Source organism: Bos taurus, chromosome 10, assembly GCF_002263795.3.
Source record: "Bos taurus isolate L1 Dominette 01449 registration number 42190680 breed Hereford chromosome 10, ARS-UCD2.0, whole genome shotgun sequence".
Taxonomy (NCBI): Eukaryota; Metazoa; Chordata; class Mammalia; order Artiodactyla; family Bovidae; genus Bos; species Bos taurus.
This window is the reverse complement of record NC_037337.1, coordinates 27,643,850-27,715,938: the sequence shown is the minus strand read 5'-3', so window position 1 is coordinate 27,715,938 and position 72,089 is coordinate 27,643,850. Positions and strand designations below refer to the sequence as shown.

The following is a 72,089-nucleotide window of genomic DNA, read 5'->3' as shown; positions in this document are numbered from 1 at the left end:
TTTTGATGAGACATAGTATGGATTCTAAAAAACAATTTTTAGCTGCTTTTCTGTCATTTGAGTTTCCTCATATTAGAAGAACAATGGTTGGAAGGCTGAGTAATCTCATTTTCATCCCATATTGGATAAAGATATGGTTGCTGCTTCTTAATGGGTTATACAATGAAGAATATTTCTAAAATGAGAGATCCTTCTAGGCTCCATGGTTGGCTCCATGGTTGATGGTAACTAAAAAAGCAAAATGTAGCAACAATAGGCTGGCAAGAACATTTTAACCAGCAACTCAAATGCTCATAAATTAACTGGGTCATCTCACTGGGTAAGCAACATGGATCATCAGAAGAAGTGCATAAGGATGAGGGGGATTTAAATGTGTAATGGAAGAAAATGTCAGTGAGGAGCAACAATGCTGCTATCGCCTGTCTCTTCTGTTTAGAGTCTTTCTTTTATGAAATTGAAAACCACCACTTTGAAGAGACTATGACAGGATAAAGTAGAGTTAAACAGGAACTAAAGTGGACTATGCCTGGACATTTATTGTTTTCAAACAAGGATATGGTTTCCCAGCAACTGAAAGTGTACCTGATGACTTGTTTCTGGCTTTCTCACATATACAGATCCTGTGTGGGAAAGGCTGGGTATGCCAAGGAATTAATGTACTCTCTAAAGGTGAAATTAAAGAAGTACTCCAGCTTCCTTTCCTTACTTGGGACATTTCTAAATCTCAGACTTTATTATAGAGTCCCCCAGAGGGCTACAGTAAGATTACACGCCAGCTACATTTACATTCTTCACTTGTCTCACTTTGCTAAATAATGATGTTTCTAAAAATAAGCTTTCAAGTAAATCAGTTTAGTTCAGTCGCTCAGTCGTGTCCGACTCTTTGAGACCCCATGGACTGCAGCACGCTAGGCCTCCCTGTCCATCACCAACTCCTGGAGTTTACTCAAACTCATGCCTAATGAGTTGGTGATGCCATCCAACCATCTCATCCTTCAAGTAAATCACCCATAATCAAATTTTGTCTTTAGGTCTTCTTCTGAGGGAACACTAAAGAGTAGCTAGGTAGATCTACTAGTTCTACATATATTCTATGTGATGATTCCTAACATTCAGCAAAGCAAGTCTGCCACTTATTTTCAAACCTTATGAGAAACAGAAGAGATGTCATTATATTATTTCTATTATCAAGATGATACATTTTTAGTTATAAGTATGGTTTAGTAAAGAGTGATACTGTATGTTAAAATAACCTTTTTTTGTTGTTGTTGTTGGATTCACTTTTCCAGTAGTAGTTAAGGCAAAGAGCTGATTCTCTACAGAGCTGAAGGAATATGTTCAGTGGGGTAGATGCCATGTCCATATCTGGCCATGTTAAATATCAGATGCCTAGGGTAGATATCTAAAGGACAGATAAATGGATAGTTTTAGAGTTCCTAACACAGCTCTAGTCAGCAAAATCTGACATGATGTCCCTCTTTGTTCAACCTTTTTATAGCTACCTTTATGTCTTTGTTTCTTAATGTATATATGGAAGGATTCAAGATAGGGGTAATAACAAAGTCAACAATGAACATGTATTTATCAACTGATGATTTGGGGAAAGGCCATACATAGAGAAACATGCATGGAGTGAAAAAAAGAACCACCACAGTGATGTGAGCTGACAAAGTGACAAATACCTTGGATAAGTCTCCTGAAGAATATTTCCAGACAGGACCAAAATGAAGATGTAGGAAAGGATTAGCAGAAAGAAAGTACCCATAGTCATGAAACCACTGTTGGCAGCAACAGTAAACTCAAATTTGGTTCCATCTGTGCATGCAAGTTTTATGATCCTATGAAAGTCACAATAAAAGCTGTCTACTTTGTTAGGACCACAAAAGGGCAAGTTTATAATGAAAGCAAATTGAGACATAGCATGGTTCACCCCACCTACCCAGCCAGTGATTACAAATGAAATGCATATTTTAGGATTCATGATGTTCGAGTAGTGAAGAGGCTTACAGATTGCTGTGCACCTGTCAAATGCCATGGCTATGAGTAACACCATCTCCACTCCTCCCATGATATGAATGAAGCACATTTGTGTCATACAACTTTTGAAAGAGATTATCTTGTATTTATTTGGAAGGTCTGTAATAATCTTGGGGACTATGGTAGAGGAAAGGCCAACATCAATGAGTGACAAGTTGGCTAAAAAGAAGTACATAGGAGAATGTAAGTGAGAATCCAAAATTACCAAAAACAAAATGAAGAGATTTCCCAGGATGATTCCTATATAGAGCAAGGAGAATATCAACATAAGAAAAAGTGCAGTTTCCCAAGAACTAGAGAATCCTAGCAACACAAACTCAGAAACCACAGAATCATTTGGTCTATCCATTGACTTGGGCAGAAGAGCTCTTTCTCAAATCACCTGAGAATAGGAAAAGAAAAATCACAGTCAGTAGTACAAAGACAGACTTCCAGTTTTCTTGCTAGTGTTTCCTGTGGGTTCCACTTTCCTGAGTGTGAAATAATTTAATTGGATAAAGGAAGGAAAAACACCAATACAGTATAATAACACATATATATGGAATTTAGAAAGATGGTAACAATAACCCTGTGTATAAGACAGCAAAAGAGACACTGATGTATAGAACAGTCTTATGGACTCTATGGGAGAGGGAGAGGGTGGGAAGATTTGGGAGAATGGCATTGAAACACGTAAAATATCATGTATGAAACGAGATGCCAGTCCAGGTTCGATGCACAATACTGGATGCTTGGGGCTAGTGCACTGGGACGACCCAGAGGGATGGTATGGGGAGGGAGGAGGGAGGAGGGTTCAGGATGGGGAACACATGTATACCTGTGGTGGATTCATTTTGATATTTGGCAAAACTAACACAATTATGTAAAGTTTAAAAATAAAATAAAAGTAAAAAAAAAAAAACTCAACATTCAGAAAATGCAAAAAAAAACCATAAAAACATTTTGACAATTAGGAGAATTTTTACATAGAGAGATAAAAATGAATATTTCAGATGGAGATAATTGTAGTTGCATTCCTTCTTATTCCATTATTAAGATAATTACTTTGTTTTGCCTCTCAAGAATTGCTAGACATTTTCCTTTACTACTGACCTTGGTATTCTCTCAGCTGAATAGGCTCAGCCATTTCTGTCACCTTGATATTAATGCTCTCATACTAACTTGTCATCTTACTTATCTGAATTTCTTATTCACTGGTCAAATGGAGATCTTTCAGCCAAAACTGTTTAAGTAATTGTATTTCACCTTGCTTAACCCAGTATGTGGTTGTTGTTTGTTTTTATTTGTATATATATGTGTGTGTGATTTACCTGGGAAGTCAGAGGCTCAGATTGAGATTATTCATAATGTTCAATACATTACTATAATTGTGCTTGCATTAGCCTGTATATCAAATAAAATATTAGATAGAATAAACACCAGTAAGTGTTTAAAAAATAAAGTTGTTATTAATAACATTTATTGATTCCTTCATGCAAGGCACTGTAATAAGCACATGATCTTTTTTTACCTATATACAATTCCATAAGATAAGTACTACTTGATTAGATTCATTTTACCCATGGAGAAGCTGAGTCTCAGCGGGATCAAATGTAAGAGCCAGAACTGTGTCTATAGGTTTAGGGTACTATTATGCATACCCTAAATGACGGCACTGTGCTCTCAAAGGCCAGCCTCTTCAAGTATACCCTAGATATTTCCCAAAGATCCATCAATGAACTTTCAAGTTTATATTTTCCTTGATTTATTAGTATAGTGAACTGTCTTAAAAAAAAAAAAAAACCTCTGGATTTTTTGTCCCCTTCTTATTATTCCTTTTTTCTTCCCAACTATTCACTGGCAAGCATATTCTCATACTTCATTAGCAATACTGGTACCCATAGGTTTCTTATTTATAGAAAAGAACTCTGGATTCTCAACATTTCATATAATAATCACTTTTCAATGATTATTTACCCTAATCTCCCCGTGAGGTTTAGTGTTGTTTATTATGCCTCGCTTTTGTGACTCCGCCCTCTGCTCTTGGTTCTTGCCTCACTAAAGCCATTCACCTTTTCACTCTTTGTCAATAAAAATTAAGTTTTTCAGTTAATGGACTACAATCTCTCAGTTTTAGGAGAGAGAAGCCCTATTCCAGCTTGAGAGCATGTTATATGGTTTTTCTAAACCAGATATTGTAATTGGATTTTCCTTGGCCATGGATTGTTGTAAGGAGGAGCATGTAGTCTGGAACTTTTCAACAACATGTAAACCAATAAAAACTATCTTTCACAATAAAAGGAAAAGTCTTCAGGTGCAGATGGATTTTCCCACCCCATTTTTTCTCTCCATTTGATGCTAATTTTATGCCTGGGAGTGAAGCAATCATGCAACTTGAAAGCCCATATACAAAAGAAATAGCAAAAAGTTAGGAAGGAATCAGGAACCCAAAATGCATGTTGAATCACTTAATCAAAGCCCATAATGGTCTTTATTCTTGTGCCTTCTAGTATCTACATGGTCACATCAGTATCAGTAGCTTTATCACTTGTCTCCAGAGTAATCTATCTAAGCTCTATGGAGCATATACAAATGGAAGTCCATCTGCACCTTCAAGTTAACACATCGAAATTTGCACTCATATTACATCCACCCCAATGCCTTTAGAAATATTATTACTACTCCCCCAGGTCCCCAGTATAGACACCTATGTGGTACTCTTGTTTGTACTTCACTTTTCATCTCTAGTTGTATAATTTTTACTATCAAATATTTCTCAATTCACTTCCCTTTTCTTCATTTCTATTGTTTTTTTGTGTTGTTGTTCTAGACTTCATATTTTTCTACCTTGTCTGAATGATTTCTCTGATCCATGCTTCCCTGTATCCAACTCATTTATAGTCTGATTACAGATGTTTATCTAAAGTCACATAAAATCACATGGCTTTCCCACTTAAAGACTCTGGTCTATCAAGAGAAAATTCTTGAAATCCCACAGCATATCACAAAATATCTGAGAGGAGATGAGCAATATTTGATTTCAGAAGATATTTATATAGAAAATTTAGGGTATGAATATATCAAAATATTACTGAATACATTTCAAAATTGATTTCTGATAAAAACTTTTTAGTGAAATCATTTAAACAAATATATTGAATTTAACAAAAACCTATAAAGTATAAGAAAGATCTCATTTGTAAATTAAACAAATGTACTATGTATGCATTCTATTGAAAAAAACATAAATTTTTCTGAGATATTTGAAACAGACAAAATGGAGATAAAACCGTGCTAATGGAGAAAACCATGCTAAAGGCTTCAGGCTATAAAAATATAAATTGTCACTGAACTAATCTGTAAAATAATTACAGTGCTCATTAGAAGTTCAGTGGAGTTATTTTGCAACATTAAAAAGTGATCCAAAAGTTCATTTAAAAGCTCAGGTTTTGAAAATATAGCAAAATGGCATTTGGGAGAGAAAAGAAATGTTTTCTAAAGATATTTAAGTATATCATAAATCTATGTTAATTAACCTCAATAATTTGACTAAATTTGAAAACATAAATGTAACAAAGCGCAGTTAAGAATTAGATACAAATTAAGGAATTTAGTATATGGTAAAAGGCATTGTTATTATATAGAAAAGTAAAGAGTTACTTAACACATTCAGAGTATTCAATAGTTGTTAAACATGTAGTCCAACATGGACTGGAAACCTCAAATTTTATAATACATCTTACATATTTATAGCAAAGTAAGTTCTGAATAGTTAAAAACCTTAAATCTAATACTAAAGTTATAAAATTTTAATAAAATATTTCTGAATTAGTTTTTAAAGCAAGGTGGAAGAGGTCTTTGTCCTATTCAAATTCAGAAATTAGATTCAGTTTTACATTTTATTCTCAACAGAATGAAACAACCCCCATTGCTGTGAGATGGAGGAAGCAATGCTTCTCATGCTTAGCTGAAGGGCATGTGAGATGCAGAACAGAGTAATCGGGAAATTGAACAATTGGTCTTATGAGTAGTGACTATGTGGTTCTGACAATATTTTTTCTAATTTGAGATTATAGCTGTTCATTAAATTATTGATACCATTATTATAATTGATTATATCTGTTCAGCATCGATATTGTGTTAAAGACTGAATACAATAACATGATGTTAATCACTAATCCCAGTTAGAATTTTGAGAAGTAATGAGTTGGTATTTGAAAAATATGGGAATTTCAAGATAGAGTGACTATAAACTCAAAAATTTCACTTGGAGTTTTTTAACACCTAAAATTATTCTATATAGAACTCTGGAGACAAACTTTGTTTTAGTAGAAGACAACATGTAACTGGTATTTTTCACAGTCTTCACAAACCAGTTAATAACAGCTCATCCTATCTAGGGCTTCACTGTAGGATCGCTTTTGATTTCTATCTGTAGAGCTGCTGCTTGGGATCCTTTTTGTCTAGAAATAATGCAGTTCCCATCTAAAGGAAAGAGAAGCTATTTATTTAAGGTGAATCTACTTTCTGGAGATATTAGCTCCAGGTTTTTAGTCCTGTTTTGGCCAAAACGGCAAAGTTTTTTATGTCATGTGTATATTGGCTAACTTACATAGAGCTAGACAAATAGTGGATTAGAAAGTGATGAGAATATAATGTCTGAGAATAATAAGATTATAGTGTGTAGTTGGTCAGTTGTGTCTGACTCTTTGTGACCCCATGGACAATAGTCTACCAAGCTCCTCTGTTCATGGAATTTTCTAGGCAAGAATACTGGAGTCAGTTGCCATTTCCTTCTCCAATAAGACTATAACCAGAGATCAAATTGCCAACATACACTGTACTAGAGTAATAATATAGTACAGTGTATGAAGTGTGAATTGTGTGGAAGAGGAAAAATCAAGACAAGAAAGCAATGAAGAAACAACTAAGTGAATTGAAGATCTTTTCTTTGCAAACTTGAATCCATAAATATTTACTGTTCCCAGTGAGGCAAAATTATAGAGTGGGAAGGCAATAGGTACAGGGTTTAAAAATTAAGAATACAGTCTCTATCGACTATTTGTTTTCCTCCTTATTTAGGAGTATAGACTACAGGGAAAGGTGAGGCAAAAAATAAAAATGTGCAATTACATGATTTATTATTTAAACTGACTTGGCAAAAGTCAGGAATATTGATCAGTTTTATATGGCTACTAGTTTTAAAGCATGAATATACTTACATGGGTATTATTATTAAATTAAAAAAATATTTTTTCCCTAGCTTAACAGTATCACTTTTCCCAGACAATAAATGACCTATACTTATAGTACATTCTACCATAACATCATTATAATGGGAGTTGGGGAGGTGACTTTGTGTCTGAGACAAAGTTGCTGCTTGATCACTCAATTTTTGATGGTAACCCTTAAACTATGGTACTCCTGTTACATATTTTGATCACATACTTTCATGTTTAAAACCAGGTTTACGGTTGGTTCTGATACTCTGTGAAGTAGGCAGCATGAAAGAATTATATATTTCTCAGGAACTATCTGCAAATGAGATGTAGTAGTAGTAGGTAGGGAAAGCCTTTATTACAAAATTCCAGTGCAGTTCCTCTGAAAGAATATCAGGATGAGAGCGACCTGGGTGGAGGAGCCTCAGACTGCTGCAGTGAGAAAGTCTCAATTGATTTGATGGGAGGAGCTCCACAGTCAAGACTGTCCGTTACAGATATTCCACAATGGGCAGGAATGTTCTGACTCTGAAAACATCCACTGTTTTCAGTCATTTGCTGAGAGCAGCCATGGGAGAGTTGGCCTCTGAACGTTGCAGTGGAAGGTAAAACAGTACTAGCTAAAAGCTGTCAGTGAAGTACATTCCTTGAAGGAGGTTTTTTTCTTGAAAGGAGATGTGAGTGCTGCAGTCCTATGACTAAGTATAGTTTTAGATATTCCATCCCTATTGTGTAGTACACTTTACACTATTGGAAGCCTTTGAGTTTTCCTTACTCTGGTACTTTGGTTTTATTTTGACAGAAGCAAATAACTCTGATAATAACTATTTACTTCTAGAACACTATTAAATCTATCTTTACATTCATCTTTACTCTCCAACAATTTCTCATTGATGGTGTTCATCATGCTTACCATGGATTGAGGAAAACAAATGAAACAGGCAATTCTGTGTATTAAATGCTATTATAATTAGGTAGAGATACCAAGGGAACATTTCATGAAAAATTGGCACAATAAAGGACAGAAGCGGCAAGGGACTAACAAAAACTGAAGCGATTAAGAAGAGATGGTATGAATACACAGAAGAACTACTCAAAAAAGATCTTAATGACCTGTATTACCATGATGTTGTGGTCACTCATTTGGAGGCAGACATCCTGGAGTGTGAAGTCAAGTGGGCCTTAAGAAGCATTACTAGGAACTATATATAAAATAGATAAGCAAGTACTGTATAGTACAGGGAACTATAATATCTTAAAAAAGCTGTAATAAAAATATACATATGTATGTATTTATATATGCACTGAATCACTTTGTTGTATACCTGAAGCTAACACAACATTGTAAATTAACTATATTTCAATTAAAAATTAAATTTGAGACATATTTTATGACTATTACTGTTACTACAAACATTCAGCACAAGTGTTATTATAAACATTGGTGGCAATGAGTTGAATCAATCAGAAAAGAGAGCCAGTCCACTTTGCAAGGGAGAGGTCACCTTCCTTCCCCAAATCACCCCATCTCTCTCAGATTGAATAGGTTTTAAGCAGAAAGATGGTTTACTGGCCAGTGGTAAGAGGAAGGGGGTGCCCCCAAAAGACCTGGTTTCCTTCTTAAACAGTGAAAAAAAGTTGAAAGAAAAAAAATACAAAAACAGCATAACAATTTGTCAAGATGACTTTGGTCCAATTTAGCTTTGGTTCAACCCACAGTTATTGCACTGCTATTTTAAAATTTCCATGATTTCTTAGGGACACTTAGGGAAGGTCAAGAGAAGAACAAGAGGTTTCCATATAACTATTTTATAAAAAAGAGATTTTTTATATATGGGGGGAGGGGAAGGGTAAATGATTGTTTCCTCTTTTTCTGTGTCCTAAAAATGCATCAGCTAAGCCCAGAATCCACCAAGAACATTAAAGCAGTTATTCAAGCTAGAGAAATCATTAAGGCTATTCGTGTTTGACACTTTAATATTATATTAAAATATATAAATTGCAAGTTTAAAAATGTATAAAAGACTGAGAAATTAAGAAAAAAGTTTTGAGTGTTTATAAATACAATTCCTTCCTCCAGAATTGGGCATGTATTCTTCCTAAATTTTTATTGAGAATTTATATTCATAAACATATTCTCGAAAAAAGGATTTTAAATTTTTTCTTTGTCAAATTGTGTGTATTTTGTAATTTCATTTTGTATCTATCAATATGATTTGACACTGTGTCTGTATTCGTATATGGACTTCCCTGGAGTATATAGATTAGCCTCATTTCTTTAAGCTATGCAATATTCAAAAGATGAATAAACCACAGTTTATTAATCCTTTTAAAAATGGTAGAACAAATGAAATCCAAAAGGAATTAGAAGATGTCAGAATAAATGGAAGGATCTTTAAGAACTGATCTCACCCAGTGTGGGCATATGAGAACTTCTTAGATTGTAGAAAGGCAGTGTTGGTGAACACATTCACAAACCTGGAGATGATGCATCCCAGTGTGGCAGGCACAGTAGCTGCTGCATTCAGAACCAGCTCAGTCTTTGCCTGTGTATCTCTTCATCTGGACATTTATCTAGATTCTTTATTATATTTTTAAAATAACCTAGTAAGTTTAAATAAATAGATCCCTAAGTTCTGTGAGCCACTCTAGGAAGTTAATTGCAATGGAGGAGGAGACCCTGGGAGCCTCTGATTTATAGACAAATCAGACAGAAGTTGTTTATAATCTGGGGACCTATTACCTCAGATTGGCATCTGAAGAAAAAGAAAGAGTCTAGTGGGACTGAGCCCTTTACCTATGAGCTGTAGCATTAGCTTCAAGTACACAGTGCTGAACTGAGTTTGTGGGACACCCAGAATTAAGTTGTTGCAGATAATTGCTTTGTATGGGGCAAAACCTCCACATGTGATCAGAAATGTCAGAGGTGGAGTGTTTGATGTGAGGACACTCGCAGGGAAGAAACAAGCAAGAGGTAGATGGAACTGAGTTTCTCTTTTCTAATGTTATGAAGTTTTTTCTAAACCAGTTACTATAATCTAGTTTTTCTTAGTCATTGAGTGTTGTCAGGTAGGCATGTAGTCCAGAATTATTCAATGAGATATAAACCGAAGTCAGTTTTGGGGATCTGTTTCCCAAACAAATGGACAAATCTTCATGTGAAGATGGATTTTCCTGATCTTATTTTTTTCTTTATTTGATGCTACTGTTATGCCCAAAGTGAAGCCTTATAGAGCCCGTATACAAAGAGTAATAGTGAAAAGTTTAGAAAGAAACTGGACCCAAGATGAGTGTTGAGTCACTTAATCAGAGCCCATAAATGGTCTTCCGTCTTTGCCTTCTAGGTAGCTTTATCAATGGTCTCCAGAGAAATCTAAGGAGAGCTGTGTATGATATACACAAATGGGAGTCCCACTTCCACCTTCAAGTTAACATGTCAAAACTGAATTTATAACATTGTAATCTACCCCAATGCCTTGATAAATATCATTACCATTCCCCCAGATGCCCAGAATAGACACCTATGTGGCATTCTTGTCCAACTTCACTTTTTATCTCTAGTTATATAATTTTTACTCTCAAATATGTTTCAGTTTGCATCTCTTCTCTTTAGTTCTGTTGTGATGTTTTGAATCTGCTGCTGCTGCTGCTGCTGCTGCTGCTGCTGCTGCTAAGTCGCTTCACTTGTATCCGACTCTGTGCGACCCCAGAGATGGCAGCCTACCAGACTCTTCTGTCCCTGGGATTCTCCAGGCAAGAACACTGGAGTGGGTTGCCATTTCCTCCTCCAATGCATTAAAGTGAAAAGTGAAAGTGAAGTCGCTGTGTCGTGTCCGACCCTCAGCGACCCCATGGACTGCAGCCTTCCAGGCTCCTCCATCCATGGGATTCTCCAGGCAAGAGTACTGGAGTGGGTTCCCATTGCCTTCTCCGTGTTTTACATCTAGTCTACATGTTTTCCCATGTTGACAATTTAAGAGACTATTAAAAGACTACTGATGCATTTCTCTTCTCTGTTCTTTCTCAATTCCAGCTCATTGCGTAGTCTTGTTTCCAACTATGTGCATCAAAAGTCAAATATGATCACATGGTTTTGTATTTATATTCTTAATCAGTCAATCGAGAAAAAATTCCTGAAATCCCACAGCATATCACATTAGATTGTGAGAAGTAATGAACAATATTTGTCTTCATAGGAATTTGCATAAACATTTTAGAAGCTTTTTTTTCTTTTTAAAGTTACAATATTGTTTTGCTATATATCAACATGAATCTGCCACAGGTATACACGTGTTCCCCATCCTGAACCCTCCTCCCTCCTCCCTCCCCATACCATCCCTCTGGGTCATCCAGTGCACCAGCCCCAAGCATCCAGTATCGTGCATCAAACCTGGACTGGGAATTCGTTTCATATATGATATTATACATGTTTCAATGCCATTCTCCCAAATCTTCCCACCCTCTCCCTCTTCCACAGAGTCCAAAAGACTGTTATATACATCAGTGTCTCTTTTGCTGTCTTGTATACAGGGTTATTGTTACCATCTTTCTAAATTCCATATATATGTGTTAGTATACTGTATTGGTGTTATTCTTTCTGGCTTACTTCACTCTGTATAATCGGCTCCAGTTTCATCCACCTCATTAGAACTGATTCAAATGTATTCTTTTTAATGGCTGAGTAATACTCCATTGTGTATATGTGCCACTGCTTTCTTATCCATTCATCTGCTGATGGACATCTAGGTTGCTTCCATGTCCTGGCTATTATAAACAGTGCTGCGATGAACATTGGGGTACATGTGTCTCTTTCAATTCTGGTTTCCTTGGTATGTACGCCCAGCAGTGGGATTGCTAGGTCATAAGGCAGTTCTATTTCCAGTTTTTTAAGGAATCTCCACACTTTTCTCCACAGTGGCTGTACTATGCATTGGTAGTTTGCATTCCCACCAACGGTGTAAGAGGGTTCCATTTTATTCACACCCTCTCCAGCATTTATGGTTTGTAGACTTTTGGATCGCAGCCATTCTGACTGGCGTGAAATGGTACCTCATAGTGGTTTTGATTTACATTCCTTGATAATGAGTGATGTTGAGCATCTTTTCATGTGTTTGTTAGCCATCTGTATGTCTCCTTTGGAGAAATGTCTGTTTAGTTCTTTGGCCTATTTTTTTATTGGGTCATTTATTTTTCTGGAATTAAGCTGTAGGAGTTGCTTGTATATTTTTGAGATTAGTTGTTTGTCAGTTGCTATTATTTTCTCCCATTCTGAAGGCTGTTTTTTCACCTAGCTTATAGTTTCCTTTGTTGTACAGAAGCTTTTAAGTTTACTTAGGTGCCATTTGTTTATTTTTGCTTTTATTTCCAGTATTCTGGGAGGTGGGTCATAGAGGATCCTGCTGTGATATATGTCGGAGAGTGTTTTGCCTATGTTCTCCTCTAGGAGTTTTATAGTTTCTGGGCTTACATTTAGATCTTTAATCCATTTTGAGTTTATTTTTGTGTATGGTGTTAGAAAGTGTTCTAGTTTCATTCTTTTACAAGTGGTTGACCAGTTTTCCCAGCACCATTTGTTAAAGAGATTGTCTTTAATCCATTGTATATTCTTGCCTGCTTTGTCAAAGATAAGGTGTCCATAGGCGCCTGGATTTATCTCTGGGCTTTCTATTTTGTTCCATTGATCTATATTTCTTTGTGCGAGTATCATACTGTCTTGATAACTGTGGCTTTGTAGTACAGCCTGAAGTCAGGCAGGTTGATTCCTCCAGTTCCATTCTTCTTTCTCAAGATAGCTTTGGCTATTCAAGGTTTTTTGTATTTCCATACAAATTGTGAAATTATTTGTTCTAGCTCTGTGAAGAATATCGTTGGTAGCTTGATAAGGATTGCATTGAATCTATAAATTGCTTTGGGTAGTAAACTCATTTTCACTATATTGATTCTTCCAATCCATGAACATGGTATATTTCTCCATCTATTAGTGTCCTCTTTGATTTCTTTCACCAGTGTTTTATAGTTTTCTATATATAGGTCTTTAGTTTCTTTAGGTAGATATATTCCTAGTATTTTATTCTTTTCATTGCAATGGTGAATGGAATTGTTTCCTTAATTTCTCTTTCTATTTTCTCATTATTAGTGTATAGGAATGCAAGGGATTTCTGTGTGTTGATTTTATATCCTGAAACTTTACTATATTCATTGATTAGTTCTAGTAATTTTCTGGTGGAGTCTTTAGGGTTTTCTGCGTAGAGGATCATGTCATCTGCAAACAGTGAGAGTTTTACTTCTTCTTTTCCAATTTGAATTCCTTTTATTTGCTGTGGCCAAAACTTCCAAAACTATGTTGAATAGTAATGGTGAAAGTGGGCACCCTTGTCTTGTTCCTGACTTTAGAGGAAAGGCTTTCAATTTTTCACCATTGAGGATAATGTTTGCTGCAGGTTTGTCATATACAGCTTTTATTATGATGAGGTATGTTCCTTCTATTCCTGCTTTCTGGAGAGTTTTTATCATAAATGGATGTTGAATTTTGTCAAAGGCTTTCTCTTCTACTATTGAGATAATCATATGGTTTTTATTTTTCAATTTGTTAAAGTGGTGTATTACATTGGTTGATTTGTGGATATTGAAGAATCCTTGCATCCCTGGGATAAAGCCCACTTGGTCATGGTGTATGATCTTTTTAATGTGTTGTTGGATTCTGATTGCTAGAATTTTGTTAAGGATTTTTGTATCTATGTTCATCAGTGATATTGGCATGTAGTCTTCTATTTTTGTAGAATCTTTGTCAGGTTTTGGTATTAGGGTGATGGTGGCCTCATAGAATGAGTTTGGAAGTTTACCTTCCTCTACAATTTTCTGGAAGAGTTTGGGTAGGATAGGTGTTAGCTCTTCTCTAAATTTTTGGTAGAATTCAGCTGTGAAGCCGTCTGGACCTGGGCTTTTGTTTGCTGGAAGATTTCTGATAACAGTTTCAATTTCTGTGCTTGTGATGGGTCTATTAAGATTTTCTATTTCTTCCTGGTCCAGTTTTGGAAAGTTGTACTTTTCTAAGAATTTGTCCATTTCTGCCACGTTTTCCATTTTATTGGTATATAATTGCTGATAGTAGTCTCTTATGATCCTTTGTATTTCTGTGTTGTCTGTTGTGATCTTTCCATTTTCATTTCTAATTTTATTGATTTGATTTTTCTTCCTTTGTTTCTTGATGAGTCTGGCTAATGGTTTGTCAATTTTTTTTTTATCATTTCAAAGAACCAGCTTTTGGCTTTGTTGATTTTTGCTATGGTCTCTTTTGTTTCTTTTGCATTTATTTCTGCCCTAATTTTTAAGATTTCTTTCCTTCTACTAACCCTAGGGTTCTTCATTTCTTCTTTTTTATAGTTGCTTTAGGTGTAGAGTTAGGTTATTTACCTGACTTTGTTTTTGTTTCTTGAGGTATGCCTGTGTTGCTATGAACTTTCTCCTTAGGACTGCTTTTACAGTGTCCCACAGGTTTGGGGTTGTTGTGTTTTCATTTTCATTCGTTTCTATGCAAGTTTTGATTTCTTTTTTGATTTCTTCTGTGATTTGTTGGTTATTCAACAGTGTGTTGTTCAGCCTCCATATGTTGGAATTTTTAATAGTTTTTCTCCTGTAATTGAGATCTAATCTTACTTCATTGTGGTCAGAAAAGATGCTTGGAATGATTTCATTTTTTTTTTGAATTAACCAAGGTTTGATTTATGGCCCAGGGTGTGATCTATCCTGGAGAAGGTTCCGTATGTGCTTGAGAAAAAGGTGAAATTCATTGTTTTGGGGTAAAATGTCCTATAGATATCAAGTAGGTCTAACTGGTCTATTGTATCATTTAAAGTTTGTGTTTCCTTGTTAATTTTCTGTTTAGTTGATCTATCCATAGGTTAGAGTGGGGTATTAAAGTCTCCCACTATTATTGTGTTATTGTTAATTTCCCCTTTCATACTTGTTAGCATTTATCTTACATATGCGGTGCTCCTATGTTGGGTGTATATATATATTTATAATTGTTATATCTTCTTCTTGGATTGATCCTTTGATCATTATGTAGTGACCTTCTTTTTCTCTTTTCACAGCCTTTGTTTTAAAGTCTAATTTATCTGATATGAGTATTGCTACTCCTGCTTTCTTTCGGTCTCTATTTGCATGAAAAATCGTTTTCTAGCACTTCACTTTCAGTCTGTATGTGTCCCCTGTTTTGAGGTGGGTCTCTTGTAGACAACATATATAGGGGTCTTGTTTTTGTATCCATTCAGCCAGTCTTTGTCTTTTGGTTGGGGCATTCAACTCATTTACATTTAAGGTAATTATTGATAAGTATGATCTCGTTGTCATTTACTTTATTATTTTGGGTTCGAGTTTATACACCCTTTTTGTGTTTCCTGTCTAGAGAATATCCTTTAGTATTTGTTGGAGAGCTGGTTTGGTGGTACAGAATTCTCTCAGCTTTTGCTTGTCTGTAAAGCTTTTGATTTCTCCTTCATATTTGAATGAGATCCTTGCTGGGTACAGTAATCTGGGCTGGACGTTATTTTCTTTCATCACTTTAAGTATGTCTTGCCATTCCCTCCTGGCTTGAAGAGTTTCTATTGAAAGACCAGCTATTATCCTTATGGGAATTCCCTTGTGTGATATTTGTTGTTTTTCCGTTGCTGCTTTTAATATTTGTTCTTTGTGTTTGATCTTTGTTAATTTGATTAATATGTGTCTTGGGGTGTTTCACCTTGGGTTTATCCTGTTTGGGACTCTCTGGGTTTCTTGGACTTTGGTGATTATTTCCTTCCCCATTTTAGGGATGTTTTCAACTATTATCTCCTCAAGTATTTTCTCATGGTCCTTCTTTTTGTCTTCTTCTTCTGGGACTCCTATGATTTGAATGTTGTAGCGTTTAATATTGTCCTGGAGGTCTCTGAGATTGTCCTCATTCCTTTTAATTCATTTTTCTTTTTCCTCTCTGATTCATTTATTTCTACCATTCTATCTTCTAATTCACTAATCCTATCTTCTGCCTCTGTTATTCTACTATTTGTTGCCTCCAGAGTGTTTTTGATCTCATTTATTGCATTATTCATTATATATTGACCTTTTTTATTTCTTCTAGGTCCCTGTTAAACTTTCTTGCATCTTCTCAATCCTTGTCTCCAGGCTATTTATCTGTGATTCCATTTTAATTTCAAGATTTTGGATCATTTGCACTATCATTATTCGGAATTCTTTATCAGGTAGATTCCCTGTCTCTTCCTCTTTTGTTTGGTTTGGTGGGCATTTATCCTGTTCCTTTACATGCTGGGTATTCTTCTATCTCTTCATTTTGTTTATATTGCTGAGTTTGGGGTGTCCTTTCTGCATTCTGGCAGTTTGTGGAGTTCTCTTTATTGTGGAGTTTCCTTGCTGTGTGTGGGTTTGTACAGGTGGCTTGTCAAGGTTTCTTGATTAGGGAAGCTTGTGTTGGTGTTCTGGTGGGTGGAGCTGGACTTCTTCTTTCTGGAGTGCAATGAAGTGTCCAATAATGAGTTATGAGATGTCTATGGTTTTGTAGTAACTTTGGGTAGCCTGTATATTGGAGCTCAGGGATGTGTTCCTATGTTGCTGGAGAATTTGCGTGGTATATCTTGCTCTGGAACTTGTTGGCCCTTGTGTGGTGCTTGGTTTCAATGTAGGTGTGGAGGTGTTTGATGAGCTCCTGTCAATGTTCCCTGGAATCAGGAGTTCCCTGGAGTCAAGGTTTGGACTTAAGCCTCCTGCTTCCGGTTTTCAGTCTTATTTGTACAGTAGTCTCAAAACTTCTCCATCTACCCAGCACCATTGATAAAACATCTAGGTTAAAGATGAAAAGTTTCTCCAGAGTGAGGGACTCCCAGAGAGGTTCACAGGTTCAGAAGTTACTTGAAGAAGACAAGAGGGAGGAGGGAGTTAGAGGTGACCCGAATGAGATGAGGTGGAATCAATAGAGGAGAGAGCAGGCTAGCCAGTAATCACTTCCTTATGTGCACTCCACAACTGGACCACTCAGAGATGTTCACGGAGTTATATAGAGACGAGAAGAGGGAGGAAGGGGAAAGAGGTAGGCCAGGAGGATAAAAGGGGGGAATGAAAAGGAGAGAGACAGATACAGCTGGTAATCAGTTCCCTAAGTGTTCTCCACCATCTGGAACACACAGAAATTCACAGAATTGGGTAGAGCAGAAAGGAGTTAGGGAGGAGACACAGGCGACCTGGTGGAGAAAAAGGAGAGTCCAAAGGGAGAGACAGTCAAGCCAGTAATCTCGCTTCCAAGTAAATATGGGTACTGAAGATTGAGTTCTTAAAGGTACAAATTGATAATAAATACCCAAAAGCAAAAGTTAAAAATGTACAGTAACTTTTAGAATTTCAAAAATGCAATGTTAAAGAAAAGAAGAAGAAAAAGAAAGAGAAAAAAAAAGTCTCAAAAATTATAAAGAAAATATAGGTATAAAATTGATCAGATCAGATCAGATCAGTTGCTCAGTCATGTCCGACTCTTTGCGACCCCATGAATCGCAGCACGCCAGGCCTCCCTGTTCATCATCAACTCCCAGATTCACTCAGACTCATGTCCATCGAGTCAGTGATGCCATTCAGCCATCCTCTGTCGTCCCCTTCTCCTCCTGCCCCCAATCCCTCCCAGCATCAGAGTCTTTTCCAATGAGTCAACTCTTCACATGAGGTTGCCAAAGTACTAGAGTTTCAGCTTTAGCATCATTCCTTCCAAAGAAATCCCAGGGCTGACCTCCTTCAGAATGACTGGTTGGATCTCATTGCAGTCCAAGGGACTCTCAAGAGTCTTCTCCAACACCACAGTTCAAAAGCATCAATTCTTCAGCACTCAGCCTTCCTCACAGTCCAACTCTCACATCCATACATGACCACATGAAAAACCATAGCCTTGACTAGATGGACCTTTGTTGGCAAAGTAATGTCTCTGCTTTTGAATATGCTATCTAGGTTGGTCATAACTTTCCTTCCAAGGAGTAAGCATCTTTTAATTTCATGGCAGCAGTCACCATCTGCAGTGATTTTGGAGCCCAAAAAAATAAAATTTGACACTGTTTCCCCATCTATTTATTTCCCATGAAGTGATGGGACAGGATGCCATGATCTTCATTTTATGAATGTTGAACTCTAAGCCAGCTTTTTCACTTTCCTCTTTCACCTTAATCAAGAGGCTTTTTAGTTCCTCTTCATTTTCTGCCATAAGGGTGGTGTCATCTGCATATCTGAAGTTATTGATATTTCTCCCAGCAATCTTGATTCCAGCTTGTGCTTCTTCCAACCCAGCGTTTCTCATGATGTACTCTGCATAGAAGTTAAATAAGCAGGGTGACAATATACAGCCTTGACGAACTCCTTTTCCTATTTGGAACCAGTCTGTTGTTCCATGTCCAGTTCTAACTGTTGCTTCCTGGCCTGCATACAGGTTTCTCAAGAGGCAGGTCAGGTGGTCTGGTATTCCCATCTCTTGAAGAATATTCCACAGTTTATTGTGATCCACACAGTCAAAGGCTTTGGCATAGTCAATAAAGCAGAAGTAGATGTTTTTCTGGAACTCTCTTGCTTTTTCCATGATCCAGCGGATGTTCACAATTTGATCTCTGGTTCCTCTGCCTTTTCTAAAACCAGCTTGCACATCAGGAAGTTCACAGTTCACATATTGCTGAAGCCTGGCTTGGAGAATTTTGAGCATCACTTTACTAGGGTGTGAGATAAGTGCAATTGTGCAGTAGTTTGAGCATTTTTAGCATTGCCTTTCTTTGGGATTGGAATGAAAACTGACCTTTTCCAGTCCTGTGGCCACTGCTGAGTTTTCCAAATTTGCTGGCATATTGAGTGCAGCACTTTCACAGCATCATCTTTCAGGATTTGGAATAGCTCAACTGGAATTCCATCACCTCCACTAACTTTGTGTGTAGTGATGCTTTCTAAGGCCCACTTGACTTCACATTCCAGGATGTCTGGCTCTAGGTCGGTGATCACACCATCGTGATTATCTGGGTCGTGAAGATCTTTTTTTGTACAGTTCTTCTGTGTATTCTTGCCATCTCTTCTTAGTATTTTCTACTTCTGTTAGGTCCATACCATTTCTGTCCTTTATCGAGCCCATCTTTGCATGAAATTTTCCTTTGGTATCTCTTATTTTCTTGAAGAGATCCCTAGTCTTTCCCATTCTGTTGTTTTCCTCTATTTCTTTGCATTGATCACTAAAGAAGGCTTTCTTATCTCTTCTTGCTATTCTTTGGAACTCTGTATTCAGATGTTTATATCTTTCCTTTTCTCCTTTGCTTTTTGCTTCTCTTCTTTTCACAGCTATTTGTAAGGTCTCCCCAGACAGCCATTTTGTTTTTTTGCATTTCTTTTCCATGAGGATGGTCTTGATCCCTGTCTCCTGTACAATGTCCCGAACCTCATTTCGTAGCTCATCAGGCAGTCTATCTATCAGATCTAGGCCCTTAAATCTATTTCTCACTTCCACTGTATAATCATACGGGATTTGATTTAGGTCATACCTGAATGGTCTACTGGTTTTCCCTACTTTCTTCAATTTAAGTCTGAATTTGGCAATAAGGAGTTCATGGTCTGAGCCACAGTCAGCTCTTGGTCTTGTTTTTGCTGACTGTAGAGAGCTTCTCCATCTTTGGCTGCAAAGAATATAATCAATCTGATTTTGGTGTTGACCATCTGGTCATGTCCATGTATAGAGTCTTCTCTTGTGTTGTTGGAAGAGGGTGTTTGTTATGACTAGTGCATTTTCTTGGCAAAACTCTATTAGTCTTTGCCCTCCTTCATTCCGTATTCCAAGGCTAAATTTGCCTGTTACTCCAGGTGTTTCTTGACTTCCTACGTTTGCATTCCAGTCCCCTATAATGAAAAGGACATCTTTTTTGGGTGTTAGTTCTAAAAGATCTTGTAGGTCTTCGTAGAACCGTTCAACTTCAGCTTCTTCAGTGTTACTGGTTGGGGCATAGACTTGGATTACTGTGATATTGAATGGTTTGCCTTGGAAACGAATAGAGATCATTTTGTCGTTTTTGAGATTGCACCCAAGTACTGCATTTTGGACTCTTGTGTTGACCATGATGGCTACTCCATTTCTTCTGAGGGATTCCTGCCTGCAGTAGTAGATATAATGGTCATCTGAGTTAAATTCACCCATTGCAGTCCATTTGAGTTCGCTGATTCCTAGAATGTTGACATTCACTCTTGTCACCTCTTGTTTGACCACTTCCAATTTGCCTTGATTCATGGACCTGACATTTCAGGTTCCAATGCAATATTGCTCTTTACAGCATTGGACCTTGCTTCTATCACCAGTCACATCCACAGCTGGGTATTCTTTTTGCTTTGGCTCCATCCCTTCATTCTTTCTGGAGTTATTTCTCCACTGATCTCCAGTAGCATATTGTGCACCTACTGACCTGGGGAGGTTCTTTCAGTATCCTATCATTTTGCCTTTTCATACTGTTCATGGGGTTCTTAAGGCAAGAATACTGAAGTGGTTTGCCATTCCCTTCTCCAGTGGACCACATTCTGTCAGATCTCTCCACCATGACCTGCCTATCTTGGGTTGCCCCACGTGCATGGCTTAGTTTCATTGAGTTAGATAGGATGTGGTCCTAGTGTGATTAGATTGACTAGTTTTCTGTGAGTATGGTTTCAGTGTGTCTGCCCTCTGATGCCCTCTTGCAACACCTACCATCTTACTTGGGTTTCTCTTACCTTGGGTGTGGGGTATCTCTTTACGGCTGCTCCAGCAAAGCGCAGCCAATGCTCCTTACCTTGGACGAGGGGTATCTCCTCACCGCCGCCCTTCCTGACCTTCAACGTGGGATAGCTCCTCTAGGCCCTCCTGCGCCTGCGCAGCCACGGAGTGGGGTTGGTCCTCCCGGTCACCGCCCCTGGCCTTGGGTGTGGGGTTGCTCCTCCCGGCCGCCGCCCCTTGCTTCGGGTTTGGATGCATGGGGTAGCTCCTCCTGGCCACCGCCTCTGACGTCAGATGCTGGGTATCTCCTCTCGGCTGCCCTCCTGACCTCGGACGTGGGGTAACTCTCTTGGCCTCCACCCTTCGGGCATGGGGTCCTCCCAGCTTCTGCTCCTGACTTCGGACATGGGGTAGCTCCTCTCGTCCCCACTTTAGCGCACCCGTTGCAGCCGCCTGCGCTTTAGCATGCAAAAAATACCAAAAAGCAAAAATTAAAAATCTAGAGTAGAGTTTGGCATTTCAAAAATACATTGTTAAAGAAAAGAAGAAGAAAAAGGAGAAAAAAGAGTCACAAAAATTATTTTAAAAAATATAGGTACAAAATTGATGATGAATACCAAAAAGCAAAAGTTAAAAATCTAGAGTAGAGTTTGGAATTTCAAAAATACAATGTTAAAGAAAAGAAGAAAAAAAAAGAGGGAAAAAAAACCAAATCACAAAAATTATAAAATATATATATATGAAGTTTGTTTTTTAAAAAATAGGGTCTTTTTTTTTTTTTTTTGCAAAGTAATGCTGCTGCTGTTGCTAAGTGGCTTCGGTAGTGTCCGACTCTGTGCGACCCCAGAGATGTCAGCCCACCAGGCTCCCCTGTCCCTGGGATTCTCCAGGCAAGAACACTGGAGTGGATTGCCATTTCTTTCTCCAGTGCATGAAAGTGGAAAGTGAAAGTGAAGTCGCTTAGTCGTGTCTGACTCTGAGCGACCCCATGGACTGCAGCCCACCAGGCTCCTCCATCCAAGGGATTTTCCAGGCAAGAGTACTGGAGTGGGGTGCCATTGCCTTCTCCATTGCAAAGTAATAGTAAGTTATAAAAGTGAAAATTAAAGGAGGAATAGAGGACTTAATTTTTTTTTAATTAAAAAAAAAAGAAAGAAAGAATGATTGTAAAAATAGTAAAAATATATCTAGGACTTTCTCTGGTGGTGTTGCAGATACTGTGGGGTCAGTTCACTTTTGGCTAGTTTCTTGGTCTGGCTTATATTTCTCAAGATCTATAGGCCCCTTCCTATGTAGTCGGTACTAATGACAGGGTTTTAATCTATTGCACCTGTTGCTTCCAAGGTGGTTCCCTCTGTTTTATCTTCTTCTGTTTGCTGGTCTCTTCAGTGTCTGATTTCCGCCCTGACGCAAAGGGGGCAGTGGTGGACACCTTTTTTTTTTTTAGTCTCACTTGTTCAGTCGCGCTGTGGGTAGGTAGCACAACACTGGCGTGTGCTCGCAGTGCCTTAGCCACACTGGGGCTGCCCCTGCTCATGGCGCATGTACCCTCCATGCCCACACTGCTCAGGCTTTAGGTTGCTCCACCAGGAACCATCTGAGGCTGGCCCTTGGCTGCATGCACGTCCCAGGTCTAAGCCGCTCAGGTTCAGGAACTCGGGTAGTCCTCAGAGGCACAGACTCGGTTGGGCCTGCGTTTTGTGCACTTCACAGGTCCGAGCAGCTCAGGCGATGAGGTGTTTGGCGAGCGCAGTCACTGCGACTTAACGCCTCTCCGCCACTCGGTTTTCTGGATGTACAACTGGTGCACCTTCTCAGGCAGATGTTGACCGTCCAGAACCCCAAGAAGTCTTAGTTAGCAAAGAAGCCTTCTTACAGTTTTGTAGATAATGTCTCTCTGGGGCTGCAATTGCCCCCTTCCGGCTCTGGCTGCCTGTCACCAGAGGGGGATGGTCTGCAGCCGGCTATCTCTGTTCAGTCCTTTGTTCTGTGCATGGGCCTGGCGGTGTCTTAGGTTAGGGCTGGCTCTTCACGTGGTAGTTATCCCACAGTCTGGTTTGCAAGCCCAAGTTAGTTCGCTCAGATAGTGCTCCGGGCATTCAGGCCAGATCCTTACTCTAAGCGATGCAGCCCCCGCCTCCCTACCCAGCCCCCACTTGCCTGTGGCATGTGCAGGTGTCTGCGCTGCTTCTCTGCTGGGGGAGTTACTGTTGGGCTCGTAATCTGTGGGTTTTAATTGTTTATTTATTTTTCCTCCCTGTTATGTTGCCCTCTGTGCTTCCAAGGCTCAGCACAGACTCAGCAGTGAAGAGTGTTTCCTGTGTTTGGAAACTTCTCTCTTTTTAAGACTCCCTTCCCTGGATGGAGCTCTGTCCCTCCCTCTTTTGTCTCTTTTTTTGTCTTTTATATTTTTTCCTACCTCCTTTCGAAGACAATGGGCTACTTTTCTGGGTGCCTGATGTCCTCTGCCAGCATTCAGAAGTTGTTCTGTGGAATTTACTTGGTGTTTAAATGTTCTTTTGATGAATTTGTGGGGGAGAAAGTGGTGTCCCCATCCTATTCTTCCACCATCTTCTTAAGAAGCTGCATAAACATTTTAGAAAGTGAACATGTCAGAATGTTACTAAATACATTTCAAAATTCCTGATTGAAAGAAAAGCTCTTGGTAAAATAGGAAAGGAGAAGGCAATGGCACCCCACTCCAGTACTATTGCCTGGAAAATCCCATGGACAGAGGAGCCTGGTGGGCTGCAGTCCATGGGGTCGCTAAGAGTTGGACACAACTGAGCGACTTCACTTTCACTTTTCACTTTCATGCACTGAAGAAGGAAATGGCAACCCACTCCAGTGTTCTTGCCTGGAGAATCCCAGGGATGGGGGAGCCTGATGGGCTGCCGTCTATGGGGTCACACAGAGTTGGACACAATTGAAGTGACTTAGCAGCAGCAGCAGCAAAATAGGAAGTATTAATAAACACACAAATAAATAAAAATTAATTACTGATGTACAGCTGACATAGACCATTATCTTAGTTTCAGGTGTACAACATAGTTATGTGAAAAACACATTATGAAATAATCACCTTTATAATAAGTCCAGTTAACTTCTATCATTTTAGAAGTTGTTTCAGTATTACTGACTCTATTTCCTATATGTACATAATATCCAATGAATTATGCATTTCATAGCTGGAAGTTTGTCCCTCTAATACCCTTGTTTCATTCATTTCTCCAACACTCAATCTATCTGGCAACCATCAGTTTGTTCCCTTTTTTAAGAGTCTGTTTATGTTTTGTCTTATGTTTGTTTTATTTTTTAGATTCCACATATAAATAAAATCATATGGTATTTTTCTCTGTCTCACTCAGCATAATACCTTCAAGTTGCTGCAATGGCAATATTTTTTTTTCTTTTTTTTTCCCCTTAAATTTTTTTTTAAATTGGAGGACTGCTTTACAATATTGTATTGTTTTTTTCAGAACAGCAATGTGAATCAGGCATAAGTATACATATAGTCCCTCCCTCTTGAGCCTTCCTCCCTCCACCCCCATCCCACCCCTCTTTGTCAACACAGAGCACCTGCCTGAGCTCCCTGTTATATATAGCAACTTCCAAGAGCTATTTTACACACAGTAGTTTTATACATGTCAAACAAAGCTACTCTCTCAATTCTCCCTATCCTTTCCTTCCTCCACTGTGTCCGCAAGTCCATCATTCTCTATGTCTGTATCTCTATTCCTGCCCTGAAAATAGGTTCACATATAAGATTTTTTATATTATATATATCATATGCATTAGTACATGTTATTTGTTTTTCTCTTTCTGAACTTACTTCACTCTGTATGACAGATGCTAGGTCCATCCACATCTCTCCAAATGACCCATGTTGTTCCTTTTTATGGGCTTCCTTTGTAGCTCAGCTGGTAAAGAATTCACCTGCAGTGCAGGAGACCCAGGTTTGATTCCTGGGTCAGGAAGCTCCCCTGGAGAAGGGAACAGCTCCCTTGTTTTTATCTTTCTGAACTTACTTCACTCGTTATGACACATGCTAAGTCCATCCACATCTCTGCAGATGACCCACGTTGTTTGTTTTGACGACTGAGCAATATTCCTCTGTATGTATGTACCATATCTTCTTTATCTGTTCATCTGTCAGTAGACGTTTAGATTGCTTCCATATACTGGCTTTTGTAAATAGTGCTGCAATGAACACTGAGATACATGTCTGTGAATTATAGTTTTCTCAGGGTATTTGCCCAGGAGTGGGATTGCTGGGTCATATGGTAGTTCTATTTTTTTTTTTTTTTTTAAGGAAGCTATATACTTTTCTCCATAGTGGTTGCATTGATATACATTCCCACCATCAGTGCAAAGAGGGTTCCTTTTCCTCTGCTGGTACTCTAGCAATTTGTAGATTTTTTGATGATGGCCATTCTGAATGCTGTGAGTGGAGATCTCACTGCAGTTTTGATTTGCTCTGTAACAAATTCCAAGTGGGCCTTAGGAAGCATTACTGTGATCACAATCTGGAATCAAGATTGACGGGAGCATATCAATAATCTCAGATATGCAGATGATAAGACTCTAAGGGCAGAAAGTAAAGAGAAACTAGATAGCCTCATAATGAGGGTGAAAGAGGAGAGTGAAAAAGCTGGCTTAAAACTCAGTATTCAAAAACCTAAGATCATGGCATCCAGTTTCATCACTTCCTGGTAAATAGAAGGGGAAAAAGTGGAAACAGTGAGTTTCTTTTCTTGAACTCCAAAATCACTGTGGTTGGTGACTGCAGCTATGACATTAAAAGACACTTGCTCCTTGGGAAAAAAAGCTATGACAAACCTAGACAGTGTATTAAAGAGCAAAGACTTCACTTTGCTGACAAAGCTCATATAGTCAAAGCTATGGTTTTTCCAGTAGTCATGTACGGATGTGAAAGTTGGACCATAAAGAAGGCTGAGTGCCAAATAATGATGCTTTCAAACTCTGGTGCTGGAGAAGACTCTTGAGAGTCCCTCAAACAGCAAGCTCAAACCAGTCATTCCTAAAGATAATCAACCCTGAATATTCTTTGGAAGGACTGATGCTGAAGCTGAAGCTCCAATACTTTGGCCACCTGATGCGAAGAACTGACTCATTTGAAAAGACCCTGATGCTGGGAAAGATTGAGGGCAAGAGGAAAAAGGGACGACAGAGGATGAGATGGTTGGATCACATCACTGACTAAATGCACAGGAGTTTGAGCAAACTCAGGGAAATAGTGAAGGATAGGAAAGTCTGGAATGCTGCAGTTTGTGGGGTTACAAAGAGTCATACATAACTTAGTGACTGAATAACAAAAAGCAATGTGTTATTTGATTCTGTTTGAAGAATTTTGTTGAGGATTTTTGCATCCATGTTCTTCAGTGGTATTGACCTATAATTTTTTTGTGTGTGTGACATCTTTGTCTGGTTTTGATATCAGTTGGTGGTGGCCTTGTAGGATGAATTTGGTAATGTTCCTCCCTCTGCAATATTTTGGAGGAGTTTTAGTAGGAAAGGTGTTAGCTCTTTCTCTAAATTTTTGATAGAATTCTCCTGTGAAGCCATCTGGCCCTGCCTTTTGTATGTTGAAAGATTTTTTAATCATAGTGCTTGCGATTGATCTGTTCATATTTTCTATTTCTTCTAGGTTCAGTCTTGGAGATTGTATTTTTCTAAGATTTTTGTTGGTTTCTTGCAGGTTGTCCATTTTGTTGGTGTATAGTTGCTTACAGCTATCTCTTATGGTCTTTTGTATTTCTGCATTGTCAGTTCTCATTTTTCATTTCTAGGTTTGTGGATTTGAGTTCTCGTTCTTTCTTGATGAGTCTGGCTAATGGTTTATCAATTTTGTTTATCTTCTCAAAGAACCAGCTTTTAGTTTTACTGAGTTTTACTATTGTTTTCTTCGATTCTTTTTCATTTATTTCTGCTCTGATATTTATGATTTCTTTCCTTATACTAATTTTGGATTTTTAAAAATCTTTTTTCTCTAATTGCTTTCAGTGTAAGATTTGTTGTTGTTCAATTGCTAAGTCGTGTCTGACTCTTTGCAGCATGCCAGGCTTCCCTGTCCTTTACACCCTCCCAGAGATCGCTCAAATTATGTCCACTGAGTCAGTGATGCTATCTATCTATGAGTCAGATGATGTCATCTCATCCTCTGCCTCCTCCTTATCCTTATTTTGCCTTCAGTCTTTCCCAGCATCAGAGTCTTTTCCAATGAATTGGCTCTTCACATCAAGTGGCCAAATAGTGGAGCTTCAGCTTCAGCAGCAGTTCTTCCAATAAATATTCAGCATTGATTTCCTTTAGGATTGATTGATATTCTTGCAGTCCAAGGGACTCTCAAGAGTCTTCTCCAGCACCACAATTCAAAAGCATCAGTTCTTCAGCACTCAGGCTTCCTAAGTGGCACCAGTGGTAAAGAATCCACTTGCCAACACAGGAGATTGTTGGGTCAGGAAAATCCCCTGGAGTAGGAAATGGCAACCTGCTTCAATATTCTTGTCTGGAAAATTCCATGGACAGAGGAGCCTATGTAAGGTTAGATTTTACTTGTTTCTTGAGATAGAACTGCTTCTGCTTCATCTCATAAATTATGGATCATTATGCTTTGATTTTCACTTGTCTCTGGATGTTTTTTGATTTCTTCATTAATCTCTTGGTTATTTAGGAGCATGTTGTTTAGCCTCCATTCATTTCTGTTTCTTATATAATTCTACCTCAAGAAAAAAGTGGCGCTTCAGCTTCAACAGCAGTTATTCCAATGAATATTCAGCGTTGATTTCCGTTAGGATTGATTTATATTCTTGCAGTCCAAGGGACTCACAAGAGTTTTCTCTAGCACCACAATTCAAAAGCATCCTGTAACTGATAACCAAAACATAACATTGTGATCAGAAAAGATGCTTGTTATGCTTTCAATGCTCGATATGCTTCCAAGGTTTGATTTGTTATCCAAGTTGTGATCTGTCCTGGAGAATTTTCTCTGTGCACTTGAGAAGAAAGTTTATTCCGCTGCTTTTGGATGGAATGTCCTATAAATTTAAATCTATCCAGTCTAATGTTTCACTTAAGACTTGGATTTCCTTATTAATTTTCTGTCTGGTATAAGTTGGGTGTTAAAGTCCTCCACTATTTTTGTATTCCTATTATTTCCCCCTTTTATGACTGTTAGCATTTGCCTTATGTATTGAGGTGCTCCTATGTTGGGTGCATAAATATTTATAATTGTTACATTTTCTTTTTGAACTGGTCCCTGATTATTATGTAATGTTTTCCCTTATCCTTTGTAACATTCTTTATTTTAAAGTCTATTTTCTCTAATATGAATATTGCTACTCCAGATTTATTTTGATCTCTGTTTGCATAGAATACCTTTTATCATTCCTTCACTTTCAGTCTTCACATGTCCATAGGTCTGAAGTGTATCTCTTGAAGGCAGAATATATATGAGTGTTTTTTTGTATGCATTTATCTAGTCTTTGACTTTTGGTTAGGGCATTTAATCCACTTACATTTAAGGTAATTATTGATATGTATATTCCTATTACCCTTTTTAAAAATTGTTTTTAGTTTGTTTTTGTAGCTTTTTTTTTTCCCCCCACCTAGAGAAGTTTCCATAGCATTTTTTGTAAAGCTGATTTGATGGTGTTGAATTCTCTTCACTTTTGTTTGTCTATAAAGCTTTTGTTTTCTCCATCAAATCTGAATGAGCTTCTTGCTGGGTAGAGTACTCTTTGTTGTAGGTTTTTTTTCTTTCATCACTTTAAATATATCCAGCCAACCCTTCTGGCCTGCATAGTTTCTGATGAAAGTCAGTTGATAACCTTACAGGGATTCCCTTGTATATTATTTGTTGCTTTTTCCTTGTTTCTTGTAATAATTTTTCTTTGAGTTTAATTTTTGTTAACTTTATTAGTATGTGTCTTGCCATGTTTTTCCTTGGGTTTATCCTTTATGGGACTCTCTGTGCTTCCTGGATTTATGTGGCTATTTCCTTTCCCATATTAGGGAAGTTTTCAACTATCATCTTCTCAAATATTTTCTCTGACTCTTTCTCTTTCCCCTCTTCTTCTGGTGCCCCTGTAATTCAATGTTCGTGTGTTTAATGTTGTCCCAAAGATCTCTGAGACTGTTCTCATTTCTTTAAACTCTTTTTGCTTAATTCTTCTCCTTGGCAGTTATTTCTACCATTCTATCCTCCGGCTCATTTATTTGTTCTTCTGCTTCAGTTATTCTGCTATTGATTCCTTCTAGTGTATTTTTCATTTCAGCTTTTGTGTTGTTTATGACTATTTATTTGTTCTTTATTTCTTCTAGTTCCTTGTTAAACTTTTCTTATATTTTCTCAATCTGTGCCTCCATTCTACTTCTGAGATTTTGAATCATTGTTATTGTCAATTCTTTTTCAGATAGGTTGCCTATTTCCTCTTTATTTATTTGGTATTTTAGGTTTTTACCTTGCTCCTTTGTCTGTAATATATTTTTTGTCTTTTTTTTTTTTTTTTTCTTTTATGGGCAGGGCTATATTCCTGTCTTGCTAGTTTTTTGACCTGAGGCATCCAGCACAGGCGCTTGCAGGCAGTTGGTTGGAGCCAGATCTTGGTGCTGAGATGAGGACCTTGGAGAGAATTCACAGCTATTAATATTCTCTGTGGTTTGAGGTTCTCTGTTACTCTGGTGGTTTGGACTCAGAGCTCCCACCATAGAAGCTAGTCCTGAACCTCAGCCAGTGAACCAAGGGGCCATGCAAATTGCATGCCATGGTGGGAAAAAAAAAAAGCAGCAATCAAAGAAGCAGAATAGCAAAGAAGTTATAAAATAAAAATATAAAAAATAAAAATAAATATGAAATAACAACAAAGCAAAATAGAACCATGATGGCAAAAAAAAAGAAAGAAAGAAAGAAAGAAAGCCAGAACAGGCTTGGTGGGAGATGGAGGTTCAGCCCCTCTATCTTCCTGACTGGAAGAGTGCCTTGGGCGAGCTTAGGTCCAAATCCCTTTTGGCCAGAAAAGGCCGTGAGGAGGGGGCTTAGGCTCAGGATGTTATGGACCGAGAGGGTCCCAGAAGACTGAGGTTTGGGTCCAGGATCCCAGCAGACACACCAGAGCCCTCAAGAGCGTGGGAAACACTGGCTGTGTTCCCATCCCCTAATCTCCTGAAGGTCTCTTTCTGTGCCTGCTGATCTTACTGTGAATGGGCCCCTCCAAGTTTTGGAACTCTTTCCCTCCCCCAGCCACCCCTCAGTGGGTGCTGGTTCTATTCTGTCTCCACTTTTCATCCTTCTCTCTTTTCGCCTCACTTCTTACTCAGTTCATCCAGTTCCCTGAGGTGTTCCAGGTCCTCCACCAGTGCCTGGTAGATGCCCTAGTCGTGAGGAGCCATGAGTTTCCATCTTCCTACTCCACCATCTGGACTCCATCCTTCACATCTTCTTTACCTGTTTACAAATGGGCATGTAAGTTGTTTCTGTAACTTGGCTATAGTAAATAGTCCTGCAATGAACACAAGGATATATGTATCTTTTCAAATTAGTGTTTTCAATTGTTTTCAGAGAAATACCTAGAAGTTAAATTGCTATAACATATGGTAGTTCTAGTTTTTAATTTTGAGGGAAAGATCCATACTGTTTTCCACAGTGACTACACCAAGTTACATCCAACCAACAGTACACAAAGATTCCCTTTTCTTCCAAATCTTCATTGACACTTGTTATTTGTTGTTGTTTTTATAAATAGTAGCTGTTCTGGCAGGTGTTAGATCTCTCATTGTGGTTTTGGTTTGCATTACCCTGATGATTAAAGATGTTGAAAATTCTTTCATGGGTCTGTTGGACTAACCTGTATGTCTTCACTGGAAAAATGTCTATTAAGATCCTCTGCCTTTTTAAATCCAACCTTTTACTTTCTGCTATTGTGTTTTATAAGCTTTTTATATATTTTGGATTATAAGCCCTTATCAGATATATGATTTACAAATATTAATATTTTCACCCATTCAGTAGACTGTTTGAAGCACTGTTAAATCTATATCTTTACTCTCCAACAATCCTATGCTTATCAAGCTTGCCATCTATTGAGAAAAACAAATGAAACAGGCATATTATGTGTTAAGCTATTATAATTAAGTACACTGCCATAGAGTGAGGAAACTATAGAAGTGTATGTAACATTTAAACAAAAATATTATCTGTGAAGAACAATAGTTTATATCTTTTTATTTATTTTATTTAGTTCTCTTTTCTTATTCAACTGGACAAGACTTCCAATAAAATGCCAAACGTTGGTGTTGAGAGAAAGCATTTTTTCTCATTCCCAACCTTAGGGATGTGGGAGAGGGGTTTCCAATATTTCAACATTAACTATGTTATGATGGAGATATTTTACATTAATCATTTATCAGAATGAATTATTTTAATTCTAAATCTACAACTAGGAGTTTTATTATGAAAGTGTATTGATTTAATGAAATGCTCTTTCCCTATTTATGGAGATACGTGATTTTTCCTTTCTTAGCCTGGTGACTGATTTCAAATTGTTAAATCCACCTTTCACTTCAGTTATAAAATTAATTTGTTGTTAACATATTATTCTTATTATATATTGTTCCACTATAATTTATATTATTTTGTTTTTGTGTTGATGTTGAGAAAGTTCATATCTTATAATTTTTTTATTTTAGTACATTTATCTGGTGTTCATACCAAATTTATACTACTTTATAGGTAAACTAGGAAATAGAGTTAGCATCTGGTCTGAAACCCACACTCTATACTTTGGAGAAAGAGAAAATACAGAACGATAAAAATGGCCTTGTCAACCTAGCTTACTGATGTTCTTACCTCTAAAGCAGCGTGGTGAGACTAATTCTGCACCTGTTGGAACAAGTTCACCCCGGTTCAAGTCATGCCATAGGAAGGAACTCATGCTGTAGTGGCTGTGGTAATGCTCACACAAGTACAGCTAGCAGAGGGAAAGCCCAGACGAGCAAACAGGAAAGAATACTTCTCTCCTTTTCTAACGTGCCATCTTCCTCTAGCATGCTCTATATTCAGAGCACAAAATGTGGCCAGATGGGAAAATAAAAATGTGATTTGCATAGTCCCCCCACTCCAGTACTCTTGCCTGGAAAATCCCATGGATGGAGGAGCCTGGTGGGCTGCAGTCCATGGGGTCTCGAAGAGTCAGACACGACTGAGCGGCTTCTCTTTCACTTTTCACTTTCATGCATTGGAGAAGGAAATGGCACCCTCCTCCAATGTTCTTGCCTGGAGAATCCCAGGGGCAGGGAAGCCTGGTGGGCTGCCGTTAATGGGGTCGCACAGAGGCGGACACGACTGAAGCGACTTAGCAGCAGCCGTAGCAGCAGCAGCAGCAGGAGCAGAAAGCAGAGTGTAGAAGCAGAAAGCAGAGTTGGGAGTCAAGAAAAAATGGACAAGCAAATATTTTAATTTTAGGTGAAATTTGTTTAGTAGATATAGAACCATTAATATGTTTTGCTTAGTAGCTAGTTTTTCTGAGGGAATTTGTAATTTCATATATATTTCAAAATTTATTTGTATAAAGTTTTACATAATATCATCTTGTAATATTTGCACAGACTTTGGCATGTGTAGATGTATCTCCGTTTTCATTTCTGGCATTGGTTATTTGTGTATTTTCTCCATCAATCTTACTGACGTATTATTTTTTTTCTATTGTACTTTTATGTTTAATATGTTTATTCATTAATACTTGTTCTTGATATTTCATCCTTACTTTCTATAGTTTAATTTTCTTGACATTAATACCTGGATCATTGACATGCATCTTTTATTTTCTAAAAATACATGTATGAATAGTAACGTCTCTGCCAGCATGACTGTAACTGCATTCTATATGTTCTTATGTAGATATTGTATTTTTTATTGTTGCTATTTAATTGCTAAGTCATGTCTGACTCTGAAACCCCATAGACTATATAACCTGACAGGCTCCTCTGCCCATGGCATTTCCCAGGCAAAAATACTGGAGTGGGTTGCCATTTCCTTCTCCAGGGGATCTTCTTGACCCAGGAATCGAATCTGTGTCTCCTGCATTGGCAGGCAGATTCTTTGAATTTCTATTATGATTTTTTTTTGAAATATGGATTTTAGAATCAAATTGTATTAAATTGATAATGAATTACATGAAATATGTGGGCTTTGAAACTAGGTGGATAGCAGTATCTCATTTTGTAAGTTTACCAGAACTAATTATTCAATTTAGCAAGGACTCAATCAGGATGCAGTGCTGTTATTATGTTCCTTTCCAGGAGGGATGTGAAAGGAAATTACATTCAGGCTTCAAATAACTTATGAATGAATGGTGGCTTCTATAATTACAGATTTATATCAGTGAGCACAGCTAAGATATTTTCATCTAAAAAATATTTCAAGAAGCCATTCTAGGTCCCCAGATATGTATGGACACTGATCTAAGTGATGCTTTCATGATCATCTGGTTTGGCCAAAAGTAAATTTCTGCAATTATTCCTTGGTGTAGTTTGTACTTCTTGTTTTTTTTTTTTAATATTTTAGGAAATTAATAGCAATAATTGTATGTCTTTTTAAGTCAATTATATATCATTAGTAGTGTTTTAACTTACTGGCATAAAGATTGATATGTCACGATTAAGTTGATAGTTATTGGTATAGGGATCTGACTCAAGAAATCAACTTTTTTCTTCAGTTCACAGGAATAAAGTAACAATGAATATACTGTAAAGATTTGTTAATATAATTTTATTTGCAAGTGACACATATCAACTAGGGCTATGAAGCATGCACTATTACACAGGCAGATTCATTTAAAAAGTCTATAAGATGCAGACATAACTAGCATACCTCAACTTACAGTAACACCAAACTGCATTCATTTTCCTGCCAGATATATTTTACTCTCTGAGTATGATACATGTGTCTAAGAACATATATATTTTGGGGGAAGTTATTAAGTGAAACCTTCCCTAGAAGGCTTATTCCCTAGAAGGCCTTTTCCCTAGAATAACAGATATTGGTTAAGTATACAGCCCAGAACCACATGGATTTTTTGAAAGCTGCAGTGAATGAATGAGCAATTGTATTCTGGGTGTGTGTGTGTGTGTGTGTTTGTAGAAGGCCAAAGAGAAATCCTTTTGTTTATTGTTTCCTTAACTTTGCATTATACAATATTTTAATTGTAACAACCCAAATAAATATGTCATGAAGAACAGTGCACAAATGAAGATGGTATAATGGTAAATAAAACATTACCAATCAACATTCAAGTTGTCTCATCTTCTTCTGGAGTCCGTCCATCTCCTGGCTGGAGCATTGTCTCTGCTCTTCTCAACTTGTGGCATCCATTACTGACTACAAGGTATCTTTGCCAGGTGTTTTGTGTCACTAGGACAGGGAAAGGAATCCTGAGCTGATGTCTTTAAAATAATGGTTTGAAAGATGTACAAATCACTTCTCACATCTTATTGCCAGAACTTGGTCATTCAGATACAACTGTCTATGCTGCTACTGCTGCTAAGTCACTTCACTTGTGTCCGACTCTGTGCGACCCCGTAGACGGCAGCGCACCAGGCTCCCCCGTCCCTGGGATTCTCCAGGCAAGAACACTGGAGTGGGCTGCCATTTCCTTTCCGACTCTGTGTGACCCCATAGACGGCAGCGCACCAGGCTCCCCCGTCCCTGGGATTCTCCAGGCAAGAACACTGGAGTGGGTTGCCATTTCCTTCTCCAATGCATGAAAGTGAAAAGTGAAAGTGAAGTCACTCAGTCGTGTCCGACTCTTAGCGACCCCATGGACTGCAGCCTACCAGGCTCCTCCATCCATGGGATTTTCCAGGCAAGAGTACTGGAGTGGGGTGCCATTGCCTTCTCTGATAACTGTCTATAGCGATTAGGAAATCTACTGTATAGCTGGGGAGTCCTGTATCCAGCTAAAATTTGAAAGATTTACTATTAGTAAGAATAGGCACTTGGCCACAGGAAACAATTAGCATACAATTATTGAGATGTAGTTTATACACATGTTCAGCTTTACAATACGAATTATTATTCAGAGTACTTAAATCAATTTACACCCATTCACAAGGCATAGCATTTCCTTGAATACACATTCTGAACAATAATTTTTTTTGTTTGGTGTCTTTTTTAATAAACCCATTTCACAGATGTATAATACCATTTTATCATCATCTTAAATTGCATTTCCCTGATTAATTATGAAATAGTCTTCAGTGAAATAAATACCTGTACATGTTTTGCCCATTATCTCCCCTGTTGAGATGTTTATCTTTTTCATTCATGTGTAGGAGGTATTATGATTTCTGTGTAATGTTGTTTCTTTGATTGTTCCCTTGTACTTTCCTCTCATTACTAAATTTCTTTTGTTTTGAAGCAACATATCCTTATTATTTCCTGAATGTAAGTAAAAAAATAATGTTTCAAGCAATTTCAAATCCTTCTGCTTGTGTGTTTAAGAAAAAAATTTTCAAGGAAACTGTATCTTTAATCAATAGCTAAGACTTGAACCCTTGAATTACAGAGATTATACTGTTAAGTACCAGTATTGTAGTTTGATGCATTTAGATTTTGTTTTTCAAGTAGAAGCAGAGCAGGGAAATATATCCCTTAAGCTCTCTAGCTAATTTAGAGTTATGATAGATAAATCATGTATTTCTAGAAGTGAGATTAATGATATTTAACTCAAAATGATTTATTAGGTAATACATAGATTAGGTAAAATACTCAGCATGAGATTTGGAATATAGGTAGTGTTTATTAAATTAGGCATGCTTCAGTCATGTCCAAATCTTTGTGACCCTATGGACTGTAGGGAGAATCGCCATGGGATTCTCCAGGAATTAATACTGGAGTGGGTTGACATGGCCCTCCAGGGAATCTTCCTGACCCAGGGATTGAACCCACACCTCTTGTCTCCTGCATTGGCAGGCAAGTTCTTACCATTAGCACCATCCATAGACATAAATTGTTATTTTATAATTAAAGCAGAGACATTACTTTGCCAAACAAGGGTCCATCTAGTCAAGGCTATGGTTTTTCCTGTGGTCATGTATGGATGTGAGAGTTGGACTGTGAAGAAGGCTGAGTGCCAAAGAATTGATGCTTTTGAACTGTGGTGTTGGAGAAGACTCTTGAGAGTCCCTTGGACTGCAAGGAGATCCAACCAGTCCATTCTGAAGAAGATCAGCCCTGGGATTTCTTTGGAAGGAATGATGCTAAAGCTGAAACTCCAGTAGTTTGGCCACCTCATGTGAAGAGTTGACTCATTGGAAAAGATTCTGATGCTGGGAGGGATTGGGGGCAGGAGGAGAAGGGGATGACAGAGGATGAGATGGCTGGATGGCATCACTGACTTGATGGACGTGAGTCTGAGTGAGCTCCGGGAGTTGGTGATGGACAGGGAGGCCTGGCGTGCTGCGATTCATGGGGTCGCAAAGAGTCGGACATGACTGAGCGAGTGAACTGAACTGAACTGAACTGAATTCTTATTATAATCACCAGGCATTTTTTTTTTTTTTACAATACACAAGAATATTTAGACAAATTTTTATTTTCTCCAAGTGGTAAGAATACATGTATTAGCTTTTTGAACATATTTTCTTAATGGAATAAACACAAAAAATATATCTGAGATTACTGATAACTTACAGATATGAACATTTATAGTTTAGTTAACATGTCAAACTATGTCCAAATTAGGGAGCAAACAGTAGAATTACTGATTATATGAAAGCTTTAAAAATTGTACTTTGTATTCTTATGCTGACTTATCAGTCGCTTTACTGCATTTTTAATTTCTTTATTTCTCAGTGTGTAAATGGCTGGATTCAAAAGAGGTGTAATTACTGTATAAAACACAGAAAGTACCTTGTCCACCCAAGTGATGCTAAGTGGCCAGAAATAGATGAAAATGCAGGGTCCAAAGAACAGCACCACCACTGTGATGTGGGAAGTACAGGTAGAGAGTGCCTTTGATGACCCATCCTTGGAATGAAGGTGAATAGTTACCAGGATGTAGGTGTAAGAGATCAGCAAGAGAATGAAGCAAGTTACAGCCAAGACACCACTGTCAGCATTTATCAATATTCTCAGAGTATGGGTATCCATGCAGGCTAGTTTGATCACTTCGGGAATATCACAGAAAAAGCTGTCCACTATTCTGGGTCCACAGAAAGAAAGATCTAAAATCATAGCTAGTTGACTTATGGCATGTACAAAGCCAATGATCCATGATATCAGAGCTAGCCAGATGCACTTTTGTCTGTCCATAATTCTGGAGTAATGGAGTGGCTTGCAGATGGCTACACAACGGTCATAGGCCATTGTCACAAGCAGTACCATCTCATCTCCTGCAAGAAAATGTATAAAGAGGATCTGACTCATGCAGCCCCCAAAGGAGATGGTTTTATTATCCTTTAGGAAGTCTGTGATCAGTTTAGGAGTGGTGACTGAGGAAAGGCAGAAGTCAACAAATGAGAGATTGGCTAAGAGGAAGTACATTGGGGGATGGAGATGGGAGTCAGTGATGATTAAGAATGCAATGAAAAGGTTGCCCAGGACGGTCATCAGGTAGAGTGCAGAAAATGGCAGGAAGAGGAATTTCTGGAGATCCTTTGAATCACAGAGTCCACGAAAAACGAACTCAGATACCACGGACTGGTTTGCTTCTTCCATTTAGTACATTTCTAATGTGACCAGAAGAAGTGAACTAAGAAGTTCTAGAATGGAAAGAAGAACTAAATGTTTGGGTGCTTGAGAGCAGACAAACACTTCTCCTGTGCAAAATTTAAATCCTAGGAAATGTGCTAAATTCCAAATTGAAAATAAAGATTTATTGACTCAGTCTCAGCTCTCAGGAGCTAATAATGTGTATAAAGGAAGTTTAAAAACTTCACCCAACAGAAAGAGTGCTTTGCTTATGCAAAATGAATATTCTCATAAAATAACAATATTAATGTATTTTATAAAGAATTTCTCCACTGCTTGAATCTTCCTTTTTGGCATTAAAAGTGCATAGGTCTATAATATATTTGGAGGTTCTTTATTTTTAACTCTTATTTAGGGCAATAATCTAATGCTACATTTCTCACACAAAACTTGACTCTTAGAAACAAATTTATTGCTAAAGTTGATATGTGTGAGCAAACTGAATTGAATCAAATTCTTTTACAAACTGTGAGAAAAATTTGTTTATCAAATGACTTGAGGAAAGCCCATCTACATCCAAAGGAGACCCCAGATGCTGATGGCACGTTTCTAAGCTGAATATTTTTACTAATTTTGAATCTGTGTATAAAATTATATATTTCATAGGCAGAGTAACTCCACTTATTAACATTATAGACCAGTTCTATTCCCTCACTTGTAACAGATTTCTTTTTTGAGAGTAGCTTAAATGATAAAGAAATGAAAACTACATTTATTCCTGACTGTTCTCAGAAAAGAATGTATAAAATTTAACTTCATTTGTCCTTAAACTGTTCACATATACTATATAAATTGAACTCTGCAAAATATATATATTTTGCATATTTTGTAAACCAAACAGCAAGTTCTTTTTTCCTCATTTTTTTCCTTCCATTTGCCCTCATTTTTTATTTATATTTTTTCTTTAGTCTCCCTTCTTGTCTGTATTTCTTTATTATCCTAGTCTTTTAGAAAATATAGTTTAGATTATCAGGTACAATAACTGGCACTTATGAACTACCAAGTCCTTGATAAGCATTTTAAAAACATACATTTTGTTAGGTATTCCCACTATAGGACTCAAAGCATTTTGCATTTCCAACTACAAAGTACAAATCCCCTTTCTTAAAAATATAGCCTTGTCAATACAATGTGTTGTCTTTATGATGATGAGAGATGGCACTGGGATGTAATTACAAAATTAATTATTTTTCCATTTATTAGTATTATTTGCCTTTTTTTCTTTGAATATCTGCTCCCTTTTTGTTGTACTTTTTTTCCTTCTGAGTTTTGCTCTTCATTCTGTTCAGCTTTTTTCCCTCACCAAACATAAGACTTTTTAAAAGGAACATCAGCATCATTTATGTCTTTTGACTATTTTCTTACTATTGAATTCTAACTTCATTATCCTTAAATTTTTGTAAAAATACTCCATGAGATCTAATCGAGTATATATATATGTACATATTACCTTTTTGAAGAGTCACAGTTCTTGCAATTTTGCAGAAGAGAAATTTGATTTTTCCCAAGTCTTAAGTTCAAAAATACTAGAACAACAAAATACACAGAAATTTGTCTGACTTTAAAACTTCCAGACTAGCTTTCCTACTAAAAATGACTTCTAAGAATCTTGATTTTGAGATGTCTTTGAAAGTAAAAAAAAATTCTGAAATAAGATATTTTGTTCTGTAAAGGGGTGACAGACACAAACTATGTAAATAGCTAAAGCAATAGTAAAGAGGTCCAGGTTTATATTAAAATCTATTCAGTTTCATTGTTTGTCTTTAAAGTGTATGGTACTTTGCAGTATTAATATTTGACTGAAGCTTTTTTCCATTTACTTACTTTTGTCAGTGACAGAATTGAATAATAGAGTTACCGTATGATCTTGCAATTCCACTTCTGGGTCTATATTTGGAGAGAACTCTAATTTGAAAACATATATACACCCTAATGTTCATAGCGGCACTTTCTACAATAGCCAAGACATGGAAGCAGCCTAAGTGTCCATTGATGGAATGGATAAAGAAGATGTGGCATGTATATATATATATATATATATATATATATATGGATACTATATACATGGAATACTATTACTCAGCCATAAAAGAAGAACAAAATAATGCCATTTTCAGCAACATGAATGTACCTAGAGATTATCATATTAAGTGAAGTTAGTCAACAGAGAAAGACAAATATCATATAATATCACTTATATGTGGAAAATTTTAAAAATGGTGATATAAATGAGCTTATTTACAGAGCAGAAACAAACTCGCAGATATAGAGAACAATCTTATGGTTACCAAATGGGGTGGAGGGGAGGGAAATAAATTATTAGTTTGGAATTAACATATGCACACTACTACATATAATAAACAACAAAAAACTACTTAGTAGCACAGAGATCTATGTTCAGTGTCTGATAATAACCCATAATGAAAAAGAATATATATAATTATATATATGTGTGTATATATATATATATATATATAAGACCAAATATCTTGCTGTATATCTAATGTACACAACATTGTAAATTAATCTATATTTCAATTAAAAATGAAATTTGAGCCATATTTTATGACTATTACTGTCACTACAAGCATTCAGCACAAGTGTTATAAACAGCGGTGGAAAACACAGAGGGAAACGGAGCCAGTCCGCCTTACAAGGGAGAGGTCACCTTCCTTCCCCAAGTCACCATATCGCTCTCAGACTGAACAGATTTCAAACAGATCGTTTTCTGGCCAGTGGCTGAGACAGAGTGCCCCTCTCAAAACCTGGTTTTCTTCCCAAACAGTGTCCAAACAGGATTCTGAGATTCCTTTTTTAGGTACTGCCTCACTTAACAAATGGTGGGTATTAAAGTTGAAAGAGAAAAAAAAAAAAAAAGCATGACAATGTGCCAAGATAACTTTGGTCCAATTTAGCTTTGCATTAACCCACAGTCATTGTGCTGCTATTTTAAAATTTCCATGATTTTTTAAAGGTTAAGGAAGGTGAACAAGAGAATTAGAGGTATTAGTATAAAATGAAATATTTTATGATAAAAATGTTATTTTTGAGAAGAGGGTAAACGATCATTTCTTCTTTTTCTATGTTCTAGAATTGTGTCAGCAAAGCACAGAATCCCCTAGGACATTAAAGCAGTTATCAAAGCTATATAATTAAGGCTCTTCATATTTGTCACTTTAATATAATATTATTTTCAAATACATAAATTGCAAGTTTAAAAATGTCTCAAAAGCCTGAACAGTTACATTAAAAAGTTCCTTTGAATATCCATAAATACCGTATTTTCTTCCCCCAGAATTTGGCATGTATCCTTCCTAAATTTTATTGATAATTCATATTTAAAACATATTCTTAAAAAATATTAATTTTTTCTGTAAGTTTGAAACTATGTATTTTGCCATTTCATTTCATATCTATCAATATGATTTGATAATGTCTCTATTAGTATGTGTGTGTGTGTGTGTGTGTGTGTGTGTGTGTGTGTGTGTTAGTTGCTCAGTCGTGTCTGACTCTTTGCGACCCCATGGGCTGTAGTCCAACAGGCTCCTCTGTCCATGGCATTCTCCAGCCAAGGATAGTGGAGTGGGTTGCCATTCCCTTCTCCAGGGGATCTTCCTGACTGAGTGATCAAACCCGGGCCTCTTACATTGCAGTCACGTTCTTTACCAACTGAGCCACCAGGGAAGCCCCTATTATATATAGTTCAACGTAATTTCTCTAAACTATGTAATATTCAAAATATGAATAAAACACAATTTATTAACCCTCCTAAAAATGGTAGAACAAATAAAATCCAAAAGAAATTTGAGATATCAGGATAAATGAGAGGGTTTCTGAGAACTGATCTCACCCAACGTGGGCAGCTGAAAACTTCTTAGATTGTAGAAAGGCAGTGTTGGTGAACACATCCACTAACCTAGAGAGGGTGATACACCCTGACTCCAGAGGCACAGAAGCTGCTGTACTTGAGACCATCTCAGTCTTTGCTTGTGTATTTCTTCATCTGGATATTTGTGTAGCTCCTTTATCATATTTTTAATTAAACAAGTAAATGTAGGTAAATATTTCCTAAGATCTGTGAACCACTCTAACAAATTAATAGAAGCTGAGGAGGGGATCCTGGGAACCTCTGATTTGTAGCCAAATTGGACAAAAATTGTGTATAATCTGGGGACCTATTATTGAGATGGGCAACTTAAATAACAGAAAGAGTCTAGTGGGACTAAGCCCTTAACCCATGAGCTCTAACACTAGCTTCAAATGCATAGTGTTGTAAGGATTAAGTTAGATTGTGGGCTACCCAGGTGGTGGTGCTAGTGGTAAGGAACTTGCCTGCCAATGCAGGAGATGCAAGTTTGATCCCTGGGTAGGAAAGATCCCCTGGAGGAGGGCATGGTAACCCACTCCAGTACTGTTGCCTGGAGAATCCCATAGACAGAGGCACATGGTGGCTATAGTCCGTAGGTTTGCAAAGAATCAAATATGACTGAAGCAACTTAGGACCTAGGACACCCAGAATTGAGTTAAGTTGTTGTGGATATTAGCTTGGTATGGGGAGAAACCTCTACATCTGGTGATCAGAAGTGTCAGAGGTGGAGTGTTTTATGTGAATAAAAAAGGACACTTATAGGAAAGAAACACACATGAGGTAGACTGAACTTTCCAATGTGATATGATTGTTTTCTAAACCAGTTACTATAATCTCATTTTCCTTAGTTATGGAGTGTTGTAAGGTAGGCATATAGTCCAGAATTATTCAATGAGATATAAACCAAAGTCAGTTTCTGAGGTCTGCCTTTCTTAAACCAAAGGACACATCGTCGTGTGCAGATGGACTTTCCTGATCCTTTTTCCATGCATTTGATGCTAACGTCATGCCAAAGTTAACAACGTTTAAAGTCTATATACAATGAGAGCCAAAGGTTAGAAAGAACCTAGGATCCAAACCGTTTGTGGAATACTTAATCAGCACCCATAGCGGTCTCCCTTCTTGTGCCTTCTAGTACAGCACGGTCACATCCTGGTCTGTAGCTTTATCACCGGTCTTCAGAGAAATCTATCCAGAGTTGTAGCTTATATACACAAATGAAAGTCTCTCCTCCACCTTCAAGATAACATGTCAAAACTGAATTTAGAATATAATAATCCACTCCAATTCCCTGATAAGTATCATTGCCATTCCCCCATACGCCACAAACAGATACCTATGTGGTTGTCTTGTCCATACTTTCACTTGCTATCTCTAGTTGTCCAGTTTTAGTCTCAACATGTCTCAATTAACTTCCCTCCCCTTTACTTCTGTTGTCATTATTTGCTTCTAGGCTATATATTTTTCCATATTGGCAGTTTAAAAGACTATTAATGGATTTCTCTGCTCCATTCTTCCCCAATTCCAACTCATTCTATAGTCTGATTCCACCTATGTGTACAGAAAGTCAAATATGAAATATGATCTACATGGTCTCCTAGCTAAATTTTTAATGTGTCTATGAAGAGAAAATTTCTGAAATCCCACAGAATATCACATAATATAAGAGAAATAATGAACAATATTTGGATTTAGACAAAGTTACATAAACATTTTAGAAAATGAACTTTAGAACTTTACCAGAAAGTTACTGAGTAAATTTCAAAATTGACTCTTCATTAAAAAAAAAAAAACTCTTGGGAAAATAGGAAGTATTAAAAAAAAAAATAAATGGGCTTCCCTGGTGGCTCAGACAGTAAAGAATCTGCCTGTAATGTAGGAGATCCAGGTTCAATCCCTAGGTCGGAAAGATCCCCTGGAGAAGAGATTGGCAACCTACTCCAGTATTCTTGCCTGGAGAATTCTATAGACAGAAGAGCCTGATGGGCTGCAGTCTATGGGGTTGCAAAGAGTCTCAAATAGCTGGACTGAGTGACTAACACTTTCACTTTCAAATAAATAAGTAAACATGCATAATTAGTGAAAATCAGCTGATATAGAATGTTATATTATTTTGAGGTATACAACTTAGTTATCTGACAATCAAATACATTATGCAAGAATCACCCTTGAAATTCAAATTTCCATTATCATTCATTACCATACAAAGTTGTAACAATATTATTGACTATATTCCCTATGTATACATTATTGTTATTGTTTTCAGTCATTCAGTCATGTCTGACTCTTTGTAACCCTGTGGGCTCATCAAATCCCATGAATTATTCCTTTCATAGCTGGAAGTTTGTTCCTCTAATCCCCTTTACTTATTTCATTCATCCCCTCAGCACCCACCCTGTCTGACAACCACCAGTTTGTCCTAAGAGTCTGCTTTTATTTGTTTATTTTGCTTTTTAGATTCCATGTATAAGTAAAATAATATGGTATTTGTCTTTCTGTGTCTGACATGTCACTTAGCATGATAGTGTCAAGTTCTTGCAATGGCAAACTTTCTTTTTTTATGGCAGGATAGTGTTCTTACATATATAATCACATCTTTTCTAATTCATTTTATCAATGGACACTTAGGTTGCTTCCATAACTTGGCTATTGTAAATAGTCCTGCAATGAACATAAAGGTGCATGTATCTTTTCAAATTAGTGTTTTCAATATTTTTTTTCAGATAAATTCTAGGTTTTTATTTCACTTGTGGAACTTGAAATTGCTAGGTCACATGGTAGTCCTTTTTTTTGGAAGATCCAGTGTTTTCCTCAGTGGTTTCACCAGTTACATCCTACTAATATTGCATGAAATTTCCTTTTTCTCTAATCCACACTGATGCTTGTTATTTGCTGTCTTTTTGACAGTAGTCATTCGACAAGTGTAATGTGGGTTTTGGTTTGCATTTCCCTGATGATTAGTGATGTTGAACATATTTTTGTGCTGTCCATCTGTATGTCTTCATTGGAAAAATGTCTATTCAGATTTGACCTTTTTTATCCCAATTGTTTTTTGTTTTGTTTTTGCTATTGTGTTGTAGAGTGCTTTATTTGTTTTGAATTATAAGCCCTTATCAGATAGATTTACAAATATATTTGTCCATTCAGCAGGTTGTCTAAAACACTACTAAATCTATATTCATCTTTACTTTCCAACAATCCTATGCTCATCAAGCATGCCATCTACTGAGGTAAACAGTTGAAGCAGGGGATTTTCCAGGCAAGAGTACTGGAGTGGGTTGCCATTTCCTTCTCCAGGAGATCTTCCCATCCCAGGGATTGAACCCCGGTCTCCCACATTGTAGGCAGACGCTTTACTGTCTGAGCCACCAGGGAAGTCATATTATGTGTTAAGCTATTATAATTAAGTAGACTGCCGTAGAGGGAAACTATAGAAATATATGTAATTTTTAAACAAAAATATTGTCTGTGATGAATAATAATTTATTTATATCTTTTTGCTCATTTTATTTAGTTTTCTTCTCTTATTCAGCTGGACAAGACTTCCAATAAAACACCAAACATTAGTGTTGACAAGAAGCAATTTTTGTCATTTCCAACCTTAGGGACATGGTAGAGGGATTTCCAATATTTCAGCATCAATTATATGCTATGCGAGAGCTGTTTTGCATTAACCACTTATCAGAATGAGTAATTTTATTTCTAAATCTACAGCTAGGAGTTTTATTATGAAAGTGTATTTGATTTAATGAAATGCTCTTTCCTTATTTATGGAGATATTGGTATGATTTTTCCTTTTTTAGCCTGGTGATTGATTTCCAATTGTTAAATCAACATTGCACTTCAGGTATAAAATTAATTTGTTGCCATATATTATTCATGTCAAATTTATATCTGCTTCATAGATGAATTGGGAAATTTATCTATGAATTCATCTAACCCCTGGTCTGAAACCCTTACTCTGTAGTTTGGGAACCTCTTGGAAGAAGAGAAAATACAGAAAGAAGTATAGAAATGACCTGATAAGTCATGAAAGCATGCTAATTGGACCCCTTGATGATATTTTTATTGAAAAGATAATGAGGTGCTTCATCTATGGAATCCTTTTAGGCAAGATACACTTGACCTGTCTAGGTTGCTAGTGACAAATCAGCCTATAAATTTATTAGCTAGAATTGAGCTGGAAAATACCATTGAGCTATGCAATTATCAAATTAAAAGTTGACGGTGCTTCATGACCAAAATAAGCTCCCTTTGGAAATCATGTTATATATGTGTTATTGTTTGATTCTTTGTTTGTTATATCTGCTTCAAGGTGCAACTTACAATAGTATGAAAAACCTTGGGGACTTATGGTCTCAGAATTCTCCATGCATGACCTTTGACTACAGCTGCCAGCATCCTTTGAATTATTAATAATTTGACAGTATCAAAATTAATAATTTTGATAGTATTTCAGACAATCCAATTCTGTTATTTTACCGGGAAATAAGTGTTCCTTCTCTTTCTCATCTCAGGAGAAGTTTATGTAAAAAATGTTTCCTCTTTCATACTTGCAGTGTTCATCAGGAAAGTCACTTAGGCTGCACATTTCTGTGTGGAAAGCTGTTTCAGTCAGGGATCAGTTGGCAAAGAGGAAACACATTACTTGAACAGAATTTAATATAAAATGTAAGCAGGTATAATATTGCCAACTAGATGTCTGAGAGAGTTAAAAGAAAACTTTATTACCATGAAGAAAACAATTGTAGACAGCAGCTACTGCTCACGGGGTGGGGAAAAAGTTTAAAAATTAAAATGATAGAAATTTAGTGATGTAGGAAAGGATTCCTATGGTGTGAAACTCCCTCTTTGGAGGGAGTGTACTTGCCTCCTACTTTTTCTCTGAACTCAGAAGTGTGGCATGATAGATTCTGAGACTCAGATATTTGAAGATAGGGTGCCAGCTTGCTGGTGCTCTTACCTCTGATGGAACAGAATGAGACTAGTTCTGAACCTGTAAGAAAAGCTGCACCCTGGGTTTTGCTCATGCTATAGGAAGGAACTATTGCTATAGTGACTATGGTAATGCTCACAAGCAGAGGGAAAGCTCAAAAGAGCAGACAGGAAGGAGTCCTTTTCTCCTTCTCTAACTTTGCTGTCTTTCTCTCCCATGCTCTGTCTTCAGAGGGTAAAATGGAGCCAGATGTGAAAATAGAAGTGTCGTATGCAGAGTCCCAGGAGCAGAAAGCAGAGTACAGAAGTAGAAAGCAGAGTTTGGAGGCAATAACAATGATCTTAATTTGCATTTCTCAGCTAACTAAAGAGGCTGAGTGTGTAGTCAGTGAAATTAACACTTGTTCAAATTGTTTGCCTATTCTCTAAGCCCCATTGGCTTGTTTATCTTTTTTATTCATGTGTAAGAGGTTTTCATAGTTTTGTATAAATTTATTTTTTAAATTTTCTCATCGTACATAATCTTTGCTTTGAAGCAATGAATTATTAGTTCTTTAATGTAAGGAAAAACAATAGTCATAAAAGTCGTTTATTAACATATAAATAATGTTTTGTGAATACTTCTCCATGTGTACTTTAAGAGGAAAATTTTGAGGGAAACTTCTACCTTTAAACCAAGGGTTAATATTTGAAGATTGAAACTTTAAGGATTATGCTATGGAATGCAAGTGCAATGTATTATGTTTTGAATCATTTATTTATTTTTCTAACTGGAAGCAGACCACTCAAATATCTTTAGTATATTCTCTAGCTAAGTAAGAGAGGATAAATCATGTGTTTTTAGAAATGAGAATGATAAACTACTGAAAGTGGTTTAGTAATATACAAAGTGCTTAGAATGGCTTGGGGAACATAGGTAATGTTTAGTAAATTCTGAAAATTATTATCATTTTAAAACTGTCATCATTATTGTTATCACTGGATAAGTTTTTATCCTATACAAAGAATTATTTATGAAAACATTTATTTCCTCCCAATGTTAAGAATTTTAGTGTTGCATTTTAACATATTTTCTTAGTGGATTAAATCACAGCATACATTTGGGAATATTTATAGCTTATGGATACAACATATTTCCAGTTAAGTTTATAGGTCAGAATATATACAAATTGGGGAGCACACGATGGAATTGCTGATTACATGAAAGATCTAAAAATTACACCTTGAATCCATATGCTAACTTATCAGTCTCTTTATGGCATTCTTAATCTCTTTATTTCTCAGTGTATAAATGGCTGGATTCAAGAGAGGTGTGATTACTGTGTAAAACACAGCAAGGAACTTATCCACCCAAGTGATGCTGGGTGGCCACAGATAGGTGAAGATGCAGGGTCCAAAGAACAGCACCACCACTGTGATGTGGGAAGTACAGGTAGAGAGTGCCTTTGATGCCCCATCCTTGGAGCTAAGACGGACAGTCACCAGGATGTAGGTGTAAGAGATCAGCAAGAGGATGAAGCAAGTTGTAGCCAAGACACCACTGTCAGCATTTATCAATATTCTCTGAGTATGAGTATCCGTGCAGGCTAGTTTGATCACTTTGGGAATATCACAGAAAAAGCTGTCCACTATTCTGGGTCCACAGAAGGGAAGATCTAAAATCATAGCTAGTTGACTTGCAGCATGCACAAAGCCAATGATCCATGATGTCAATACTAGCCAGATGCACTTCTGTCTGTTCATGATGCTGGAGTAATGGAGTGGCTTGCAGATGGCTACACAACGGTCATAGGCCATTGTCACAAGCAGTACCATCTCACCCCCTCCAAAGAAATGTACACAGAGGATTTGACTCATGCAACCCCCAAAGGAGATGGTTTTATTATCCTTTAGGAAGTCTGTGGTCAGTTTAGGAGTGGTCACTGAGGAAAAGCAGAAGTCAACAAATGAGAGATTGGCTAAGAGGAAGTAAATTGGGGAATGGAGATGAGAGTCAGTGATGGTTAAGAATGCAACGAAAAGGTTGCCCAGGACAGTCATCAGGTAGAGTGCAGAAAATGGCAGGAAGAGGAATTTCTGGAGCTCCCTTGAATCACAGAGTCCACGAAAAATGAACTCAGATACCACGGACTGTTTTGCTTCTTCCATTTAGTAAATTTCTAAAGTGTCCAGAAGAGATGAACTAAGAACTTCTAGAAAGAAGAGCTTAAGGTTTAGGTGTCAGAGAGCAGATAAATTCTTCTCAGGTGCAGTGTTGAAATCTTAGCATTATACTGAGCTCAAAATTGAAAATAACATTTTATGAATTTATGGATGGGCACAATCCTCTGACTAAACAAAGAAGCTAATTATATGTAGAAGGACAGGTCAAAAACTTTATCCATCAGAAGTACAGTTCTTAAGGGTTATTAAAAACAAATATTCTGATTAAAATTTAGTAGTAATGTGTTTTATGAACAATTTCTCCAGAGCTTGAATATACCTTTTCTGCAGGGAGAATGCATCATTCTAAAATCTATTTAGAGGGTTTTTATTTTTCAGAATCTATCTAGGGCAATAATTCATTATAGTATATACTTTTTAGAAACAAATCAATTTCTAAGTTGATATATATAGCAGATTGAATTAAACCAAGGTCTTCTACATACTCAGGGAGAAACTGTTCATCAAATGACTTCAGAAAAGATGTTTTCGTTCCAAAAGAAACCCTAGATGCTGACTACACATTTATAGTGCAAAATATTTTCATGCATTTTGATCTCTCTATGAGAAGATATATCCATAATATTATCTACTCCTTAGCCTAACTTATCCACTTATTAATGCACATTGACTGGTCCTTTGCCTTCACTGGCAACAGAAATTTCTTATTTCAGAGTAGCCTAAAGGACAGGCCAATTTAAATTACTTTTACTCCTGACTGCCCCTGTGGGAGAAAATATATTAATAAATTCCACTTCATTTGTACTTACACTATTCCTTTGCATTATTTAAATTGACCTCTGTGAACTGTGGACACATATATTTTCTATTTTCTACAAGCCAGAAAGCAAAGCCTTTGTTTCCTTTCTTTTCTCCCTCTCTCTATCCATCTGTCCCTCCCCACTTCCTTCCTTCCCTCCTTCTTTATTTCTACTTTTCCCTCTTTAATGTCTCTTTATTTCTCTCTATATAGTGTCCTGTTGTTATCTTCAGTCTAGCTACTAATGTTAAGTTGACTCACTAGAACTTACTATTTACCAAGTAAGCACTTTAAAAACCTATTTTGTTAGTTATTCCTTCTATAAGACTTCAAACATTTTATATTTCAACTAGTTGTGTACAAAATTGCCTGTTTCCACTCGTTACCACTAGAATGTTTTCTCAATGGTAACAAGAAATGACATCTAAATGTAGATTTCATTTCTTACTGTGAGATTAAGCATCTCCCTCTCCCCATCAACACACACCATTTTAAAGGACTATTTGCCTTTCTTTTTGTTTGAACTGCCTGCTACTCTTCTGGGCACATTTTTACTTTGGATTTTGCTTTTATTTTCTTTCCTCAAGTGTTTTCTTCTTTCCTCAGAAAAAGTATGACTATTTTTTTAAAATGAAAATCGGCATATGGATTATGGACTGGCAGCATCTCAGTATTGAGTTTAAAATTATTTTACTTTGTTATTTTGGTAAGAGCACAACATAAGATCTATGTTATTTTGGTGGGAACACAACATGAGGTCTAATAAACTCTGTATGTACATGCATGCTCAGTTGCCCACTCATGTCGGATTCTTTGTGATCCCATGGACTGTAGCTACTGGGCTCCTCTGTCCAGAGGATTTTCCAGGCAAAAATACTGGAGTGGGTTGCCATTTCCTACTCCAAGGAATCTTCTGGACCCAGACATTGAAACCAGGTCTCTTGCATTTCCTGCATTGGCAGGCAGATTTTATACCACTGAGCCATCTGGGAAGCCCCAATAAACTATGTACACACACATTATTTTAGCAATCGTGTTTCTTGCCCTTTTGTAGATGTGAAATTTGATTTTCCCACCTTAAGTTCGAAAGTTCTAAAACTGGAAAATAAACAGGTTTGTCTGACTCCAAAGCTTCCAGGATAGCTTCCCTACCAAAATGGTTTCTATAGGAATCTTGAATTTGAGAAGACTAAGTAAAAAAGATTTCTGATATAAGATATTTAGTTCTTTAAAGAAGTGACTGAAACACCAGTAAATGTACATAGCCAATAACAATAGGGAAAGAAGTAAAGGTTTACATTAATATAAATTCAGTTCTGTTTGTCCTTAAATTGTAGAGTACTTTGCCCTATTGATATTTGACTGAGGCTTTTTTCCATTTACTACTTTGATCAATGGTAGAGCAAGTAAAATATAAAAGGAAATAGAAAATGTTAATATAAGTTGGGGGCTTCCCTGGTAGCTCAGATATTAAAGAATCTGCCTGCGATGCGGGAGACCTGGGTTCAATCCCTGGGTTGGGAAGTTGGAGAATCTGTGAGAACTGATCTTACTAACTTGGGCCTCTAGGAACTTTTAAGATTGTAGAAAGGCAGTGTTTTTTGTTAGTTTGTCAAAGTGTTGTTAAGAATCCCAAAGTCCCAGGGACTGACTGATAGAGAAAGCCCATAGTCTTTCCTATAAGCACAGTAACTAAAATAACATCTTTGGAACAGTAAGCTTCACAGATAGGTATGAAAAAATGCTAAAGGGGTGGGGGACATCAAATCAAAATAGAGGAGAAACATTGAACGTGAAAGTTAAAAAATCAGATAGATTGGGATATACTTACTTTATACAGATCACCTCTGAAACCAGATCCTTTTCCTAACTGAGAAGGCTTACTCTAGATTTTCCTTTTAGTCTGAAATGAAATCCAAGTAATTTTCTGCCATTTCCCACAGTGTTGGTGAGAATGCATCCTCAATGTGGCAAATGTACACTCTAAAGAGTAGCCTCTGGGTTTGGAAACTTTCCATATCTGTGTTTTAATAAAGCCAAACATTTGAAAAGTCTCTCCCTGTCATGCTCCTCGGGGATCCTTAGTCTTCAACTTCCCCTGAGGAAAAGTTGGGTTTTGCATGCATAATAAAATAATGCCCCCTTGTAAAAGCTAAAGTTAGTTCAGTTAATTACACCTAAAATTGTAAAAGAAGGAAGTTTAACAGATTCAAATATTCTGAACTTAGGAGGATATAACTTTTTTCCTTTTGTTCTGCATCTACCATGTCATGAAGAGAACTAAGATGCCAGAATCAGCCAGTGTCAGCAGAAGTTAGATGACATGTGAATGGGCAGGTGACAGGCAGCTCACCCTCACCTCGTCACTTTGCAACTATGCTCATGACTTAGGGGCCTACTTAAACTTCTGCTTCCTGGGACTTGAGAGGAATAGTTGGTCTCAATGTTCTCAATGCTACCTTGAGCAAAATTCTGAATGTTAATGGTTTGTGTGTTAACCATGTTATAAGCATTTCTGTATGTGATGAGAGTGTTACTGAATTCGCAAGCCCCTCTGCCTGCACACTGAGACCCATCAATACTAAACATTAGAATTCAGAAGAGAGAAAGGTTTATTACAGATTCATACAAAGAGATGGGTGGCTTAAGCCCTAAGAACCCCAAAGTTACTCAAAGCTTTCAGCAAGCCCCTTTAAAAGCAAAAGGTGAGGGATGGGTGTGGTTAGTTGTTGCAGACTTCTTGCTGTCAGATCCTTTGTCCTTGAGGTCAGGTCATGGTCAGGTAATGATGTACCTGTATATCTCTACCAGATGAATGTTATTCTCTCTCTTGATCAGAAAGGGCAAAGTCCTAAGGCACAACCTTCACCCTCCAAGGTCCAGGTCCTGGCTAAGAGGAGGGAGAGCTCAGTTGGCAGCTCGTTTAGGGCCAGGTTCCCATATCCTGCCTAGGTGTCATCCCTACGGGAGCCAGGCACCCAACCCAGCTGGCCCTCAGTCTCCTCAGGCTGCACAAATGGGGAGACCAGGTTTCATATACTGTAACTTATACAGATGGCCACTGCTGTCGGGTTGGAGAGACAGGGATTGGGGTGAGGTTCACTGCTGCCTCAAAGCCTGGGCCAAGCTAGTGGAGGGTCTTAGTGTGGGCTCTGGAGCCCCGTGGGATGTAGTCCCTAGTCTATTCCTTGGGTCCTCCAGCTCACCTGCTGGCCCAAGGCTGGATAAGCTGGAGGGCCTTCCAGGAGAAGGCCTGAATCTGCCTCTTACCTCAATGTCCAGCTGATGATCACCATACCACTGACCCTTGACTCCATTATTTCCCCAGTGGTCCCTCATTGACAGCTGTGAGCAGGGCCCGCTGCAGTGCTGACCAATAGCTGAGCAGGACAACCAACAGTGGCTTATTGACAGTTGGTTGCTTGTGGGTGGAGCCATTGAGGCACCCAGCAAGGTCTGAGCAAGACCTGTTGCCTAGTAACAGGTGTAGAGTAAAGAGACACAGCAATGGCTGCTTACTAAGGGCTGTGCTCATCCAACTCTGTTACAAGAAGACTGTGGATGGATGCTTTTTAATTTACTACTTTATTAAAGATATAATACACAGATACAGCATTACTTACAAGAGTCAAGCTAATACTGATATATGTTCATGTATATCATTAAGCAGTTATTGAAGTCCCACTTCATCTGTCCCCTCCAAATCTCATCCGCTCTCAGAGTTAACAAGTATCAGTCTTGTAGTGCATCCTTCTGTTCCTATTCCTATCAGTAGTGGTAGATGTACATATCAATGTATGCCATTGGAGATATTTTTCTTTATCTTTTTTTGTTGGAAGTTTTGATTTTAAATAAAAGTCAAAGACTATGCTACTAAATCTCAATTTATTTCCTTTCCCTTATTGTCCCTGCTTCTCTCCTCCTTATTTACTGTCTCAATTTCTCCCTCTCAAAGTTTTGTTTATCTCTTTCATTTCTAGATCTCAAAACATTTAAATGAATATATTTGGCTTACCACCCATTTTGTGCCCTGAGGACTAGAATCCATAGCCAGCCCAGTTTTTGCGAACACATAGAGTCAACACTAATTCAGTTGCTTGGGTATTAACACACACTTTTTAGGTATCATCTCACTAACTATGATGATATATAGAGCTCTTTACAAAGAAGAAAACAGGCAAAAGAGGCTAAGTGACATTCCTAAGTCTTATAGTTATTAAGTGAAAGACCAATGAGAGTTTTGCAGTTACACATATATACTTGGGTAACCATTGCACCATGATACATTACAGTCTCATTTCACATCACATTCTCCTATGGCCCTTTTACTCAACCACACACAAAACCCCTGTCCTATGAAACTATTGGTTTCTTTTCTGTCTCTGTATTTTCCTTTTACCAAAATAAAAATGGAATTGTACAATTTGTTGTCTTTTGCATTTGGCTTTTCTTACTCTGTACTTGAGATTCATCCATTTGATGCATATATTAGTCATTTATTTTCATTGATAAATAGTATTGCATTGTATATATATCCCCAGTTTAGGATAGTAGAGTTGTCTCCAATTTTTAATGATTAAGAGTAAAGCTGTGTGAATATTCTTTCATAGATTTATGTATTTAACTATTCTATTTCACTTCAGTAAATACCAAATAGTGGGATTTGGGGGTCATCTGGTTAATTGTTCATTTAATAATGCAACTCTTCATAAGAAGCCTACTTAAAAAGGTGAAATGGCCAGTATCCATATGAAAAAATATTATATAACTGTGTTTATCATTACAACCTGTTTAAAAGTTTTTTCTAATTTAGTCTTTGGTCACTCTCATAGTATGTAACAATAAAAAGTAGCTTTCTGCCTTCAATATTTCCAGAAGATGGCAAAGTTTGAAAAGTGAGACTGGAATTAGAAAATATTGGAAGTAAAATACTCTAATTTTCTCTTGTGAAGTCAAAAGGATATACTGGATGTTTTCATAGATCATAGTCTACTCACTCCTGGACATTTCAGACAAAAGAGATCCTGAGTGCTATGGATTACCCCAAAGCCCATGCCTGCTTTATTTTCTCTACACTTTCTGTGAAAGGTGTTATGTGACTTACAAATAGTACTATAAAATTAATTCATATTAGTAGCCAGATAAAGATTACTTCAACACTTTCAAAGAATACTGTAGCAATTAATTTTTTAAAGGACAGGATATTTCATGTTGGAGAAATAAAGCTTCCAAGAGTTTATATTTATATGTTCAAATACACAAGACAGAACTCTCCTTAAAGAGGTGTAAAATATGTGGAGAGCAAAATAAAAATCAGGCAAAGAGAACCTGACTGTATTTCACATGCCAAGAGCTCCCTTTCAAATTGCATGATCTAGTCTTCATAATTGGAGAAGGTGATGGCACCCCCCTCCAGTACTCTTGCCTGGAAAATCTCATGGATGGAGGAGCCTGGTAGGCTGCAGTCCATGGGATCGCTAAGAGTCGGGCACGACTGAGCAACTTCACTTTCACTCTTCACTTTCATGCATTGGAGAAGGAAATGGCAACCCACTCCAGTGTTCTTGCCTGGAGAATCCCAGGGACGGGGGAGCCTGGTGGGCTGCTGTCTATGGGGTCGCACAGAGTCGGACACAACTGAAGCGACTTAGCAGCAGTAGCAGCAGCAGCAGTCTTCATAATAACCTCATTAAAATGGATCTTATGTCAAATGTTTATGTCTCAACATGTCTTGCAAGAAGTCACAGGGTTGAGAAACCGTATGGCTGGGGTGGGCACCTAAGCTCCTCTGATTCTTCCTTCAGTGATGCCATTCTGGTATTGTCAATTCTAAAAGCTTAATTCTGTTTCCATGGCAAATAACTGGTTTTCATAACTTCTGAGGCTTCCCTTTATATAGTTCATTCAAGTTCTTCCTGAAAAAACTATTAGCAAACAATACCATTGGCAATAAATTCCCCGTTTGGAAATTTCTGGTAATTAATATTTTATATCTCTGTCCAGGATCATCTCCTGTTATAGAATTGTGGACCATGAACTGGGATAGGCCTTCCTGAATCTCAGTATCCAGCTCTTGAACTGTAGAGAAGGCATCCCTTTTGGTGAAGGAAGGACCTTTGCTCTAGAGAGTCAAAAAGTTCCAGGAAGTTGCTGAGAAGAACCCCTTAATGTTTCCGGAAACTTGAAAAAACTTCCAGAAAATCCCAGTTAGTATATATTGAAAGTTGATATTGAAATACTAAGAAAGCTGGTTTAAATGTGAGGGAGGAAGAAAAGCAAGGAGGAGGTTAAGAGATTGTTGTAGAGCACAAGGTATATAACATTTGGAAACGTCATTATTTGGGATCAGATTCTTCATGGATAAAACTGATTTAAAATTCTATTTAGGACCTGAAATACAGTCAGCTTGCAGGAATACAAACACTATATTGTCTTTTTTGAGAATTATTTATGGGACAGTGTTGCCCTTAATGTGAATTATACTTATGGTGGAGAATAGCTTCCAGAGCTCTGTGAGTAGGTAGAACAAGGGGATTTTAAGTTTCTGTGTTTCTCTAAATTGAAAGCATTATCTGATAGCTTACCTTTTAAATCAAATTCAGAGCCAAAATTTCAAAGTGAATTTAATTGTAACAATTCTAGTGATGGAAGTAAAGTAGAATTTTAAAATGTTCTTTGGTTCATTTGAATTTTCTGTAGGTATGATAAAATTCTTACTTTGGTCTATAGCTACAGTTTTTGTATTGAAACTATTTCACTTCCTTTCTTGAAGAAATAAGTTGGCTTTTGTGGGTTTCAGGTGGTTGTCATCTCTAGGGACTGATTTCAGAATCTGGTCATGGCTTTCGGAACCATGCCCAAAGCTGAATGGTCCACCTCTAACTCTGTTTATGGGAATTGTAGAAAGCAGAGAAATATCTTATATCACTGATTCTCTGTGCTCAATTACTAGTTTGGGGTCTATTGGAATAAACACTTTAATTAGCACTTATCTAAGTAACAAAGCGTTAATGGGAGGCTGCTTTTAAGTTTGCTTTTATTGGAGATAGTTCTTTACTGTCAGTACCAGAAAGCCTATTTCACATCTTTTCTCTGGTTACCCAGATACACAATATTTGCTATAGGATATTCTGGGGATGCCAACAAATTAATACATCCTATAATCATGAACAAATACTCCAAAAACGTTGTCCTTCAGCCGGAAGAATTCTAAGTCATAGAACCTATAAGTTCTCCTGGAGGACAACAATAAGCTCGCACAGTTATGTTAACATACAAGCATCCTTCCCTTTTCAGTATCATTTCTTCATTCCTTCACTGGTGCTTCCAAAAATCAGATTCCAAATAAACTACTGTGATTAAATTTTGTCTTTGAGTCTTCTGAGGGAAATCAGCATAAGTAACTAAGTAGAGTTAGTATGTCCTACACAAAATATATAACCATTCAATGTGATGGTTCCCGACATTTCCCAAACCAAGCTAATTTACTTACAAATTTTATAAGATGAAGAGATTTTATGTTTGTTATTGTCAAAATAGCCACACTTTCAATCCAAAATGTTATTTAGTAGATATTCATGTTATTTCGGAGAAGGTGATGGCACCCCCACTTCAGTACTCTTGCCTGGAAAATCCCATGGGCAGAGGAGCCTGGTAGGCTGCAGTCCATAGGGTTGCTAAGAATAGAATATGACTGAGCGACTTCACTTTCACTTTCATGCATTGGAGAAGGAAATGGCAACCCACTCCAGTATTCTTGCCTGGAGAATCCCAGGGATGGGGGAGCCTGGTGGGCTGCCCTCTATGGGGTTGCACAGAGTCGGATATGACTGAGGTGACTTAGCAGCAGCAGCAGCAGCAGCATGCTATTTTAAAAATAATAAAAGAATCACCTTATGTGGTAGATTGATACCTTCCATGGTAGCAAATGTAATGAATAAATACTATACAGATGTAGCAGAATTTTGTTCAGTGAGGTAGATGATACATCTGCTGCTGCTAGTTTTGTCTATTTTAGGTCTTAGGTACCTAAGTAGAGGTGCACTAGTGGCAAAGAACCTGCCTGCCAGTGCAGACGTAAGAGATACAGGCTCAATTCCTGGGTGAGGAAGATCCCCTGGAGGAAGGCGTGGCAACCCCTTCCAATATTCTTGCCTGGAGAATCCTCATGGACAGAGGAGCCTGGAGGGCTACAGTCCATAATGTTGCAGAATCAGACATGACTGGAACGACTTAGTTCGACTCGCTTGCCTGAGTAGAGAAGTCCAAAAGACAGATGGATTATAGTCTTAAAGCTCCAAAGTCATATCTGATCAGCAAAATTTGACATAATGTCTTTTGATCAATCTTTTTATGGCTACCTTTATCTCTTTGTTCCTTAATGTATATATAATGGGATTTAAGACAGGGGTGAGAGCAAAGTCAGCAATGAAGAGGTATTTATCAATTGATGATCTGGGGAAAGGCCAAACATAAAGAAACATGCATGGAGTGAAGAAAAGAACCACCACAGTGATGTGAGCTGACAAAGTGACAAATGCCTTGGATAAGTCTCCTGAAGAACGTTTCCAGACAGTGACCAAAATGAAGATGTAGGAGAGGATTAGCAGGAAGAAGGTGCCCATGCTCATGAAGCCACTGTTGGCAGCAACAATAAACTCAAATTTGGCTCCATCCGTGCATGCAAGTTTTATGATTCTGGGAAAGTCACAATAAAAGCTGTCTACTTTGTTAGGACCACAAAAGGGCAAGTTTATAATGAAAGCAAATTGAGACATAGCATGAGTCACCCCAATTACCCAGCCAGTGATTACAAATGAAACACATATTTTAGGATTCATGATGTTCAAATAGTAAAGAGGCTTGCAGATTGCTGTGTACCTGTCAAATGCCATGGCTATGAGTAACACCATCTCCACTCCTCCCATTATGTGGATGAAGCATATTTGTACCATACAACCTTGGAAAGAAATTATCTTGTATTCATTTAAAAGATCTGTAATCATCTTGGGGACTGTGGTAGAAGCAACCCCCATATCAATGAAGGACAAGTTTGCTAATAAGAAGTACATAGGAGAATGTAAGTGAGAATTAAAAATTACTAAAAGCAAAATGAAGAGATTTCCCAGGATGATCCCTAAATAAATCCAGGAGAATATCAACGTGAGAAAAACTTTTGTTTCATAAGAACCAGAGAGTCCAAGCAACACAAACTCAGAAACCACAGAATCATTTGGTCCATCCATTGACTTGGGCAGAAGAGCTGATTATCAAATCACCTGAGGATAGAAAACGAAAAGTCATAATTAGTAGTACAAAAGTAGACTTTCTATTCATCCTACTCATTTGTATTTTGGTAAATCATTTAACTAGAAAAAAAAAGAATATAGAAACATTATAAGAAGAATGATTACATTAAAATTTATGAAAATTTGAATGAAAGTAAGTGTGTTTACTTCTCTTCTTATTCCATTTTAAGATGTATAAAATTTTTTTTGTTTCTCAAGTTTTGGACATTTTCCTTGATCATCTACCTAGGTGTGCTCTCATGTGAATAAACTTAGTCATTTCTGTCACTTTTATATCAATGTTCTCACACAAAATTGCAAAGTACCCTTAGCTGAATTTATTTCATTGGTTAAATAGAAATCTTCAGATTGAAACTGTTTAATGTGTGTTACGTTGCTTCACCTGTGTGCGTGTGTTTTGTTTTTGTTTTTTTTTTTCTTTTTGGCACAATTTATCAAGGAAGTAAGGTGTCCAGATATTGATTTTTCATAATATTTGATTCATGAAACATTATCATAGTGCATATAGACCTCTATATTCAATAAAATATTGATTACAAAATACCTATTAGTAGAAAATGTTAAATTAACAGATGACATTATCAATATATCCTCTATACAAAGCTTTGTACTAAGCTCATTATCTCATTTAAACCTCATAGAATTCCATATAGAAATGCCGTTTTATTAGACTAATTTTATTAATGAAGAAACTGAGTCTCCAATGGACCAAGTGTCAGAGCCAAGACTTTTATCCAGAGCTATAGAATACCATAATCCATGCTTCTAACCACAGAAGTATGCACTTCAAGGCCAAAACCTTCCCTAGATCTTCCCCATCACTCATTGTCATTGTCATTGCTCAGTTGCTAAGTCATGTCTGACTCTTTGTAGCCTGCCAGGCTCCTCTGTTCATGGAATTTTCCAGGTTTGAATACCAGAATGGTTTCCATTTCTTTCTCCAGGGGGTCTTCCTGACCTAGGGATAGAATTCACGTCTTCTGCGTCTCCTGCATTGGCAGGTGGAATTCTTTACCACTGAAAAAGCTGGGATGCCCCAAGGATCCGTCAATTAAACTTAATTAAAATGTTTGTTTCCTTCTACTACTAACGTAGCTCACAACTTAAAAAAATCAGATCAAATCTCTAATCTAGTGTCCCTTTCTAATTTTCCTTTATTTCCCTAACTCTTCTTTGGCTCTTTTGTTCATCAGTAAGTCGAAACAAGTCAGTTTCCAAGATTCCTTATCTATAGAAAAACCCCTGGAATATGAATGCATTGTCTATTAATCAATTTTCAGTCACCATTTTCCTTGATCTCCTTGCAGGATGTGATGCTGTTTATCACAACCTTGTTTATGTAACTCCCTCTGCTGTTGGCTTCTTGGCTTTTGTAAAGCTAACCCTCTTGCCATTTATTGCCAACAGAAATTCCATTTGCTTAAGTAGTGGACTGAAGTCTAAATTTTAGAAGAGAATAGCCCTATTCCAAATTGCAAGCATGATATATGATTTTTCTAAACTAGTCATTATATTTTTCTAAACCAGTTACTGTGACCATAAATTGGACTAAGATGGCACACGTGACCCTAGAGCTAACTGTTCAATGAGATATAAATAAATGGGTGTTTGGAGGGCTTTCTTTCCCCAATGAAATGACAAATGTTCATGCAGAAAAAGTCCTTTTTATGGTCTATTTTTTCCCCTCTGCATTTAACTCAAAGGACATGACTAAAGGTGCAGCAACTGCAAAGTTCTAAAGCCTGTAAAATACAAATAATATAGTAAAAATTTAGGGAGAATCTGGCAACCAAAGGGCATATTGAATCAGTTAAAGCCAGCAACAGTCTCCCTTCAGATTTATTTTTGTAATGTGATAAGAAATGAATTCCAACTTGTTTGATCCTCTATAAATCAGATTTTCTGTTAATTTGTTGAATGCAATCATGCTGTGTCCATGACAGTCCTCCCATAATTATTCACTTAATTTTCTGATTTCTCTATGCCTCTCACTAACTCAGTGATCACTTCTCCTCTGCTCATTCTTAATTTCTGGTGTGACTCAAAGTTTTTTAATAAGCATTTTTTAAATTCAATATCAGTTTACTCAGTTTAACAAGTACCTGTATTTTGAATTCTGAGTCTGTAGCTTCAATTGTACTCCAGAGTAATTTATCCAAAACCGTATACACAAATGAAAGCCACACCTCCATCTTTGAGTTGACATGTCAAAACTGAATTAATAATGTTGTCGTCTACTCCTAAATAGCAAAGCCAATAATAAATATCTCATTTGTTCCTTTCCCCTTTCCAAAGAGTCAACAGTTATTCTGAGTCACTTATCTTTATAAAAACATTCATTAACACAAGATGTCAACTGTATATCTTTCATGTAGTTAATGAATATTAATAATGTATATATATTTACTAATATGTCATAGCCACATAATATGTATGCAATCATAAATATTCATATACTATGTGTATGTACCAACACCTTTATAATATTGTTACTGTTCTTCCAGGTGCCTAATTGAAATGCCTGTGTGTCACTCTCCTCTGTCCTTTTATTTCCATCTCCATTTGCACAATTTTCATTCTCAAGTATTTTTAAATTTCTTTCCCATTTCTGTTGTCATTTTTCCTTTGGTTTCTAGTCTACATATTTTCCCATCTTGATATTTGAAAAGGCTACTGAATGATCTCTCTGATTCGTTGTCCCCAAGACTATCTCTTTCTGTAGTCTGTTTTCAGAGCTCATTTATCTAGAGATCAAGTATTATCACATAGATTTTCTACTTAAAGCCTTTGGTGAGACTATCAAGAAAAAAAAAAAATTCTTCATCCCACAACATAACACCTAAGGCCCTCAGAGATGAGAAAAAGTTTATTTGAGAGTATTTTTATTGAAATTTTAGGAAATGAATGTACTACTCACTTAATAAATTTCAAAACTGATTTACATAAAAACTCAGTAAATTAGGAAGAATTAAGAATGGGGTCGCAAAGAGTCGGACACGACTGAGCGACTGAACTGAACTGAAGAATTATTTTGAACAAACTGCTTTTAATATAATTTTTAAACCAACAGTCAGCATAGACATGAAAAATTAAAATCAGGAACACAAAGAAGGAAGGCTGCAGTAACATGTTTCATTTATGATAGATGAGATTAAATCAAATAATACTATTGAAAGAAAGGTATCAAAATTGCAATTATTTGCAAGTCACACAATTATCCATCTTAAAAACCTAAGACAATTGAATAGAAACTATTAAATGTAGTAAAATATTTGAATAAAAGTGATGCTAATAACTTGATAAAATATGGTAAAAGGAGACATCATTTATGATGGAAAAAAAATAAGCAATTTATGCATTTTATTGAGAAACAAACTGTTCTGGAATACTTGAAGCCTTGACTTAAACGGAAGCTGAAAATCATGCTAACTTATAAGAAGACTCAAAATTATAAAAATATCAATTATCACTAAATTATTCTGAGCAATAACTGCAGTGTTCATTAAAAGTTCAGTGGAAGTCTGGAACATGACAAAATGCACCAAACTCCATTTGAAAAGCCCAGGGAAATGTTGAAGAGGGAACAGAATGGGAGTTAGAGGAGAAAAAGGAATGCTATCTGGAAAAGATATTGGAACTTATTATAAACCTCTACTAATTAAACGGTGATCAGTTTGAGTAAAGTTGAACAGATAAATTAACAAAACACAGTTAAGAATGAGATACAAATTAGGGAATTTAGTATATAAGGAAGAAGACATTACAATTATGCAGGAGAACTCAATAAATTCAGAGTAGTCAATGGTTGTTAAACATGTAGCTCAACATTGGAAATGTAAAAGTGTATTTTACTATATATCTTACATAAAAGTAAGTTGTGAATGAGGAACTTAAATGTAAGGCTTAAACACAGTAGTAAAAGGATTACATTTTAATAAAATACATCATAGTTAATTTTTAAACTTGAGGTTGAAGAAATTTTTATATGTTTCCTACAAATTCAGAAAGCAGATTCCAATTTTGTACTTTTTTTCCTCAACAGAATAAGTAAACTTGTTGCTATGGGATTCAGAAAGCAGTATGTTTTATTCTCAGCTGTTGGTAATGTGAAGTGGTATAAGCAATCTAGAGGGCAATTGAGTAATAGGTTAAAAAAATATATGTATTTGTACTGTGACTCAGTAATCCTATGTCTTTGAATGAATTGAAATAAACGAACAAATGGTCTTCCCAGGTGATGCTAGTGGTAAAGAACCTGCCTGCCAATGCAGGAGGGTGTAAGAGACATGGGTTCAATCCCTTGGTCAGGAAGATCCCCTGGAGGGGGGCATGGCAACCCACTCCAGTATTGTTACCTGGAGAATCCCATGCTCAGAGGATCCTAGCAGCTCCAGTGAGTCAACTCTTCACATGAGGTGGCCAAAGTACTGGAGTTTCAGCTTTAGCATCATTCCTTCCAAAGAACACCCATGCACGCATGCAAACATACAAATAGCTGAAATGTATATTTTACTTAACAACATTTCTTACAATACAAACTTTTTTAGAACAAGGGATTAAGTGGATACATTTACACAATAGAGGTTTTTAAAAAGATTAGTGTTCACTAAGTTAGGTGTACATTAACTAACATATAAAGATATATTGATAAGTCAAGAAAGCATTTATACAGAAAACAGATCTTTTTATTTTGTGCTCATTCAGTCATTTCCTACTCCTTGAGGCCTCATGGACTGTGGCCCGCCAGGCTCCTCTGTTCATGGAATTTTCAGGCAAGAATACTGGAGCAGGTAGCCATTTCCTTCTCCAGGGGATCTTCTCAACCCACGGATCGAACCCAGGTCTCCTGCTTTGGCAGGTGGATCCTTTACCATTGTGCCACCTGGGAAGCCCATTTTTATTTTGGGGGATATGCAGATGGCATTTTACATTAGTATCTGCTCCCCAAATTCTAAAGGTGGTGGGATTTTAAATCAATTTAGGCTTGTTTCCTTATCCCCAACTTGTTTGGTATATTTTTAGAGATAATATATATATATATATTTTTTGTTTTCCTAATATAAAAGCCAGTGTATCAAAATTAATTGAGGGATAGAAATATTTATATTGGAGTCGTTTCCAACACACAGTATAATGTGGATTTAGGAGCAAAACTGTCTGTATCCCCAGATTCTCCTTTCTAGCTGTTCTAGGGTGAGATAATGAACTTTCTAGTGTGTTAATTTTTTCCTGTTACAGACAGGTACTGAAAGTCACTAACTCTTATTTTTGAGGATTATATGAGTTGAAACAAAGCAAAATCAGACAATGCTATGACATATGCTGTTTAGTCGCTAAGTCACATCTGATACTTTTGTGATGCTATGGACTGTAGCTCGCCAGGCTCCTCTGACCATGAGATTCTCCAGGTAAGAAGACTAGAGTGGGTTGCCATTGCCTTCTCCAGCTATGACATATAGTCGGTGCTAAATAAGTGTTATTTGTTATAGTGTATTTGTAGGTGTGTGCTAAGTCGCTTCTGGAGAAGGCAATGGCAACCCCCTCCAGCACTCTTGCCTGGAAAATCCCATGGACGGAGGAGACTGGTAGGCTGCAGTCCATGCGGTCGTGAAGAGTCAGACACGACTGAGCGACTTCACTTTCACTTTTCACTTTCATGCATTGGAGAAGGAAATGGCAACCTAATCCATTGTTCTTGCCTGGAGAATCCCAGGGACGGAGGAGCCTGGTTGGCTGCCATCTATGGGGTCGCTCAAAGTCGGATACGACTGAAGCGACTTAGCAGCAGCAGCTAAATCACTTCGGTTGTCTGACTCTTTGTGACCCTATGGACTGTAGCCCACCAGGCTTCTCTGTCCATGGGATTCTACAGGCATGAATACTGGAGTGGGTTCCCATGCCCTCCTCCAGGGGATCTTCTTGGCCCAGGAATCGAACCTGTGCCTCTTTTGTCTCCTGCATTGGTAAGTGGGTTATTTACCTCTAGCGCCACCTGGGAAGCCCGTTATAGTGTATACCAAGTGCTAGATAATTTAGACAATTTTCAGGAAACCATGGGAATAATGATTGAATTCCTCTGGTAAAAATAAAGGTAGTATCCTTTTTTATACTGTGTCAGTAGAAATAGGATAGCCATTTTATTTTTCTGATCCTAATGTTCAGAGAGCAAAAGGATGAAAAAGTCAAGACATTTCACATACCACGCCAATAAAGAACCTTAGCATTTTGAATAATATTTTACATTCATCTTATAATGTATTTTTAACTATGAGAATAATACCAAAAGGATACAACAAAATGAGTAAAAATCACTCAGATAAAATGAGTCAACAAAGAAAAAAAGGACAGAGGGAGAAATCAATTGTGGAGAGTAAAGAAAAAGATATATAATTATGAAATCAGATTCTGCAGTGATAAAAATTAGGTCCACAGACCTTCCCAAGCTCACATTTCACCCGCAGCAGATTCAAGGGATTGAGAAACACTGAGAGATTGTCTCCTTTTCAGATTCATCATCATTGCTTAAGATAAATAGCTATAAGTGATTCTTACCATCAATACTGAATCTGTTAGCAGGACTGGGAATTAATTACCAATTTCTGCTTAATTTATTACTGCCCTTTGCCTTTCAGGGGCAAAGGGGTTTCTTTTTTGTGACTGTCTTATACAATAGACATGTGAAACTCCTTCCACTCTTGATTGTCCTTGATGGGAGAAAATGTAAACTCAAAGTTCGCTTGGTCATAAACTATTAATCTGTATTATTTTTAATGATTTCTGTGGAAAATATTTTTTTCTCTATGCCAGAGAGTTAAGTACTTTCTTCCTACTTTTCTTCCTTCCTTCTTTCCCTCCCTCCTTCCTTTGTCCTGCCTCCTTAACCCTCTTTCTTTTCCTTCTTTTCTTAATTCCCTTTCCCTCCTTCTTTTCTTTCTTCATCTCTCTTAATACCTTCATCTCTCTCTTTTTCCTTTACCTTTTTCAAGCTTGGAACTGGATGATTAAGATGTTGACTAGTGCTTACTATGTACTACTCACTGTGCTTAATACCAATATTATTCTTTTCAATAAGCCCAGCACTTACTGCAATTTTATAGATGAGAAAGCTTGATTTTTCCATTTCATAATCTAGAAAGTAACAGAACTGGAATATAAATGGAGGTCTGTCTAACTCCAATGTAACTTCTTTATTAGAAATGGCTTCCAATTTCTAAAGACTAAGAAAATAACAATTTCTGAAATAAGACATTTTGCCCTATGAATAAGTAATTCAGACACAGACATATGTAAAGGCCAATAACAGTAAGAAAAGTTGTTCACATTTATAGAAAAATAATTTTAACTTCATCATTTACCTTCACTGGACTGTACTTAGGCCCCTATTAGTGGTGAGGACTGAGGTTTTTCTGTATTTATCACACTGATCAAATGGTTGAACAGCAAAATGCAAAAACAATCAGAAGACATCAGGATAATTTGGAGAGTCTGTGAGAACAGATGTTTCTCAACCAGGGTAGCTGGGAACTGCTAAGACTGTAAAAGGCAGAGCTGTTTTTTAGTATGTGTTAACTGCTATGGTAATCCAGAAGTCCCAGGGATTAGTTAGGAGAAAATGCAAAATTCCCCTAAGCACATTAACTGCATCACACATTTAAAACTAAGATCTATAAGGATGTGTGAAAACATACTAAAGAAAAAAACAAAGAATTTAGTCTTAAAATAAGGGAGAGGCATTAGTGAAAGTTCAAAAATCAGTTAACTGGGATATACTTACTCTGTAGAGATCACATCAGAAACCAGAATCTTGTTTCTGACTGAGAAGGTTTTCTCTATATTCTACCATGAGTCTGAAATGAAGTCCAATTAATTTTCTGTCATGACCAGTGCTGGTGGGAGAGCATCCTTCTCAGTGTGGCAAGTTTACACATAGCCTCTGGGCTTAGAAACTTCCCATATCTGTTTAAATAGAGCCAAGTATTTGGAAAGACTTCTCCTACATGCTCCTCGGGGATCTTTTGCTGCCTGCTTTCTCTGAATTTAGGGCATCATGTAGTAATGCACTCTTTTTCAAGTTACACCAGTTAAACTATTGCTAAAAGGTTATTGTATGTAAACAAAGGAAGTTTAAAATATGTCTGTTCAGTTTTTTCTTTTGCTCTGTATCTGCCATGTCATGAAGTAGAATAAGATATAAGCTCCAGCTCCAGCACAAGTTAGATGAGTTATGTACATGGGCAGGTGACAGGGAGCTCATCACTGAAATGTTGCAACTGTGCTCATGACTTAAGGACTGCTATGGCACCTCGACTTCTTCTTGGTCCTTCAGAGGAATAAGTCTCAACAGTCTCAGTGCTTCCTTGACCCTGAAAATGTCCATTACTGGCCCTTTGTTTCTTCTCCATCTTTACTGTCTGGCTTTTCCCCCTCTCCAAGTTTTATCTCCTTAATTTCTAGAGCTCATGAAATATGAGCACACTTATTTTGCTTTACCAAACATTTTGTGCCTTGACCATCTCAGTCTGAGAACATTAAGACTCAACACTTATTCACTTGGCTGGGTGTTAAACACAATTTTCAGGCCTCATCTAATTATATAAAGACACTTAGATACATGAACAGAGGAGAATACAGGCAAAAAGAGGATAAATGATTTTCCCTAGTCTTAGACAGCTTAATAATGAAAGACTAGTGAATGCTAGTTTCTTGCCTGGAGAATCTCAGGGACAGGGGAGCCTGGTGGGCTGCCATTTATGGGGTTGCACAGAGTCGGACACGACTGAAGTGACTTAGCAGCAGTGAGTGCTAGTACTGGGGATAGGATGCTGGTTTAGAGCAGAGTTTGGAGTATGATTTGTCTGGAACTTTAAAAACCTTTGTAATGCAATACAGTATTTCTGAAAAGCTGATAATGTTTTATGTATTTTCTTGGGTGTTAGTTGCTTGACCATTTTCATTTATGAAAATTCACATTGTACATTTACGATTTCCTTGCTTCCTACGTTTCCAGCTTATTGTTGTCTACTATTTCTGCCACTGTCTGTCTCAGAAGTAACAAGCTCATTCTAGCATGAATAGCAATCTGAAATGAGCCAGTTTGAGACTGTGTAAGAACTATAGGTTCATAAAGCAAAAGGAAGTGAAACCTTATAATTTGTTACCATACAATTTTGAAATTACAGAAAAAACATGCTATAGGAGACTTCTGATTTCTCTCTGACAGATAAAGAGCTTGTAATATGTCACTCATATTTTTAAATTATGAAAATACTGGACACTGAAAATCAATAACTTTTTGTTTCTATAACTGCTACAAAAAAGGTCCTAAGACAAACTGGCCCCTGATGCCTGAAGAGAGAGACATATTCAGGGAAACACAACTGAGGACAACCTAACTAGAGGAGAAGCCACAAGGACCATAAACTGATAGGGAGACTTGAATGATGATTTTCATGATTTGTTATACGTTGAGTCTGGACTGGCATGAGAAACATGAGGGCCACGTTACTGGGGTGGGGCACATTTTTGGGAGCTTTACCTCCAGGAACCCCACCAGGTTCTCAGTGTAAAGATTTGAGACAGATCTTTCCCCCATGGTTATGACTGGGGAAGGGAGAAGTTAAACATTGTGAAAAATACCCAGAGCCTTCTCCATAATGAAGGGCAGGTAAAAGGACTTTGTCTGAACACAATTTAAAAATTTTTCCAATCTGGGTAAGGAAATGATTCCCATGCCAACCCTCTGCAGTTTTCCTGTATCACCTAAGAAAACAAACTTCAACATAGTCAAGAAACAGTCATCAAAAAAGCAAGAGTGTTTCAGAAAAACATCTATTTCTGCTTTATTGACTATGCCAAAGCCTTTGACTGTGTGCATCACAATAAACTATGGAAAATTCTGAAAGAGATGGGAATACCAGACCACTTGACCTGCCTCTTGAGAAACCTGTATGCAGGTCAGGAAGCAACAGTTAGAACGGGACATGGAACAACAGACTGGTTTCCAAATAGGAAAAGGAGTACATCAAGGCTGTATATTGTCACCCTGCTTATTTAACTTACATGCAGAGTACATCATGAGAAATGCTGGGCTGGAAGAAGCACAAGCTGGAATCAAGATTGCCGGGAGAAATATCAATAACCTCAGATATGCAGATGACACCACCCTCATGGCAGAAAGTGAAGAACAACTAAAGAGCCTCTTGATGAAAGTGAAAGAGGAGAGTGAAAAGTTCGCTTAATGCTTAACATTCAGAAAACTAAGATCATGGCATCCAGTCCTATCATTTCATGGGAAATAGATGGGGAAACAGTGGAAACAGTCTCAGACTTTATTTTTCTGGGCTCCAAAATCACTGCAGATGGTGATTGCAGCCATGAAATTAATAGACACTTACTCCTTGGAAGGAAAGTTATGGCCAACCTAGACAGCATATTAAAAAGCAGAGACATTACTTTGTCAACAATTGTCCGTCTAGTCAAGGCTGTGGTTTTTCCAGTGGTCATGTATGGATGTGAGAGTTGGACTATAAAGAAAGCTGAGCGCGGAAGAATTGATGCTTTTGAACTGTGGTGTTGGAGAAGACTCTTGAGAGTCCCTTGGACTGCAAGGAGATGCAACCAGTCCATCCTAAAGGAGATCAGTCCTGGGTGTTCTTTGGAAGGACTGATGTTGAAAATGAAACTCCAGTACTTTGGCCACCTGATGTGAAGAGCTGACTCATTTGAAAAGACCGTGATGCTGGGAAAGATTGAGGGTAGGAGGAGAAGGCGATGACAGAGGATTAGATAGTTGGATGGCATCACCGACTCAATGGACATGGGTTTGGGTAAACTCCGGGAGTTGGTGATGGACAGGGAGGCCTGGCATGCTGCAGTTCATGGGGTTGCAAAGAGTCAGACATGACTGAACGACTGAACTGAATTGAACTGAAGCCTCAAGAAAATAGATTGGGAATGTTGTTTCCAGGGAAGGAAGCAGAGACAGACAGAAGAGTTAAACACATTGCAGAAACATTTATAAAACTTCATCTCTAAACCATAGACTCCTATAAGATAGATATCTAATCTTAGAAAATATACAGTGCTTCTGTTCCTTCACAAAGTACCACCATAACAACAGGGATCCAGTATAGTAACAGTAGATTACAGTTGAAAGGACTGAATGTCACAGATTCTTTCTGAGGAGGAATACTTAGGGAAACCCATAGTCAAGGGAGGAGAGTAAAACAAGGACACTAGAGATATTTGGTCTCAATGAGTTTAAGGGAAAAAACTATATGCTTGATGATCCCCAAACTGAAATGCAAAGAGAAAGAAAAAGAAATCAGAAGAGAACAGCTAAAATTGTGGGGCAATGAAAAGAGACATAGTCAAAGCTATGGTTTTTCCAGTGGTCATGTATGGATGTGAGAGTTGGACCATAAAGAAAGCTGAGTGCTGAAGAATTGATGCTTTTGAACTGTGGTGTTGGAGAAGACTCTTGAGAGTCCCTTGGATTGCAAGGAGATCAAACTAGTCAATCCTAAAGGAAATCAATCCTGAATATTCATTAGAGGAACTGATGCTGAAACTGAAGCTCCAACACTTTGGCCACTTGATGCAAAGAGCTGACTCATTAGAAAAGACCCTGATGCTGGGAAAAATTGGAGACAGGAGATGAAGGGGACGGCAGAGGATGAGACGGTTTGATGGCATCACCGACTCAATGGACATGAGTGTGAGTAAGCTCCAGGAGATGGTGAAGGACAGGAAATCCTGGTGTGCTGCAGTCCTTGGGGTCACAGTCAGACATGACTGACTGAACAACAACAAAAGAGACATAATGTGTGTATAAGTGGCATACTAGAGGGAGAAGAAAAAGAATAGAGCAGAAGAAATGTTTGAAATAATGTTGGTGGAGAACTACCAAATAGTCATGAAATCCCTACTAGATTTCTCCTAGATCCTGGGATGTCAGAGAAGACCAACACTAACAAATATAAAACAAAATAAAACCCTCACACCTAGGCATAGCAAATGCAAACTGCAGAAATCAAAAGAGAAAGATAAAAATTTGAAAGGAACCAAAGGTTGGGGAGACATCTTGCCTATGAAGGAACATGATAAGAATTATATTGGCCTTTTTGTTAGAGAGCATGCAAGCAAAATGAATGGAGTGAAATATTTAATGGATTGAAAGAAAAGAAAATCAACCTAGAATTCTCAATCCAGTGAAATTATCTTTCAAAAGTGAAGGAGATACAGACAAACACAAACTGGAGGACTGCATCGCTGGCAACGTTATGCTGCAATAAATGTTAAATAAGTTCTTCGGGCAGAAAGTAAGAAAAGTATGTAGATCAGAAACTTGGATCTACGTAAGGAAATGAAGAACTCTAAAGAAGGAATACATGATCAAAAAAAAGTTTTTCTTTATTCCTAATTAATTTAAAAGATAACTCTTGTGTTTATAGTAATAACTAATAATGTGTTGGCTGTTGTATCGTAAATAAATGAAGGAATAATAACAATGTCACAGAGGGACAGAGGGAGGGTTGGGAACATTGTTTTAAGGAACGTGTGCTACATGAGAAGCAGAAGTGTTGTTTGAAAGTGAATTTAGATTAGTCAAAAATATGTATTTTAACTCTAAGGAAACTACTAAAAATTTTTAAAAGCATAATTGACATAATGAGAGAGATAAAATGAAATCAATAATAAAAGCAAAATACTCTTTTACAATTTTTAGTCAAGTAAAATGCAATTTAAAATTTTAAGTTATTTAGGTTATAATAATGATAATAGTAGTTATTAGACCCTTTAGATTGTGGCTAAGACATTGCACAAAGAAAATTTTTTAGCTTTTAAACTTTTAACTAAATAAGAATGAACACAATATTATAACTGTCATTTCAACTTTAGAGTTAATGTTATAATTAACTTATGTTATATAAGTTTTAACATGTTATAACTTATTATAATTATGTTATAATTACCATAATGAATATTATGGTAAACCCAAACAAACTGGCATAGAATAATATATAGGAAAGCAAATATTAACAATTAAAAAACAGATTTATAGTAGAAGAAAATAACTCCAAGATAATCTGAGGCAAATATGGTAATTAAAATATTAGCTAATATCTTTAAATAAAGAAAATACAATGTATTAATAGAAAGTGAAAAAGTTATCACAAAAATGGAATACATTTTTACAGAATTTTATATGGATTTTTTAAAATAAGTTGAAATTCAAAATAAAGTTGATAGATTTCAATGAAAATATATATCACCATA

At 37.2% G+C, this 72,089-nt stretch overlaps 4 protein-coding genes across 4 annotated transcripts; all 4 read right to left on the bottom strand.

Annotated features, from left to right (window-relative positions):
* Positions 1-1,276: 1,276 nt before the first annotated feature.
* LOC781677 (olfactory receptor 4F21) lies at positions 1,277-2,552 on the bottom strand. The gene is given in 2 exon segments (XM_059890720.1): positions 1,277-1,717; positions 1,720-2,552. Coding segments are annotated over 2 exon segments (933 nt in total). The 5' UTR covers positions 2,387-2,552; the 3' UTR covers positions 1,277-1,451.
* Positions 2,553-36,766: 34,214 nt separating this feature from the next.
* Positions 36,767-37,705, bottom strand: OR4K54 (olfactory receptor family 4 subfamily K member 54). The gene has a single exon (NM_001390298.1). The coding sequence runs from the start codon at positions 37,703-37,705 to the stop codon at positions 36,767-36,769; it is 939 nt and encodes a 312-aa protein (NP_001377227.1).
* A 10,072-nt stretch (positions 37,706-47,777) lies between these two features.
* On the bottom strand, positions 47,778-48,689 carry OR4K36 (olfactory receptor family 4 subfamily K member 36). Its single transcript, NM_001390299.1, has one exon. The coding sequence runs from the start codon at positions 48,687-48,689 to the stop codon at positions 47,778-47,780; it is 912 nt and encodes a 303-aa protein (NP_001377228.1).
* A 9,126-nt stretch (positions 48,690-57,815) lies between these two features.
* Positions 57,816-58,748, bottom strand: OR4G18 (olfactory receptor family 4 subfamily G member 18). Its single transcript, NM_001390648.1, has one exon. The coding sequence runs from the start codon at positions 58,746-58,748 to the stop codon at positions 57,816-57,818; it is 933 nt and encodes a 310-aa protein (NP_001377577.1).
* Positions 58,749-72,089: the final 13,341 nt, after the last annotated feature.

Bases quoted from the DNA above. Each gene is read 5' to 3' on its own strand.
- OR4K36 (NM_001390299.1), bottom strand. From the start codon at position 48,689: ATGGAAGAAGCAAAACAGTCCGTGGTATCTGAGTTCATTTTTCGTGGA.
- OR4G18 (NM_001390648.1), bottom strand. From the start codon at position 58,748: ATGGATGGACCAAATGATTCTGTGGTTTCTGAGTTTGTGTTGCTTGGA.
- OR4K54 (NM_001390298.1), bottom strand. From the start codon at position 37,705: ATGGAAGAAGCAAACCAGTCCGTGGTATCTGAGTTCGTTTTTCGTGGA.